General features: G+C 43.5%; 1 protein-coding gene across 2 annotated transcripts; it reads right to left on the bottom strand.

The window, feature by feature from the left end:
- Positions 1–15493: 15493 nt before the first annotated feature.
- Positions 15494–50747, bottom strand: LOC141148606 (uncharacterized). 2 transcript variants are annotated; one of them, XM_073636207.1, is made up of 5 exons: positions 50695–50747; positions 34947–35294; positions 28770–28887; positions 24432–24505; positions 15494–21069 (listed from the first exon to the last, which is right to left on the bottom strand). In XM_073636207.1, the coding sequence occupies exons 1-5, from the start codon at positions 50723–50725 to the stop codon at positions 20612–20614; spliced, it is 1029 nt and encodes a 342-aa protein (XP_073492308.1). In that variant the 5' UTR covers positions 50726–50747; the 3' UTR covers positions 15494–20611. The 2 variants fall into 2 exon arrangements, with proteins under 2 accessions (XP_073492308.1, XP_073492309.1); XM_073636208.1 differs by lacking the exon at positions 50695–50747 and adding an exon at positions 41572–41692.
- Positions 50748–53564: the final 2817 nt, after the last annotated feature.

Consider the following 53564-nt stretch of genomic DNA (forward strand, 5'->3'; position numbering starts at 1 on the left):
ATGTCCCCCCTTTTCCTTCTTTCCTCAAGACTGTACAAATTAAGGCACTGAAGTCACTCCTGATAAGGGGAGGCAAATGCTCACTGGGGACCCAAACTCTTTAGGCCCAGATAGGAAATTTTTAACTGAAAGGACAGTGCAGTCGAAATCCTGTAGCACTTTTTATGAATGTACTATTGGTTGTAATTTAATGTATTAATAATGTCCACATAAAATTTGGTTAGAGTATTTGAGTGTTTGTCTAATAAAGTTATTTTCTTGAGACTGAGAGATGTTTGACAATTGGAGGAAAACATGATAACTGATTCAGGATATACAGTACGTAAGCATAGTCGGTCCTTCTATTGTATTAGAGGTCACATTGCATCTGGTGGGTGTGTTTGCTTGTTCTCAGTGTGGTGAAAGGGGAAAATGTGTGAATCATGGAGAAGCTTTTAAGCATACTATTTTGTGTAAATACACAGTAAAAGAAATTAGACTTCTGTTTTTCAGACTTTTGGATCATTTTATTTATTTACTTACTTTAAGAGATTATGATCTATAACCAGAGCATAGTGTGCCGCCATCCTCACAACACTTCTCTCCACACTACCGAAAGGAATGCAGAGGAGGCAACCATATCCTTAACCCTACCCTCACCAGCTCAATAGCCTATACCTCCACTTGTGTGATAGAAACACCTTCATACTGTAAATCCAAGGCATCACCTACAAAACTGGGCAAATAGAGGACAGTGAGCTATCACTTATAAACTCGGGCAAGCTAAAGGGCAGAGAGGGGAATAACACAGAGATCATTCCAAAAAAAATCAGCAACTACTAGGGAAATTTACATATGATCTCATTGAATCTCTACATCTAATAAAACAACTGTATAAGAAAATATGTGTATACATATACTGTAACTGCTTGTTAAAAGTATTTATACATCTCCAGTTACGACTTGCGCAGGCCTGTACTCATTCTATGAGATTTAGTAAATCCACAATAATCCCGCTGTTGTCTAACAGTGATTCTAAGAAAGGACTCATATCCCAACCCCAATAATCTCGCTGTTGTCTAATGCCCCATACACACGATCGGAAATTCGGCCAGCAAAAGACCGATGAGAGCTTTTGGTCGGAAAATGCGACTGTGTGTATGCTCTATCGGACTTTTGCTGGACAAATTCCAGCCAGCAAAAGATTGAGAGCAGGTTCTCAATTTTTCGGTCGGAAAAAGTTATGATCGGAAATTCTGATAGTCTGTACACATTCCGACGCGCAAAATTCCTGCGCATGCTCGGAAACAATTCGACACATGCTCGAAAGCATTGAACTTCATTTTCTCGGCTTGTCGTAGTGTTGTACGTCACCGCATTCTTTTTTTTTTAACAGAAAATTTTATTAAACAAATCAGCATTACTTTACAGAGTGATTTAAAACATTCAAAGTATAGAAGAAAATGACATTAAAATCAACCTTCAACCTGTAGTCATTGCCTATCAGATATTCCAATTGTGCAAATATCAGAAGTATCACTTAACAGTACACCTTAATACATTATAGTATTATAGCATCGTAGATAAACTTACATAAGTAACCATTTTCAATCCAACCTGATAGGGAGGAGGAAGGGGGGGGGGGGGGGAAGGAGGGGGAAAGGGGAGGGGGGGGAAGGGGGGGGAAGAGGGGGGGGGAAGAAGAACGAAGGAAAGGCAAGGGGGGGGAAGAGGGAACAGGCAGCGGGAGAGCAGTCAAAGAGACACTAGATTTCCTCCAACCAGTTTCATAGCATAATAATTATGCGAGAGGGGGTTCCGGGGCCCCAGAGGCATCTACCCAAGAGGACCAGATCTTATCAAACTTTCCTGGACATTTATAAAAAATATAAAAACAACTCAGCGCTGACACAAGAACAATAAAAAATAAATGCAAGCAAGCACGAAGGCAAATTCAACAAAAACCTCAAAAGTCATATAAATAATAAAAGTGCTGCGCAAATAAATTGTCCCTTTCAATAGTAAAACAAAACAATCGAAATGGATAAATTAAAATAAGGAGATGAGATGGGAACACCAGTGGATGGTAAAAACGCCAAGGATAGGATCAGAGGTGACTGAAAATCCCTTCACCATATATGGATGGCCCCTCACCTGCAATCTTCGACCTGAAACAGGTCACACAGCATGTACACCAAACAAAGGGTGAGCTGAAAACCAGGCGATAATAGCTTCTCATATGCTGCTCCCACTCTCATCAGATGGCATATAGGAATGAAGCATAAACAACATAGTGCTCTCCGTTTCTAAAGTTTATTGCTAACAGTAAAAAAATCAGTACACTCACATAGCAAAGCACTCAGATCCGAGTGCCGGCTGGAAGGCGTGTGATCGTATACTAGCTGACAGCCGCGGGTGACGTCATGCGCTCCAGGCCCCGGGGGCCTGGAGCGCATGACGTCATGCGCATGTGCAGAGTGACTCCAAAAAGTGACTGTATATGCTTTACTGCATATACAGGCTGATTTTACTATTGCGGGTTTAGTAACACTTTAAGTTCTATTTTAATTACCGTATTTATCGGCGTATAACACGCACTTTTTTCCCCTTAAAATCAGGGGAAAGTCGCAGGTGCGTGTTATACGCCGATACCCTGCGATCCCGAGCTGTCACAATCTTAAAATCGCCGACCGCGATTTGAAAATGGCGCCGCCGGCGCCGAAATACACCGAGCCGATCCTCGGCTCTTTCCGGCGGCTCTCGTTTACTTTCGGCTCCACTCGTAGTCCCGAGCGGAGCTATCCGAACCTACTCGGCTAGGTTCGGATAGCTCCGCTCGGGACTACGAGTGGAGCCGAAAATGAACGAGAGCCGCCGGAAAGAGCCGAGGAGCGGCTCGGTGTATTTCGGCGCCGGCGGCGCCATTTTCAAATCGCGGTCGGCGATTTTAAAGCTCAGGACAGGGGATCGAAGGGAAGGCTGCACTGGGAAAGGCTGCACTGGGGAAGGCTGCACTGGGAAAGGCTGCACTGGGAATGGCTGCACTGGGAATGGCTGCACTGGGAATGGCTGCACTGGGAATGGCTGCACTGGGAATGGCTCCACTGGGAATGGCTCCACTGGGAAAGGCTGCACTAACAAGGCTGCACTAACAAGGCTGCACTGACAAGGCTGCACTGGGGAAGGCTGCACTGACAAGGCTGCACTGGGGAAGGCTGCACTGACATGGCTGCACTGACAAGGCTGCACTAACAAGGCTGCACTGGGGAAGGCTGCACTGACATGGCTGCACTGACATGGCTGTACTAACAAGGCTGCACTGGGGAAGGCTGCACTGACAAGGCTGCACTGAGAAGGCTGCAATGATGGGCATTTAAATGTAAGTTTTTTTTCCTTCAACTTCCCTCCTAAAAGTTTTTTTTCCTTAAAATTCCCTCCTAAATTGGGGTGCGTGTTATACGCCAGTGCGTGTTATACGCCGATAAATACGGTAGTTTGTTCATTATGATATTTTTAAAGAACACTTCAATGAGAGCAACACAAAGGCGGCCTCCTTTTCAAAATGGTGGCTTTCTGGATAGCTCCGCCCTAAACTGTTTTGGAGTCACTGACCCGGTACAAACATGCAGATTAGAAAATTCTGAAAGAGAAATTTCCTTTTAAAGGGTATCTAAACCTTAGAACAATATTTTTTTTGTAGCTTACCACTCCTTAGATGTGGTGGCTGCATTAGATTTCTTTTTCAGTACAGAAAAATACCTGTTGATCCTACTAGAATTTTATTGTCCTTGTAACTTTCCGCACACTGAATTTATATCTGAAAATAACAGCGATCTTCTTCTTTGTGATTTGGACTACAAGACACTTCCCCATGTAATTGAGATAAGGAGAGGGGATGTTTTTGTAGTCCAAATCAGGAGACCAGTCAAGGGTGGCAATGCTGCTTCTCCATAGATAGAGCACAGTGAGTGATCATTAGGGATGAGCTTCGAGTTCGAGTCGAACTCATGTTCGACTCGAACATTGGCTGTTCACAAGTTCGCCGAACAGCGAACAATTTGGGGTGTTCGCGGCAAATTCGAATGCCGCGGAACACCCTTTAAAAGTCTATGGGAGAAATCAAAAGTGCTAATTTTAAAGGCTAATATGCAAGTTATTGTCATAAAAAGTGTTTGGGGACCCAGGTCCTGCCCCAGGGGACATGGATCAATGCAAAAAAAAGTTTTAAAAACGGCCGTTTTTTCAGGAGCAGTGATTTTAATAATACTTAAAGTCAAACAATAAAAGTATAATATCCCTTTAAATTTCGTACCTGGGGGGTGTCTATAGTATGCCTGTAAAGGGGCGCATGTTTCCTGTGTTTAGAACAGTCTGACAGCAAAATGACATTTTGAAGGAAAAAACTCATTTAAAACTACCCGCGGCTATTGCATTGCCGACAATACACATAGAAGTTTATTGATAAAAACGGCATGGGAATTCCCCAAAGGGGAACCCCGAACCAAAATTTAAAAAAAAAATGACGTGGGAATCCCCCTAAATTCCATACCAGGCCCTTCAGGTCTGATATGGATATTAAGGGGAACCCCGGCCAAAATTTAAAAAAAAAATGATGTAGGGTTCCCCCTAAATTCCATACCAGACCCTTCAGGTCTAGTATGGATTTTAAGGGGAACCCCGCGCCAAAAAAAAAAAAAAAACGGCGTGGGGTCCCCCCAAAAATTCATACCAGACCCTTATCCGAGCACGCAACCTGGCAGGCCGCAGGAAAAGAGGGGGGGACGAGAGTGCGGCCCCCCCCTCCTGAACCGTACCAGGCCACATGCCCTCAACATTGGGAGGGTGCTTTGGGGTAGCCCCCCAAAACACCTTGTCCCCATGTTGATGAGGACAAGGGCCTCATCCCCACAACCCTGGCCGGTGGTTGTGGGGGTCTGCGGGCGGGGGGCTTATCGGAATCTGGAAGCCCCCTTTAACAAGGGGACCCCCAGATCCCGGCCCCCCCCTGTGTGAAATGGTAAGGGCCTACCATTTCACTAAAAAACTGTCAAAAATGTTAAAAATGACAAGAGACAGTTTTTGACAATTCCTTTATTTAAATACTTCTTCTTTCTTCTATCTTCCTTCATCTTCTGGTTCTTCTGGTTCTTCTGGCTCTTCTGGTTCTTCCTCCGGCGTTCTCGTCCAGCATCTCCTCCGCGGCATCTTCTATCCTCTTCTCCTCGGGCCGCTCCGCACCCATGGCATGGGGGGAGGCTCCCGCTCTTCTCTTCATCTTCTTCTCTTCTTCTTTTCTTCTCTTCTTCTCTTCTTCATTTTCTTCTCCGGGCCGCTCCGCACCCATGCTGGCATGGAGGGAGGCTCCCGCTGTGTGACGGCGCTCCTCGTCTGACAGTTCTTAAAAAACGGGGGGCGGGGCCAGCCGGTGACCCCGCCCCCCTCTGACGCACGGTGACTTGACGGGACTTCCCTGTGACGTCACGGGGAATGCCACAGGGAAGTCCCGTCATGATGAAGAGAAGAGCGGGAGCCTCCCCCCATGCCATGGGTGCGGAGCGGCCCGAGGAGAAGAAGATAGAAGACGCCGCGGAGGAGATGCTGGACGAGAACGCCGGAGGAAGAACCAGAAGAGCCAGAAGAACCAGAAGAACCAGAAGATGAAGGAAGATAGAAGAAAGAAGAAGTATTTAAATAAAGGAATTGTCAAAAACTGTCTCTTGTCATTTTTAACATTTTTGACAGTTTTTTAGTGAAATGGTAGGGGTACTTTTGTACCCCCTTACCATTTTACACAGGGGGGGGCCGGGATCTGGGGGTCCCCTTGTTAAAGGGGGCTTCCAGATTCTGATAAGCCCCCCGCCCGCAGACCCCCACAACCACCGGCCAGGGTTGTGGGGATGAGGCCCTTGTCCTCATCAACATGGGAACAAGGTGTTTTGGGGGGCTACCCCAAAGCACCCTCCCAATGTTGAGGGCATGTGGCCTGGTACAGTTCAGGAGGGGGGGGCGCACTCTCGACCCCCCCTCTTTTCCTGCGGCCTGCCAGGTTGCGTGCTCGGATAAGGGTCTGGTATGGATTTTTGGGGGGACCCCACGCCATTTTTTTTTTTTTGGCACGGGTTCCCCTTAAAATCCATACCAGACCTGAAGGGTCTGGTATGGAATTTAGGGGGAACCCCACATCATTTTTTTAAAAATTTTGGCCGGGGTTCCCCTTAATATCCATACCAGACCTGAAGGGCCTGGTATGGAATTTAGGGGGACTCCCACCTCATTTTTTTAAATTAATTTTGGTTCAGGGTTCCCCTTTGGGGAATTCCCATGCCGTTTTTAGCAATGAATTTCTATGTGTATTGTCGGTAATGCAATAGCTGCGGGTAGTTTTAAATGGCTTTTTTCCTTCAAAATGTCATTTTGCTGTCAGACTGTTCTAAACACAGGAAACATGCGCCCCTTTACAGGCATACTATAGACACCCCCCAGGTACGAAATTTAAAGGGATATTACACTTTTATTGTTTGACTTTAAGCATTATTAAAATCACTGCTCCTGAAAAAACGGCCGTTTTTAAAACTTTTTTTTGCATTGATCCATGTCCCCTGGGGCAGGACCCAGGTCCCCAAACACTTTTTGTGACAATAACTTGCATATTAGCCTTTAAAATTAGCACTTTTGATTATTCATGTTCGTGTCCCATAGACTTTAACGGTGTTCGCATGTTCGAACAAACTTTTTTCCTGTTCGCATGTTCTGGTGCGAACCGAACAGGGGGGTGTTCGGCTCATCCCTAGTGATCATTGTCACCTTAGGATAGAAATTGTGTTATTGGCCGAATCACAAGGTGAAAATAAAGCAACTAAAAAAAAAAACAGGAGAGACCTAACTTAGTCACCCCATCTAAGGTAAGCTGTGATATTTAACATTTTTGTTATCGGGTTTAGGTACACTTTATGTTTCTCCAATATTGATACCATGTAAATTAAGTTAAAAGTATCAAAATTTCACAAGGACAATAAGTTGCAGGATTAGTACAGCCCTGGATTAGTACAGCCCTGTCAGATCAAGTTTTTCATGTTAGTTTTAGCACGTCAGTGTTTAGGTTTTCGAAAAACAGGATATGGTTTTTCAAAAGCCACCTTCAATATTCTTAGTTTCATTGTCCTTTAAATCGACTGACAGGGTTGCTTCAGTGAAGCCAAAAATTGTGAAGTTTAACCCTTTTTCTACCAGAGAAATCTTTCATTCATTTAATTTGTATTACTGTAGAAAGAAAAATGTTTCCAATAAAAAAAAAAGTCCAGTTTATTCTTTGTTTCCAGGGCAATTGTTTTACATTTTTCACACACATGTTAAACCCAGAATTGTTGCTAGAAATTGCTTTAAACCCCCAAAACAATCTTATTATATCTAATAATTGTATTATTTTTTAAAGGCAGAGACCCTAAAAAATAAAATGGGAGCAGTTGCAATGTTTTTGCTGCACAATATTTGTGCAACTGTTTATTAAACACATCCCTTCAGAAAAAATACACTAAAATGATTTAATTAAAAAAAACACAATATAATACCCAATTTTTGGTAAAATATAACAAATGGGATTGTATTGAGTAAATACTGTAAATACCAAATGTGCCAAGTCTTTACATCAGTGGTGTATTTAGGTTTTGTGCTGCCCTAGGCCTGACTAAACTTTTGCGCCCCTAATTTAAATATGAACCACCCCTTCTTGTCAAGGCCACACCCCTTCCTGTTAAAGACCCGCCCTGTCAACAAATACATTTTCTATAGCATATATATATATATATATATATATATATATATATATATATATATACATACACAGGGGGCTGCACATACAGGGGGTTCTTCCAAAGAAGTGGGGTTCTTTAAATAAGTGGCACTTCTGCTCTTGCACCATTCATCTGAACATTTTCTTCTCTCTTCACAGGTAAATGTGCGTTTATAGTCCACCTCCTTTAAACTGAATATTGACTGACTGAATGCATATTTGGTAAATCTGTTTGTCACCGCTGTTTCAACTCCATCTGTACTGTAGCCATGCTCACATTATTTCAGTGTTTATTTAGCTATTAAGTCTTACCTAAATTATGGGCTCCCTTATCTTTACAATTTTGGCCTCTTGGTTCTGTTGCAGTTTGATTTTGTTTTGAAAGTTTTGCTCTGCTAGCTGTGTGCCTAATATTACCTCCTGATTGATTAATTGCCAGATTCAATCCACACCCAACACAGTATAAAAACAAGGCCTTCTTTACGGGGGAACACATACAGGGGGCTGCAGATACAGGGGGTTCTTGCAAAGAAGTGGGGTTCTTTAAATAAGTGGCACTTCTGCTCTTGCGCTTCAGCGATTTGCACAAAGCAAACCACAGCAGACTGCAGGTGACCTCATTTCCAAATCATCTCACCTTCCTCTCTGAAACATGCACTCTTTACCTCTCTTGCTTTTCACAATTGCAGCCTCTCTCCTCAAACTCACTTTTATTCACCCCTCTGCTCCACCCCACAATCTGTACATATCACCCTCACTTCTCCCCTTCCCCTATTACTGCACTCATCACCTCTTTCTAACCCTAAGCCCACTTGCTAACAAACATCCCAGGATACTGAAGCATGTCCCCTCATACAAATCATATTCTCAGATCACCTCCCTTACTTTTCTGCTTTTCCTAACCGCTGGAGATATTTCCCCAAACCCTGGGCCTCCCTTATTTATATATATACATATATATATATATATATATATATATATATATATACAATTTTTCTTGATTGTAATTTAATTAAACTTAAAAAACAATCAAAAATATTTATATGCTATAAGAAAATGCATATTATAAAACATTTAATAACTACAAGAATTAACAATGAGAAATTCAGTTTTATGTAATACCGAGTTTTGGCATGGATAATATAATATGCATTGCACATTGTACAGTATGTTGTAGAGAAGAAATATTTATACTACTGATCTTAGCTAATACTTAAGATATTATCTGGGACTTTGTTTTAGTTAAACTAGGACCTGCTCGCCTGTATGTGCTATCACAATATGTCACTGGATTAGTAAGATTACTCCTATCTTGTAAGATATTTGGACTTGTGTTTGCTGCCACTAATTGTAATCATATGATTATTTCACTTATTTGTATAATCACTAGGAATTCCCTAGTGATTATACAAATAAGTGAAATAATTAGCCCCTCCCCCCTCTCCGGCCCAGTCCGCGCCATAAGACTGGCGCTACACTAAAAGTGTAGTGTAAGCCAGCGGAGACTCTTTTCTCGTGGGAGCCGAGAGGAGGCTGTTTTTTTATGTGCAGGGGGGGCGGCTTTCTTGCTGCCCCCCTCCAAAGTGCCGCCCTAAGCTTGGGCTTTGTTGGCCTAGGCCAAGCTACAGCATTGCTTTACATTGCAAAAAAAAAATGGTACCTAAAAAACCTTTAGGGTCCAATTTCAGACACTACGCATTTACTGCACATTTTTACATTCTCACATTTCACAATTTAAAATTTTTTTCAAACTTTTTACAATTTTACAAAGCTTGCATTTCCTTTGAGGTCACTTCTGTCTTCTTTCTTCTTTGGGCTTTTATGTGCACTTCACTGTGTTACAGTGCATTTTGGTGTATTTACAGACATTTGCATGCCTTTCTTTGCATTTGCAGTGCAAAAAAATGCAGCATGTACTTTTTTTCACTGCATCGCATTGCACTGTAATAGTGTGAACTATGCCCGTAGGATAACCTGGATCTATGCAATTGGAGTGCAGTCAAAAATGCATTCCACTCCATCTGGGCCCTTACAGGTCATCAGTTTAAACTTAATTTATCAGTATATGATGTATTTAGCAGACTTTTAAGGTACCCACACTGAGCAACACATCCATAACACATGACTTTATCAGTAACACAATAAAATGTATTTTAAAAGTTTCCATAGTGTACATCAGTCACATCCTTGATATAATCCCAGACTTGTTTAGAACCTCCCTCCACTAGTACCTTTTACCTCTCATATTATTATTAAATACACTTATATGATTCTACCAGGGTAAGGGAATGAAGGGCGCTCTGGGTGACAGAACTGGCGAGAGATAATGTTTGCAATGTAGGTGGACACAGTTATCGGTATGAAGAAGGAGTCAATTAACGTTCCGAACCGCGTTCCGCCCCTTTAACGTCACTTCCTGGCCCCGGGTGCCTTCCGCTGACATCACATCCGGGTCCTGCATTCCATGCTGATCCTGGCAGCACGGTCGTCCTTCCTGGTCCTTTCTCCTGCGGTCCCCCTCTGCTGATCAGTTTTGACTTACTCCATCAAGCTGCATGCTGTACTACCTCTGGAACCACCTGTTGCTGGACTCGCTGTCACATCTATATGATGAGCCTTGCTTTATTTTAATGCCATTAAATGCATTTTTATCCATTGGCAATTAAAGTGGTTGTAAACCCACGAAAAAAAAAAAAACTGCAAGACAAAGGCATAATGAGCTAGTATGCATACTATGCATAGCATACTAGCTCATTATGAAATACTTAGATCAATTCACCCACAGCGGTCCTGGCACACTGCTCTGCCCGGCAACATGTCTCCTGGAGTTATTTCCGGGTATCGCAGGCTCCGGTGCTGTGATTGGCAGGAGCTGCCATGACGTCACTGTGCGCAGTGCGCATGTTCTGATGACGTCGGCACATGCTGATACAGTGGATATCCACGGTAGCTTTAGGTAAGCCTTATTATAGGCTTACCTGTAGTGAAAAATGGTCTGTAAGGGTTTACAACCACTTTAAAGTCTTTGGTTTGCTGCACTTAGAGGCACCTTCTGTTTGCTTGTTATATGATTCTATGACTCATTTAATTACTCAGTAGAATATGCTAAAATGGCATTTGAGTAGTTGTTCTACTCAACGCATTTCTCCCGAAATTTTAGCTTAAAGTGGTTGTAAACCCTCACGGTTTTTCACCTTAATGCAATCTATGCATTAAGGTGAAATACCTTTTGTGCTGCAGCACGCCCCTAGACCTCCCCTTTTTCTTACCTGAGCCAAATTGTTCCAGTGATGGGTACGAGCACAGCAGCTCGAGCCGCTGTCTCGTGTTCTCATTGGATAGATTAATAGCAGCGCAGCCATTGGATCCCGCTGCTGTCAAACAAATCCAGTGACACTGGAGCCGGTGGGGCAGGGCCGAGTCCGGCTGTCTGTGTCAATGGACGAAGCAGCAGGACTTGGGAGCGCCCCCTTTGGAATGTGGCTCTCCGAGGGGGCACTCGAGGAGAGGAGGAGCCAGGAGCGCCGGGGGGAAGACGGGACCCCAGAAGAGGATCAGGGCCACTCTGTGCAAAATCCTGGCACAGAGGGGGTAAGTATTACATGTTTGTTTTTTAAAAAACAAAAACAAAGCTTTACAATCACTTTCAGGTTAACTATGAATTCTGAGCATTATTGCTCTCTTTCTGACATTCATAGCAATACCTCATGTGTGGTGCAATTTAAGTTTATTGTGTTTGCTTTTGGAGGAGTGGTTAAATATTTTAAAATTATTTTTTTTTACTTTATTATAACTTATTTTTAATACTATTTATGTATTTATTTACTTAATTTAACTTTATTGCTATCACAAGGAGGCTAACAAGCATTGCTATAACATGTGATGGCTTTGGCAGGCTACAGGTCCTCTTTATGGACACATCAGGGGTCTATTAGACCCCCGATGTTTCCCCTACCCTCCAACACAGCTAATCAAGTGCAATTTTGGCATTGCCAGCTTGTTTGGTGGAATGAGCTCTTGTCAAAACCGTTGAAAACACAAAGCATACCCCTTTCTTCCTTGTATAGGTGTGCACAGCCTACTGCATTAGGGTGTGCACCCCAAAGCTCAAACACACATACACACATGCCTTTCTCTGCAGCCTCAACTTCAAGGGTTGGTGAATGAAGTTCTCTGTGCTGACTGGCTTCCTATTCATTCACAAACGGAAGCATAGTAACATATTGGAAGAATTTTCACACTTGTCACAGGGTGGTTAATATATATGAATGAATATTTATTAATATATATGTATTTTTCACTTTAATATTGTGTTTTTAGTGCCACTATTTTTTTCTTTTTTTTTTTTTTCTATTCTATTTTTCTATTTTTATCGCCACTATCTCATTTCTGATAGAGGTTAAAATACTGTTCACATTATCTTATTATTTAAAGTGGCAGCTACACTGCAAAGGTACATTTATTCTAGAGGCGCAGTGGTGGGACTTCAAGTGTGGGTGTACGTTACTTGCTGACTATCAGTTTGGATATAGTAAACATAGTTTGCTATGCTTCATGCATAAATGGACACAGTTACATAGTAGTCGAGGTTGAAAAAAGACACAAGTCCATCAAGTTCAAAAATAGCTAGATCAATATTTAATCTAGGTCAGTGCCAGGGTTAGTATTTGGGTCAAGTGTTAAGTTGGAGTCAAGGGTCAAAGTCATTATATTTTGGGCAGGATTTAAAAAAAAAATGATTATTAGTGTCAGTGTGTTTTAGGTAGGATAAAAAAGCAAAATGCGCAGTATTGTTTCTGAGCTGTACTATGGGTACAAACTAACATACGCATACTGTATGTGGTAATAAAAAAAAATTAGGAGATATCTGTTACCATTTGATACCAAATGAAAATCCAATTTGTCCTGAAAAAACACGCCTCAATCCACCTGGATGCGCAAAGTAGTTTTGATGGCATGTATGGTTTTATTAACACATGTCAAAGTTGCAAAATTGTGTTCAGGTATTAACATTTGTTTTACCCTTGGTCCCTAAGGGGTTAAGGAGGGTAATTGGACTTCCAATTCTTGTCTTAGGACTAGGGATGGTCCTAATGTGTAGTATATATATATATATATATATATATATATATATATATATATACACATATATATATATATATATATATATATATATATATATATATATATATATATATATATATATATACACAGTTGTGCTCATAAGTTTACATACCCTGGCAGAATTTCTTGGCCATTTTTCAGAGAATATGAATGATAACACAAAAATGTTTCTTTCACTCATGGTTAGTGTTTGGCTGAAGCCATTTATTATCAATCAACTATGTTTACTCTTTTTAAATCATAATGGCAACAGAAACTACCCAAATGATCCTGATCGAAAGTTTACATACCCCAGTTCCTAATACAGTGTATTGCCCCCTTTAGCATGAATGGCAGCTTGAAGTCTTTTGTTTTATTTGTGGATGAGGCTCTTTATCTTCTCAGATGGTAAAGCTGCCCATTTCCCTGGGCAAAAAGCCTCCAGTTCCTGTAAATTCTTGGGCTGTCTTGCATGAAGTGCACGTTTGAGATCTCCCCAGAGTGGCTCAATGATATTGAGGTCAAGAGACTGAGATGTACCTTTCATCATAGGCCTTGTGGACTCCTCTCCAAATGTAGTGTTTATAGTTGTGGCCAAAAAGCTCAATTTTGGTCTCATCACTCCAAATGACTTTGTGCCAGAAGGTTTGAGGCTTGCCTCTGTGCTAATTGGCGTATTGTAAGCAGGATACTTTGTGGCATTTGCATAGTAATGGCTTTCTTCTGGTGACTCGATCATGCAGCCCATATTTCTTCAAGTGCCTTCTTATTGTGCATCTTGAAACAGCCACACCACATGTTTTCAGAGAGTCCTGAAGTTATTTGTGGGTTTTTCTTTGCATCCTGAACAATTTTCCTGGCAGTTGTGGCTGAAATTTTAGTTGGTCTACCTGACCGTGGTTTGGTTTCAACAGAACCCCTCATTTTCCACTTCTTGATTAGAGTTTGAACACTGCTGATTGGCATTCTCAATTCCTTGGATATCTTTTTATATCCCTTTCCTGTTTTATACAGTTCAACTACCTTTTCCGGCAGATTCTTTGACAATTCTTATGCTTTCCCCATGACACAGAATCCAGAAACATCAGTGCAAGCACTGGATGAAAGATGCAAGGGTCCGTCAGGAGTCCAGAAACTCATTGACCTTTATACACACACGCTAATTACAAGAAAACAGATCACAGGTGAGGAGGGTTACCTTTAATAGCCATTCAAACCCCTTTGTGTGCATGTTATCAGGCCAAAACTTTTATGTAAACTTTTGATCAGGGTCATTTGGGTAGTTTATGTTGTGATTATGATTGATAATAAATGGCTTCAGCCAAACACTAACCATGAGTGAAAGAAAAGTTTTTGTGTTATTATTCATATTCTTAGACAAATGGCTAAGAAATCATAAATTCTACCAGGGTATGTAAACTTATGAGCACAACTGTATGTGTGTGTGTGTGTATATATATGTATATATATATATATATACAGTGCATTCAGTGTTGACTTTATATACAGTGCAGACAGTCTAGAATATATATATAAATATATACATTTCAGTCAATGCAGAATAAATAATACCAGAGTAATAAAGTGGTTAAGGGGAACCATTAAAAAAAAAACGGCACTGGTATAGATTTTAGGGGAACTCCACGCCAAAATGTAAAAAAAAAATCAGATAAGGCCTTACCAGACCCTTATCTGAGCATGCAGCCTGGCAGACCAGGATTGGGGGGGGGGGTTGCGCGAACGCCCCCCCCAAACCATACCAGGCCGCTTGCTCTCAACATGGGGAGGGTGCTTTGGGGTCCCCCCAAAACCCCTTGTTCCCATGTTGATGGGGACAAGGGCCTCTTCCCAACAACCCTGCCCATTGGTTGTTGGGATCTGCAGGCGGGGCATTTATCGAAATCTGGAACCCCCTTTAACAAGGGGGCCCCCAAATCCCGTCCCCCCTCCCACTATGTGAATGGGTATCGGGTACATTGCAAAAAAAGTGTAAAAAAAATAAAAACCACAATAGACAGTTTTTGACAACTTCTTTATTAACAAGAAAAAAAAAAGAGTGCCCCGCGATGTACATCCACGCCACCCGACGGACCCAAAAAGTAGAGAAAAAAAAAGCTCTGCCTCGATGGGAGGCCTCCCGGAGACTGCTGTCTCTTGGCTGTGACAGCTGTTATATAGGCAAGGGCGGGTTGAGGACATGTGGCCTAGTATAGTTCGGGGGATGCAGGCTGCATGCTCGGATAAGGGTCTGTATGGATTTTGGGGGGGACCCCCACGCCAATTTTTTTAAAAAAATTTTGGCATGGAGTTCCCCTTAAAATTCATACCAGACCCAAGGGCCTAGTATGGACTAGGGGGGAGACCCACACCTATTTTTTCCTTGATTTTTTTAATCTATTTTGCTGGGAGCTGGCAATACATTATAGCCGCATGCAAGTTTGAATTAAATTTTTTACTTTAGAAATGTTATTTTGCTGCGGCACTGTTCTACACATCACACAGATGCACCACTTTATAGGCAGACTAGGGGGGACCCCCAGGCGAGATATTTAAAGGAATATTTAATTTTTATTGTTTCACTTTAAGCATTATTAAAATAACTGCTCCTGAAAAAAAGGTTGTTTTAAAAACTTTTTTTTTGCATTGATAAATGTCCCCTGGGGCAGTACCTGGGTCCTCATACACTTTTTATGCCAATAACTTGCATATAAGCACTTTTTATTTCTCATGTTCATGTCCCATAGACTTTAACAGGGTTCCCATGTTTGCTAAAACTTTTTGCCTGTTCGCATGTTTTGGTGCGAACCGAACCGAGTGTGGGGGGGGGGGGACTACAAAATGATTAGCCTTTACATTATGGAGATGCAAGAGTGGGTGGGCATGAGCAGTTTAGCAAAAGAAAACTGGACATGGCTGTGTCGGATCAACAGGTATTTTGTGTACTTGCAGGATCTTTAAAGGGATGGAGCATAGGAAACTGTGCATATGTAGATATACTACATGTATTTTTCTTTTGCTCTGACATGCACTTTAACTACTGGCTGCCGGAGACAGTCCCTAGCAGAGATTCACAACTAACCTTTTTCAAAATATGTTGCTGCCGGTCATGCTATTACATATACATATCTCCCAACTTTTTAACTGCTTGCCGACCAGCCGCCGTCATTATCCTGCGGCAGGTCGGCACGATCACGTGAGCTGCCGTAGCAGGCGCGCGCAAACCAATCAATATACGCTTATTGAGATTTTTTTACCAAAAATATATAGAAGAATACATATCAGCCTAAATTTAGAAAAAAATTACCTTTTTTAAAAACAAAACTGGGGATATTTATAATAGCAAAAAGTACAAAATATTGTGTTTATTTCAAAATTGTCACTCTTTTTTTGTTTATAGCGCAAAAAATAAAAACCTCTGAGGTGATCAAATACCACCAAAAGAAAGCTCTATTTGTGGGAAAAAAAGGACGTCAATTTTGTTTTTGTGCAGCGTTGCACGACTGCACAATTGTCAGTTAAAGCAACGCAGTGCCGAATCACAAAAAATGGCCCAGTCATTCAGCAGCCAAATCTTCCGGGGCTGAAGTGGTTAAGATGGGAATGAGGAACACCTATTAGCAAAAGTATGTAGGCATAGAACACACCCCCTTAAAGGAGAATTATATATATATATATAAAAAAAAAAAAATAGTTAAACCCACATGTGCTTTTTTTTTTACCACTACTATTCCTTTATTATGGCTTTTGAAACTTACAAATGCAGCTATTTTGAAATTGGATGAAAGGTTTAGCACTGTGAAACACTTTTTGAAAGACACAGTGCCTTAAAATAGTATTCATACCCCTTGAAATTTTCCACATTTTTTCAAAAGTCAACCAAAAACATAAATGTATTTTATTGGGATTTTATGTGATAGACCAACACAAAGTGGCACATAATTGTAAAGTGGAAGGAAAACGATAAATGGTTTTCAAAATTTTTACAAGTAAATATCTGAAAAGTGTGGCGTGCTTTTGTATTCAGCCCCATTTATTCTGACACCCCTAACTAAAATCTAGTGGAACCAATTGCCCTCAGAAGTCACCCAATTAGTAGGTAGAGTCCACCTGTGGACTGTGGACTGTGTAATCTCAGTATAAATACAGCTGTTCTGTGAAGCCCTCAGAGGTTTGTTAGAGAACCTTAGTGTACAAAAAGCATCATGAATGCCAAGGAACACACCAGACAGGTCGGAGATAATGGTGTAGAGAAGTTTAAACAGGGTTAGGTTATAAAAAAAATATCTCAAGCTTTGAACCGAGCACTGTTCAATCCATCATCCAAAAATGGAAAGAGTATAGCACAACTGCAAACCTACCAAGACATGGCCGTCCACCTAAACTGACAGGCCAGAAGGAGGGCATTCATCAGAGAAGCAGCCAAGAGGCTCATGGTCACTCTGGAGGAGCAGCAAAGATCCACAGCTCAGGTGGGAGAATCTGTCCACAGGACAACTATTAGTCATGCACTCCACAAATCTGGTCTTTATGTAAGAGCAAAACGCTATGTGTAGCGAAAACTCACACTGTACATCACCCTGAACACACCATCCCCACCGTGAAACATGGTGGTGGCAGCATCATGTTGTGGGGATGCTTTTCTTCAGCAGGGACAGGGAAGCTGGTCAGAGTTGATGGGAAGATGGATGGAGCAAAATACAGGGCAATCTTAGAAGAAAACCTGTTATGCCGCATGCACACAATCAAAATTTCGCCCCGCAAAAGACCGATGAGAGCTTTCCGTCGGAAAATGCGACCGTGTGTATGCTCCATCGGACTTTTGCAGGCCGAATTCCAGCCAGCAAAAAATTGAGCGCATGTTCTTAATTTTTCGGTCGGGAAAAATTCCTATCCGAAAATGCGATCATCTGTGGCAATTCCAACGCGCAAAATTCCTAAGCATGCTCGGAAACAATTCGACGCCTGCTCGGAAGCATTGAACTTCATTTTCTTGGCTCGTCGTAGTGTTGTATGTCACCGCGTTCTTGACAGTCGTAATTTCTGCAAACTTTTACGTGACCGTGTGTATGCAAGGAAAACTTCAGCGAAATCCCATCGGAAAAGCCAATTCTATCTTTTTCCGATGAGAAGTCCGATTGTGTGTACGCGGCATAAGAGTGTGCAAAAGACTTGAGACTGGGGAGGAGGTTCACCTTCCAGCAGGACAACAACCCTAAACATAGAGCCAGAGCTACAATGGAATTGTTTAGATCTAAGCTTATTCGTGTGTTAGAATGGCCCAGTCAAAGTCCAGATACAAATGAAGAAATCAATCAGCGCAATTAAAACCCACTAAACAGCAGCTGAACACTAAGGGTCAAAATGATCAAATCCCATACATGAATATAATAAAAGCAGTGCAGCGCAATAAACAAATAAAGTTGATACACTAAAATTATTAAAAAATATTAAAATAGAGTTCATGAAGTAGGTAAGTTGCAGAACACACGAGCACCGAAACAAGAGTGTCCATTAAGTGCTTCTATATAAGATCATAAGGTAATTCCGTGTCAACCTTCACCAATGAAAATGCTAGCAGCTCACCTCTTCGCGTGGACCCCTGAATTACCAGACAGGTCACAAGCGCTTTTTCTCTCAAAGGGGTAGAAGATGCTGTATCAAAGATGCAAGAACCACTGGGAGGAAGCATTCACTGATCTGGATTGGCAAAAAGGATAGCTCTCTCTGCGCTCTGAACATAGGACTCAGATTCACGGAATGCATGCAATAAAAAAACTGGAGTATATAGTGCTCTCTGCATGTACAATCAATATATTAGTAAGAGAATGTTCCACTGACAAGCGTAGCACTGAGACCCAGTGCTTAGTGAACAGGCATTATAGATACATAAACCACGATTGACGCGGGTGACGTCATGAAATTCACGTAGTTCCTTCTATACGCGTTACGTCACAGGAGGCAAGACTTCGTCAGCGGATTTGGAATGACACAATGCACCCACTAGATAAAGTGTGGAATGGTAACCATTGACGCCGAGACATCTATCACATGATTTATCACCAAGGTAACTCTGCAATCTCCTGGAACCAGCCAGGAAGTGTCCATAGGTATTAGCCCTTTATAATAAAAATAAAGGCCGCAGCTACAAAGCCTGACATGACTTATAAAGTGCAAAATGCACATTTATATTTGAACATATACATCTTTTTAACATCTTAAGATATGAAAAGAGTTATTCATATATCTCCAAAATACAAATACATATCCAATTAAAAAGTAAAAATTAAACTTAAGATTAGTTGAATTATAAAATATAACTAGAATCAATTGGATAATTAAAATGTAAAAATATTAAATTCATAAACATCAAACCGCGGCCATCATTGAGCTCAAATAAAATACATGCACATTAAAAATGACATATTAAAGTGGAGTTCCGCCGGAAAAAAAAAAAAATTATGAGTCAGCAGCTACAAATACTGCAGCTGGTGACGTTTAATATTAGGACACTTACCTGTCCAGGGTGCCTGCGATGTCCTCACCTGAAGCCGACCCGTCCCTCGGCTCCGAGTGGAGGCGCTGGGCATCTTCAATAAGAGAATAAGGAAGTGAAGCCTTGCGGCTTCACAACCTGGTTCGCTACTGCACATGCTTGAGTCATGCTGCGCGTTCCCACTGGTCCCCGCTGTCTTCTGGGACCTGTGTGTCTCCCAGAAGACAGCGAGGGGGACGGAGGAGGGGCTGGACATGGCATAGATTGCCGCGGAATCTGCTGCGATCTATCGTAGGAAGTGGGAGCAAATACCTGTATTAGACAGGTATCTACTCCCCCCTGAAAGGTGCCAAATGTGACACCGGAGGGGGGGAGGAACTGGAAAAGCAGAAGTTCCATTTTTGGGTGGAACTCTGCTTTAACGATCAGAAATAAAACAATTAACATCAAAATCAACATTCAAGCCCGCTGGCACTAAAACTTTAGTCTCATGTAGCCAATAAGATTCCCTAGGGCTTAGTTGACGAATAAAATTACCTCCCCTCCAGTCAAAGTCCAGACCTAAATCCAATTGAGAATCTGTAGCAAGACTTGAAAATTGCTGTTCACAGACACTCTCTATCCAATCTGACAGAGCTTGAGCTATTTTGCAAAAAAGAATGGGCAAAAATGTCACTCTCTAGATGCACAAAGCTGGCAGAGACATCCCCAAAAAGGCTTACAGCTGTAATTGCAGGGAAAGTTGGTTCTACAAAGTATTGACTCAGGGGGACTGAATAGAAATGCACGCCACACTTTTCACATATTTATTTGTAAAAAAAATTTTGAAAACCATTTATCATTTTTATTCCACTTCACAATTATGTGCCACTTTGTGTTTGTCTATTACATAAAATCCCAATAAAATACATTACATTTTTGGTTGTAACATGACCAAATGTGTACATTTTCAAGTGGTGTGAATAGTTTTTCAAGGCACTGTAAATAATGCATTTCATATACAACTTTATAGATCAGACCAAAATGAGGGACAAATGAGGAGAAAAGAGTGACTTTGTTACAAATCAGAGACAGACAGTCCCTCGAAATCAGGGATGGTTGGGAGCTATGCATACAGACTTCTAGGTCCTAATGAAGAGTGGTGCAGCCTAGCCCCCGAAACATGCTGGCTTTACTGATCCTTGGATTAAAATGATGTGCCCCTTTGATTCACCCCCTGATCCCTAGATAGTGAGCTTGGAACTGGCTTACATGATGCTGCAGCTTTTTCTATGCTCTTTCAGTTTTAGTAATTCCCTCTCTCTGGCCTGATTCTGTTTCCTCAGTTCTTCAATCTCTTCAATCTTTTGGTCATGTTCTGCTTTCATTCTTTGATATGCAGCCTCCCCTTTCTCAAACTGTGTAACTTTGTTTTCAAAATCTACCATCATTTTGCTCTCAATAACACGCATTGCATTCTTTAGATACTCTCGGTGAAGATCCTTCATCTGATTTTCTGATATCTGTCTATCTGCCTCTTGCAGGCACGTGTCCAGGAGCACCAGAATTCTGCTCTTTGTCTCCGGGTTCCTCTCACAGGTTTCTATTGTGTAATTCTCTATCTGAAAGATGTGTTCTGCTCCGAGATCTTTAAATTTTCTGTGATGGATTGCTGATTCAGTACCGTGATCTTGAACCTTGGTCAGAACAATAATTGGATAAATGCCTAGAAGATAAAATATAAGTAACAGTTAATGACCTCCATCAGCCTAATATTACAGCATTTACATTAAAGAGACCCTGACACATCTAAAAAAAATTAGTGTAACAATGCTGACAAATCAAGTATTTTAATTGCTTACTTGCAGTGTTTTTTTCTTTTTGTAAACTTTCAGCTTTTAGTGTTATCACACTTTAAATGACAATTGTGCAGTCATGCAACTCTGTACCCATATGACATTTTGAGAGAGCTTTCTTTTGGTGGTAATCTTTGGTTTAATCACCACTGGGGTTTTTTTTTTTTGCTAAACAAATGCAAAAAGACTAAACATTTTGAACAAAAAAACAATTTTGCAAATAAGTAATTTTTCTTCTTCAATGATGTGCACTGATGAGGCTGCACTGATGAGGCAGCATGATGGGCACAACTGATGGGCACTGGTGAGGCTACACTGACGGGCACTGTTGAGGCTGCACTGATGGGCACTGATGAGCCTGCACTGATGGGCACTGATAAAACTGCATTGATGGGCACTGATGAGGCTGCACTGATGGACACTGATGAGGTGGCACTGATGGGCACTGATAAGCTGCACTGATGAGCACTTATAGGCTGCGCTGATAAGGCAACACCGGGGGGGGGGGCACTGATAGGCAGCACTGATAGGCGGCACTAATATGATGCACTGATGGGCATTGATATGCTGCACTGTTGGGCACTGATAAGTTGCACTGATGGACACTGATATGCTGCACTAATGGGGCTGCATTGATAATCAGTGTAAACATCCCCTGTAACTGCAAAGTCGGTTACCGCCTTTCCTTTTCCTCAGACATTGACAGCGCTGAGGAAAGGATATGCTGATAACCGACATTTGTTTACATCTGATAAGCTGTGATTGGAAATGGCTGATCACATGGTAAAGAGCCTACGTCATCGGCTCTTTACCCTGAGCGGTGATGCACCACCAATCACTGTGCTGCATGCCCCCAGGGCACACGAGTGGCGAGTTCTGAAGGACATCATATGACATCAAATCAGAACGATAAAGCCCCCACCCGGCCTTCAATCTGCCATAGGCTGGGTAGGAAGGTGTTAAAGTAATAGCTTGGGGAAGAGGAAAGTGGAATATTACAGAGTGTCATTTGGGTTGATTAGGGATGACTGACATTACATTAAAGATGGCGGCGCCCAGCAGTAGTCTTAGGGTATTTGGATGTCTGCACAAATTTTTTAAGATTTACAGATTCTACAGAAGGGTTAAAAGTTAGATAACATACCTAATATGTATTAAATGTAGATACAACCTACTGCAAGATGTTAGTTGAACAACAAAAATTTATATATTTGAGAGGAATGCAAATAATGAACATTACACTGATATTTTTTGCATGGCATTGTCTTTTGTGTGTGTTTTAGGAGCAATACACCCAATGGTACTTCTGTCCCATTAGGCAAAAATAACTTTACTTCCTATCCTGTAGTCACAACAGTAAGTAAGAGGAAATCTCTTCAAAATAAGATATATCCCCTCTTAGACAGTTGTCACCAGAATAAGCGTCCCCTCTCTTCCTGTTCCGGTGATAACTTAAAATGTTGGATCATTCCTCACTGTTATGCCCCGTACACACGATCAGACATTCCAACAACAAAATCCGTCATATTTTTGCGACGGATGTTGGCTCAAACTTGTCTTGCATACACACGGTCGCACAAAGTTGGTCAGAAATTCTGAACGTCAAGAACGCGGTGACTTACAACACGTACAACGAGCCGAGAAAAATGAAGTTCAATAGCCAGTGCTGCTCTTCTGCTTGATTATGAGCATGCGTGGCACTTTGTGTGTCGGAATTGCCTACACACGATCGGAATTTACATGATCGGATTTTGTTGGCGGAAAATTTTATAGCCAGCTCTCAAACTTTGTGTGTCGGAAATTCCGATGGAAAAAGTCAGATGGAACCCACACACGGTCGGAATATCCGACAACAAGCTCGGATCGCACATTTTCCGTCGGAAAGTCCGACTGTGTGTACTGGGCATAAGTCCTAGAGAGAATGGTCACCAGGCCATGCAGAGAGGACGGATCTTTCTATTGGGACACAGCCAGCAATTAAAAACATTCCAGAGGTTTCAATTCTTCCACATTCTATCCAAAAACTAAAGAAAAATCTGAGTACATTTTAAGAAGTGTCAGAATGTTATCCTCCAAAGGATTGTTACTTGTCTTCCCATTGTGGGCTGTGGCTTTCTCAAAATCTGTCAAGGTTTTAAAATATGAAACTTTTGAGTTGTTCTGATAAAACCAATAGTCTGTGTGCTGTATGCTAAGACAACCTTTAAAATCTTCATCTGCCTTCTATGAAGTCTTCGACCAGAGAAACAGAGACTGAAGCCTGCAATAGAGTTGTGAGCAGCCATTACTACCATCAGCATCGATCTGCAATTCTTCACCTCCTAACCAGGGCCTCTGTTCTGATCAGTGGCAGCCCGTCCATTAGGGGTGCAGGGGCGCCACCCCCCTAATCCATGCCCCCAGCCCCTAATCCACATGCAGAACAAAAGACTATAGTGCACACATAAAAAAATGTAATTTAAATCCTACAAGGCTATACATAATAAGCAAATAAGCAAATATGGGAATCTGGTCGCACCATCTTTAATGTAATGCATAGTTAGGGTATGCCGCCCATGTCTTTGTTTGTCTAATCTACATGCAGGGCATCGGACGCATGGATTACAATGGGGTTTATTTATTTTTTTGAAGCACGTGATTAGAGCCTGAGGATCTAATTGGCTTCAAAAAAGGGTTGGCTGCGCCCTGAGCCCACCCAGTTGTGTGACAATAACAAATAAATATTTGCTATTGTCTTCCTGATTCTCCTCCCAGCCAATCAGAAAGCAGGCCCTGAAACCTGATTGGCCAGAGAGTCTTAGGACCCACTTCCTGTTCGACAGTGAGGAGAACCAACGACCCCGGAGCTTGGAAGAGTCAGAGAGCAGCTCAGCCAGCGGTCCTCTCCAGCCAGGACTCAGCTCCCTCTTCGAGAGACAGCCCACCTGCAGCCACATCCAGCACTTCCCGCCTCGGACAGTGGAGGGATTAGGAGGGGAGATGAAAGTGTCATCCTCGTCATCTGCCTCCTACGGTAAGGAGGCCTCTGATCGCCGCATCCCCATCTGTCCATCTCCTGTGGGGGGGGGGGGCTGATCCCCTTCTTCCCGTCCATCTTCTGTGTGGGGGGGGTGGCCTTGGTTTGCCCCCCCCCCCAAAGTATTGAACACCAGCCCCCACTGACCTCAAGTCCTACTGGCAACTAGAAAATGGAAAGAAGGTTTCTTGCTAAGGGCTTGACACTTGTGATTACCTGTGATTCTATGGGCATCTCTGATGAACGGTTCCAACTCTCTGTATCGTTCTTCTGTAACCAAACTCTCAGCACTGGGGCAATCAGAAGAGAGGAACAAGTTAGAAAAACTTCCTAACATTGCAGTAATGCTCATCTGACACATGTAAAAACTTTGGCAAAAAATTACTTTTCAAGTTTATTTTCCTAGCCTGGATTACAGAATTTAAACTTGTTTGGCTGTTGTGATCAGCAGTTCTATAATCCCTCCTTTTCTTTTTCAGTTTTCATATGTCATGTCCTGTCCAACCATTCCCTAGTGTGGGGCCATAGAGTGAGCAAGCTTCCTATATGGAAGGTTCCACTGCACATTCTATACCAGAAGTGAACTGGCAGATAGTAGCTAAACTTACTGAGAATTGTAACTCATGTGGATTGATTAGTTTACCCCTACTGGACATACCCCTCTAGGCCAACAAACCTGACAACTCAAGGCTGTTGGCAAGCTTTTGAGTTCTGAAACAGCTATAGAAAATGTAGGTACCTCGGCATCTGAAGCCTGACTGATCCTTTTTCTCAGGGACCCTCTATCATAATTCCTGGTTCCCACTATTATCCATCTACATAAGACTTGGCAATTGTGTCTGTGGCGGTAATGATATAAGACAACCTAAATCAGGGGTAGGCAACATTTCAGAGGTTGAGATCTACCTTGACAACATGGAGGAAATCAAAGATCCCCGGGGGAAGGGGGGGTGGGGGGTTCGCTGTTTAAAAAAAAAAATAACTGTCTAGCGCCCAATAAAAGCACAGCATAGTGTCCTGTGCACCCCCCCCCATTTCCCCCACTCCCACTAATGTCCTCCACTCATCTTTATATCATTCCCCTCACCATAGTGTCCTCTGCCCCCCCCCCCCAGTAGTTTTCCTCCCCACTCCCACAGTATGGACCTCTGCCCCCATACATGCCATAGTGTTCTCTGCCTCCCCATAGCAGTGTCCTGGCCCGATTCACATCACACCCCCCTCCCCCACTATAGTGTCATCTGCCCCACCTACTATTGCAGTGTCCTGTGCCCCCCCAAAAGCAGTGTCCTCTGTCCCCTTCAGACACCCTCACTTTTGTGTCCTCTGCCCCCCCCCCAAGCAATGTCCTCCGTCGCTTCATACTCTTCCCCCGCTGTAGTATCCTCTGTGCCCCCCAATGCAGTGTCCTCTGTCCCCTTCACCCCCCCATTTGTGTCCTCTGCTCCTCCCCAAAAACCAATGTTATCTGTCCCCTTTACACCCTCCCCCCACTGTAGCGACCCCCCCCCCGTGCAGTGTGTTCTGTCCCCTTCACCCCCCCACTTGTGTCCTCTGCCCCTCCCCAAAAAGCAATGTTCTCTGTCCCCTTCACATCCCCCACCCACTGTACTGTCCTCTGCATCCCCCCCCAATGCAGTGTCCTCTGTCCCCATCACCCCCACTCACGGTAGTGTCCTCTGCCCTCCCATGCGAAGTCCTCTGCCCCCAAAGTAATGTCTCCTTTACACCCTCCCCCCACTGTAGTGTCCTCTGTCACCTTCACTCCCCACTGTAGTGTCCTTTGTCCTCCCATGCACTGTCCCCTACACACACCCCCCCCCCACTGTAGTATCCTCTGTGCCCCCCATGCAGTTCCCTCTGTCCCCTTTACCCCCCCCCCTGTAATGTCCTTTTCCCTCTGCCCTCCCAGTGCGATGTCCTCTTCACCCCCCCCACACTCTACAGCCCCCCCACACACTCTGTCCCCTTCACACCAGTGTGTAGATAGCACTCTCCTAATTTACACCAGTGTATAGCAGAGAGTGGGAAAAATCACACAGTACTGGATAGAGGGTGGCGCGGGATCTGGTGGAGTTAACTTTTTAAATTAACAAGCTGGTGATTGGTTGCTAGGACTGCCTGGCAACCAATCACCTGCTGGTTAATGTAAAAAGTTAGTTCCAGCAGCTCATGCCCCCGCCCTCTATCCAGTACTGTGACTTCTCCCAACCTCCGCTTTGCATGGAAGAGGGAGCGGCGGAGGCGGCTGGGGATGACTGTTTGTAGGGCTGTGTTCCCGATTAACCCATCAGCTGCGCGCGGTCGACGAGTCGATTGATGGCTTGCCAACCCCGACCTAGATAGTACACACAAATACCAGTGTTAAGATTGAGTTGTGTTACTGCAGCAAGGAACAGATACACTCACCGCCACTTTAGTAGGTACACCTGGTCCATTGCTTGGCAACACAAATTGCTAATCAGCCAATCACATGGCAGCAACTCAATGCATTTAGGCATTTAGGCATCTAGGCGTGGTGAAGACAACTTGCTGAAGTTCAAACCGAGCATCAGAATGGGGAAGAAAGGGGATTTAAGTGTCTTTAAACGTGGCATAGTTGTTGGTGCCAGATGGACTGGTCTGAGTATTTCAAAAACTGCTGATCTACTGGGATTTTCACACACAGCCATCTCTCGGGTTTACAGAGAATGGTCCAAAAAAAGAGAAAATATCCAGTGAGCGGCAGTTGTGTGAAGAAAAATGCCTTGTTGAGGTCAGAGGAGAATGGGCAGACTGGTTCGAGATGATCGAAAGGCAACAGTTACTCAAACAACCACTCATTACACCCAAGCAGTGGTGGCTGGTGAAGTTTTAGGATGGGGGGGCACCAGTCCATGTCCATGCGTCCGGCGTCCTGAAAGGGGCCGGGCGCATGGATAGGGAGACGGTGGCAGGAATATGGGGGGGCGGCGCCCATGCACCCAAGGTATGCAGCGCACCATCTCTGAATGCACAACACATCGAACCTTGAAGCAGATGGCCTACAGCAGCAGAAGACAACACCAGGTGCCACTCCTGTCAGCTAAGAACCTAAGAACAGGAAACTGAGGCTACAGTTTGCACGGGCTCACTAAACTTGTATAATAGAAGATTGGAAAAACATTGCCTGGTCTGATGAGTCTGGATTTCAGCTGCAACATTCAGATGGTGGGGTCAGCATTTGGCGTAAACAACATGAAAGCATGGATCCATCCTGCCGTGTATCACCGGTTCAGGCTGGTGGTGGGCGTGTAATGGTGTGGGGGATATTTTCTTGGCACACTTTGGGCTCCTTTAGTACCAATTGAGTATCGTTTAAATGCCACGGCCTACCTGAGTATTGTTGCTGACCATGTCCATCCCTTTATGACTACAGTGTCCCCATCTTCTGATGGCTCCTTCCAGCAGGATAATGCACCATGTCACCAAGCTCCAATCATCTCACCACTGGACAATGAGGTCCCTGTACTCCAATGGTCTCCACACTCACCAGATCTCAATACAATAGATCACCTTTGGGATGTGGTGGAGAGAGGAGAGAGGGGAGGGAGATTCGCATCATGGATGTGCAGCCAACAAATCTGCAGCAACTGCGTGATGCTATCATGTCACTATGGACCAAAATCTCTGAGCAATGTTTCCAACACCTTGTTAAATATATGCCATGAAGAACTAAAGTGGTGTTCAGCCTGTAAGAAACAAATTACAAACACTGTAGCTGCTGACTTTTAATATAAGGACACTTGCCTGTCCAGGGAGCCCGCGATGTCGGCACCCCAAGCCGATCCATCCATCGGCTTCAGGTGCAGGTGGCAGCATTGCTAGTAAGGGAAGCTGGAAGTGAAGCCTTCAGGCTTCACAGCTGGTTTCCTACTGCGCTTGCGCGAGTTGCGCCGCGCTTTCTGAATGGTCCAGTCATCTTCTTCAACACACACAGACCCCAGAAGGCAGTGAGGGAGGAGGAGGGCATGATCCAATCGTGGAAATTACGTACCTCGCCACAGCAGTGCTAAACAGGGAAAAAACAGATTACCCTGTGGAAATAAGGTAAATCAACCCAAAAAAAAAAATCGTCCAATGTGGTTTTAGCTTGCTGCTATAAAGCAGATGGTGGAGACATGGAAATGTGGGTGGGATTCCGCTTTAAGGCAGTTCCAAAGGCAAAAGGGGGTCAATCCCGGTACAAGGAAGGTGTACCTAATAAAGTGACCAGTGAGTGTATTTCTTCAATAAAGATACTGGGAAATAGAGGTTTAATCTATTGGCATCCATCAAAATTGAGAAATCAGATATGGATGCAGTCAGGAGAGTACTGGTATTGAATGTAGGGAGGAATTTGCCTCTTCGACCAGTACTGATAAGGATATGTTGGGCTGCTGGCACTGAGTGGAGATACCTTACTTTACACCTACATTTGACCATGTCCACAAATCAATTAAGTAACAAGGCACCGTTTGCATGTGCACACTCTTTAATCTATAGTGTTTAGGTGTGACTGCTGAGTCCTTTGCATACCATGGAAGATGCAATTACCTGTAAACAAAAATGGGAACAATCACTTCCTTATTCTGATACACGAAAGCGACAACGGCATTTAAATTCTCTCTAAAGCTTCGCTCCCATTCCACCCTATCCCGGCCTCGAAGATGACCTATAAAAGAGAAATAGAAACATCTGTCAAACTTGCCTGCCTAAAATGCCAACTTTTGCTAGAGAACTTTGGAGTATTGTTCTTTGCTCAACAGTTAAAGAATATGTAAACCAAACATTTCATATTCCTGATTTGAGCCTGCTGTACCATGTACTTGTATGAGAAAGTATCCTGTTCTTTATGTGTAATCCCTTGTGCTCCTGCCAGTCCCTATGCTTTCCTATTAAAAACTGACCACACCAGGCATAAGAGCACAGCATGGTAAGTTCTCTAGCTGTGCTCAGACTTGTGCTGACACGCCTTCCCCCTTGCACAGCCATTCACTGGGAAGATCAGCGTACTCAGTGTTCGTTTCGTAGACAAATATATTTTTGTTATGCCGCGTACACACGAGCGGACTTTCCGGCACACTTGGTCCGACAGTCTTTCCGCCGGACTTTCTGGCGGACTACCTGAACGGGCGGACTTGCCTACACACGACCGGACTTTCCAGCAGGCTAGGTCCGCCCGTCTTTCCGACGGACTTTCGCCCGGGTTACGGCGGACTTTCAGAATCAACGGACTTGCCCACACACAGACAAGTCCATTCATTTTGAACGTGACTCGGGTACGACGGGACTAGAAAAGGAAGTCAATCTCGCCGCTTTTATCGGCAAGATTGACACCTTGCGAGCCCCGTCGTGGGGCATACCAGGCCCTTAGGTCTGGTATGGATTTTTAAGGGGAACCCCCTACGCCGAAAAAACGGCGTGGGGTCCCCCCTAAAATCCATACCAGACCCCGATCCGAGAATGCAGCCCGGCCGGTCAGGAAAGGGGGTGGGGACGAGCGAGCGCCCCCCCCCGAACCGTACCAGGCCGCATGCCCTCAACATGGGGGGGTGTGTGCTTTGGGGGAGGGGGCACCCTGCGGGGCCCCCCCACCACAAAGCACCTTGTCCCCATGTTGATGAGGACAAGGGCCTCTTCCCAACAACCCTGGCCGTTGGTTGTCGGGGTCTGCGGGCGGGGGGCTTATTGGAATCCGGGAGCCCCCTATGATAAGAGGGCCCCCAGATCCCGGCCCCCCCACCCTATGTGAATGAGTATGGGGTACATTTACCTAGGGAAAAAGTGTCAGTAATAAAACACACTACACAAGTTTTTAAAGTAATTTATTAGACAGCTCCGGGGGGGTCTTCTTCCGGCTTCCGGGGTCCTCTTGCGACTTTGGGGGTCCCTCTGGTTCCTCTTTTCCCGGCGTCCGGTTGGTTCTTCTCCGCTCTCTCTGGCCTCTTCTCCCGATGTTCGACCTCTGCTCCCGGTGTTCCAGTTCTTCTGCCGGCTCCTCCACTATCTTCATGCCGCTTTTTTGCCAGCAGAGGCCTGGACTTCGGGTTGTCGGGAAGAGGCCCTTGTCCTCATCAACATGGGGACAAGGTGCTTTGTGATGGGGGGGCCCACGGGCGCAAAGCACCCACCCCCCATGTTGAGGGCATGCGGCCTGGTATAGTTCAGGAGGGGGGGGCTCGCTCGTCCCCACCCCCTTTCCTGCCGGACCAAGTGTGCTGGAAAGTCTGCTCGTGTGTATGCGGCATTAGGGTTTTCATCAGCTGTTTTCGAAAATAAAATGCGAATCAAGTCATTTGACAAAAACTATGACGAAAATAAATTCCAATGAACTGAAACAGAACGTAAATGTAAGAGAGGGACATTATTTTTTTTCTTATTTATTTTACTTTTTATTTTTTATTTTGACACTGTCCTTTAAAAAAAAATGTGGGTCACTTTTATTCCTATTACAAAGAATGTAAACATCCCTTGTAATAGAAAAAAAGCATGACAGGACCTCTTAAATATGAGATTTGGGGTCAAAAAGACCTTCAGATCTCATACACTAAAATGCAATAAAAAAATAAATAAACATTTCTCCTTTAAGAGCATTGGGCGGAATGACGTCCCTTCCGCCAGTCAATGCTATGGAGCTGAGTGGGGGCCATCTTTCCCTCACTTGGCTCTGGGCTGTTCACATGAGAGAACGCTATAGTCTCCTCCTCTAGCGGTGGGTCCGGAGACCCCCAGAGCATGGTGAGAGGGGGGGGGGCCCTTTCCCAGTCCGATAAAAGTGATCTTGCGGCAAATCCGCCGCAGAGACCACTTTTATCTGAAAGCGGACCACCCGCTGAAGAAGAGGATACCGGGATTATGGCAGCTATCTGCTGCCATAACAAGGATATTCCTCTTCAAAGAGCTGACGTATAACGACGGCAGGCGGTCTGCAAGTGGTTTAACATGTTTTGCACTATTGCATTACCACATAAGAATAAGTAGGGGGCATCTACTAAGCTGCTGAAAGAAAAAAAACAAGAAAATGTCTTTTATTTTTTATTTTTCGAAATTTAATGTTGGTAATATATTCAGGCAACATGTGCAAATGGCATTACAGCCAATTGAGTTTACAGTTTTTTTTGTTTTTTTTATATATTTTAAAGTTGCACTTGTGTTTGTCAAAAAGCAATATATTTGTTTTTTTTTATGAAACTTGGTTTGTATTTATAAAAAGGTTATGTATCACAATGGCTAAATCTGTGTCTTTAGTGCATGTTCAAACCTTAATAGCATAAATAATATGCTCGATTTTTACTCCAGGAGGATATAATGAGTTTGCCAATGCTAGAGAAATGCTTAAAGAGGACGTAAACCCCGGATTTTTTTTTCTTTTTCTTTAAATATTATCAAGCAACAATGTATATAGATGCCTTCCATATTAAAATGTTATTAAAATGAGTGTTGGAAATACCTTTTTTTGCTTTTCTAAAATATATCTTCTTCCTGAAATCGGCCACGCCATCTTTACTACTAATTTCTTGTTCCTGTGTGGACGTAAATTCCGCCCTTCCTTTCTTTCCCTGTCTAAATCTTGCGCATGCGCGATCGCTGCTTGCTCGCATGGAAGTCAGTGTGCTGCTCTGGTTCACCCCACCTGTGTGACGTGGAAGCTGAAGAGCACACTATCGCGAGACTTCCTGTATGTGCCGTTTTCAGTATAAGGAAATAACCCGGCATGCTGTGGCTATAGAAACGGCACACATAGCGTGCCGTTAGAGAAAATACGGACTGCGCATGCGCCAGTGATGTTAATAAAGATTGCAGGACAGATTATGAAGACACTGTACCAGTAAGTGAAATTTTACAGACAGCGATCAGCAGGTTTAGCACTGTAGATTATAAAGAGCAAAAGTGAAAGTAGAGAGTTTACAACCACTTTAAATAGTGCATTACATTTTAACTAAACCCATAAGATTTTAGTCAACTAAAATGTACTGGAGATTTTAGTTGACTAAAATACGACCAAAACTAAAATGGAGTTTTAGTCAAAAGACTGTGACTAAAACTAAATTGTAAATTGACATCAAAATTAACGCTGTGCAGCTGAGAAGATATTATGTGATCACTTCTAAAAAAGGGAAAAGAAGATGTAGAATGTTTTTATATCTATACACAAATGTTTGCCTTTCATTTCCATTTGTAACCCAATAGGTTGTTTTGCAAAGTGAGGGTTTACATATATTTTTAGGCTGCATTCACACCTGAGCGTATCATCTTTGAGTGTTTTTTGGGTGTTTTTCATGCAGTTTTATGCACGATTTTGGAGCATTTTTATGCACATTTTTGCTCATTTTTATACAGCGTTTTTGAGCTTTGGTGAGCTCAAAAGTGTCATCTGTTGCATCATTTGTTACTAGGTTTTTCAGCTTTTTTAGCTTTTCCATCAGCTTTTATTTCTTTATTATTATTATTATTATTATTATTCACTTATCAATATTTTTTTCCGTTAAGGTAAGGTATTTAGAGTTAAAATGGATGTAAACGCTATTCATGAAATCTGACCTGGGCACATATATCTGTAGCATTTACTTATCTCTCTCCAAAGCCCTAAGCCCCATGTCTTTCTCCTGCTCCAATCTTCTGTTATCAGCATGATAACTTCTGACAAGTTCTCCGACACACAAGATAAAAGCAGCTGGAAATTTGTGTTGGGGAGGGAACCTAGAGATAGATTAGCAGAAAGCTTATCTATTCACATTACAGCTTTGCAAGTTTCTTCCTTCCTACCAAATACCGGACTTCCTATTAGGTAACTTCCAGTCCATGTCTACCTCCACTCATGCCCTATGCGTTATGTCACAGTCACATGACTTCATCCTTCTGTGACTGTGATGTAACCTGTAGGGCATGAGTGAAGGTAGGCACGGACCGGAAGTGATGTAATAGGAAGTCCGATATTAGGTTTCTACATGATTTTAAAGCACTTTTTCTTCTCTTACTGTGCGAGTGTAATTTTAATAATAAATTGGCTGGTTTTACAAACTTACTACACTATTGGAGCTCTCTATCTATGCTTCTTCTAATGTGAGCAAGTTATAATGGCCACATGACGATGGTCACAGAAAGATGAAGTCATGTGACTGTGACGTAACATGTAGGACGAGATCAGAGGTAGACGCAGACAGGAAGTGATGTAATAGGAAGTCCGGTATTTGGTTTCTAAATGGTTTTATAGAGTTTTTTTCTCCTTTTATTGTGTTTCTCCTTTTATCTATGTTTCTTCTTCTTTATCATTTCAACTAAAGTTGGATAGTGCTCTTGCTATGGGTGCGGGCCAATTACAAATCTCTTGATGCCAGGCCGAAAAACTCCCAGAGATGGCATTATCCTGGCCTGCCTTGTTGCTAGGACATTGCTAAAACACACCCACCACCACAGGAGCGAGCTCTCAACCCACCACCATGCATAGTTCACTATCTCTTCCGTGGAAGGCAAGCATCACTGAGCTTAGAGCTACTGTGACATGAGAAAGAAAGCACATGTGAAGGGGTTTGAATCAGAGAAAGAGATCACTCCTGTAATGGTGAGGATGAGCAGTAAAAGCTGGGACTCTATGAAGTCCCGGTGGGCGGGCAAAAATGCATCAGGGTGTGTGGTTTGGTGGAGACATACAGGCTGAGGCTGCTCTTTATCATGCATTCACCAGGTCTGGTCAGGAGTAGTGGCGTTCTTTTCCTCTTTACAACAGCTGGGAGTGTCTTAGCAATGCTATCTCTGGGAGTATTCCAGTTAGGCTTTGAGAGGTACATAAATGGCCTACACCTATAGCAAGGGCATTATTCAACTTTGATCGAAGATGCACAGTTTGTTTTTTATCTGTAGGCAACCATTACCTGCATAGGCAGTTTTTTTTGTAAAGGGGAATTAACCCTTTAAAAGTATGGGATTTGGCGTGTTAAGCATTTTGGAGCTTTGAGCTTCAAATTACAATATGCTCAGGTATGAATGGGGGCTAAGAAGGGGTGTATTAAAGAAAAAAAAAAACATAAGCTCTCAGTCCTTTGAAATTCCTTATACATTCTGTGCAAACACCAGCAAAATCAAATTTTTTTTCTAATCTATGCCATTCTTATAAGAGCCCTTTCACACTGGGGCGGTTTGCAGGCGATATTGCGCTAATAATAGCGCCTGCAAACTGACCCGAAAGTGCCGCTACTTTCATTCCATTCTGAAAGCCCCGAGGGCTTTCACACTGGAGTGATGCGCTGGCAGGACGGTAAAAAAAGTCCTGCTAGCAGCATCTTCGGAGCGGTGAAGGAGCGGAGTGTATACCGCTCCTTTACCGCTCCTGCCCATTGAAATCAATGGGACGGCGCGGCTATATCGCCGGCAAAGTGCCTCTGCAGAGGTGGTATTTAACCCTTTCTCGGCCGCTAGCGGGGGGTAAAACGCTAGCGGCCGCATACCGATGGTAAAACGCCGCTGATAATAGCGGCATTTTACCGCCGACGCTGCCGCCCGCCCCAGTGTGAAAGGGCTCTAAATGAAGAACATCTAACTTGAAGAGAAAATAGCCCAGTAACTTTAAATTTTTTTGGAATTAGCACGGAATATGTGTACAAGCAGTTTTACAGAACGAATGACTAAGAATTTTTTATAAATACACCCCTAAGAGTCTTCTTTTGCAGACTTTTTTTTGTTTGTTTATTTTTTTTTTTCATTACGCCAAAGTCTCCCTTCAAAGTCACTTACAGAACTGAGCGTTCATCTCCACCAACTCTTCCTTGCTCATTTTGCTCACTCCTCGGTTATCAGTAATGACAATTTTATCCGTCAGATGAAAATCTTTTCTCTCCACTGTGATGGGTTCATTGGATTTCCCAGCTCCGGCCACGTTCCTCAGAACTCCGTCTTGGACCACACACACACATGTGTTAATAAGGGAGGACTTGCCATGTCCCGGCATCCCAAACAGCTGTAGGCACACCTGCTCACAACTGTCACCCGGAATATATGTGTGGAGCTTCTCCAGGATCTCACGATCAGTAGAACAGTCCATCATGGTTCCTGGACCCACACAGACAGAGGAGATCCCGAAAGCTGAGTGTGAGAAGAAATATCAAACAGTACAAAATAAAAGTTCTATAGAGAATCTAGAACACCTTTGTGGAAACCTTAGACTGATTCCAGGGTAGTTATGTAAGTGAAGCCACCACGGTACTGCCCAGGACATGGATGATGCTAAAAGTATGGCACTTCTCTTACAGAGTTCTTACATAGAAATTACATAGAGCTTAACTTCAGCAAAAACAAATGATTCCATTTTGAATAGGGAACTTTTTTATTGTTATTATAGTCCCTATTGGGTATTTTGTGATAAAAAATCTCTCCAAAGAAATCATAGACAAAAAAACAAAAGCACGGTAAAGAGAGGAAAGATTTGGAACTTTTGACAATGCTTTATTGCTGTCCAAGTAACAACCGCCCCCTCCTCATTTCTTTTACAGATGTCACAGGAAGTGAGGGAAAATCTTCCCAGATGGGTCATAGACAGGAATAAATAAAAACCTGGGAGGATATTTTATCCTCTTGCCTGCCGGCCGCCCCACGTATATGTACTGTGGGGGCGGCAGCTCCTACAGGCAGAATCATGTACAGGTACGGGTACGTGATTCTGCGCTTCCAGGTCTGCGGCGGGTATGCATGCCGCCGGCGACCCACTCCGGCTGTGATTGGACACAGTGGGAGCCAATCAGCAGGTCCAGATGTCCACCGAGACCCACCGATTGTTCCCGACAGAGGCAAAACGGCGGTCTGCCTATGTAAACAAGGCGGATCGCCGTTCTGTGATATGGGAAGACAGAGATCCTGTATTTCTGCTAAGCAGGAACACGGATCTCTGTCTTTCCACAGTACAAGCACCTCCCCCACACAGTTAGCAAGCACCTCCTAGGGACACATTTAACCCTTTGATCGCCCCTGATGTTAACCCCTTCCCAGCCAGTGTCATTAATACAGTGACAGTGTATTTTTTTTTAGCACTGATCACTGTATTGGTGTCACTGGTCCCTAAAAAAGCGTCAAAAGTTTCACTTAGTGTCCAATTTGTCCGCTGCAATGTCACAGTCCTGCTATGAGTCGCTGATTGCTGCCGTTACTAGTAAAAAACATAAATAAATAGAAATTCCATAAAAATATCCCATAGTTTGTAGACTCTTGTGCAAACCAAGCAATATATGCTCATTGGGATTTTTTTTTCCAAAAACACACAGCAGAATGCATATTGGCCTAAATTGATGAAGACATTATTATTTTATTGGGTGTGTTTTATAGCAGAAAGTAAAAAATATTGTCTTTTTTTTAAAAATTGTTGGCCTTTTTTTTATGTTTATAGCGCAAAAATAAAAACCACAGAGGTGATCAAATACCATAAAGCTCTATTTGTGGGAAAAAAGGACATAAATTTTATTTGTGTACAGCGCAATTGTCACTTAAAGTAACACAGTGCCGTATCTCAAAAAATGGCCTGGTCAGGGAGGGGGTAAGCCTTCCAGAGCTGAAGTGGTTAACTCTTTCTGACTCTATCCAAAACTAACATTAATTAAAAAAAATGACTGGAGGCTTTATGACAAATGTTCCTTAATGGAGGTCTCCCATAAAAACACTCACAAGTATTTTAACCTATTGATATACATTTAGGCAGGCCATACATTATGCAAATTTTCTTTCCTTCAAACACAGGTTGCAATTGCATCAACACAGTCATTGTTGATGGGGTTATCCCTCCCGCAGCGCTATTGTGTTCTGCCAGCAGGAAGCGCTGTGAGTCTTCCCCACCGGCAGAATACAATGATGATTTGCTGGCTGCTATAACCGCAGGCAATGAAAAAACCCGACAGGCTGGTTGTACTGAAGTTGATCAATAGATCGACTTCACTACAATCAACCTGCCCATAGATGGACCGAAATTCGACCGGTTTCTACTGAACCAGCTGAATTTCAATAAGTCTATGGCCAGCTTTACTTAGCAATCTGTTGGGAATATGTGTACATCAGCCTATTCATTCAATCGTTCAATTTGCTACAAATACCAGAATGAAGACAAAAATTGTTCTTAGCAATTTTTACTATGATTTTTGCCGCCAGATGGGCTGGTTTGAGTATTTATATATCTGCTGATCTCCTGGAATTTTTATGCACAACAGACTCTAGAGATTATTCAGAATGGTGCAAAAAAAAATTTAAGGAGGGGCAGTTGTTGGAAACCTCTTGTTGGTGGGAAATTCACTAGTTATACTTCCATTGCACTTATTCCTGGGAACAGCCTTGAGTAAGAGGGTGCTGGAACACCAATCAGCTGGTTAAAGCGGTAGTAAACCGCTGCAATAAAAAAAAAACTTTCCCCTGCAAAATAATAGCATAATGTGCTAGTATGCATCGCATATTAATTAAAGCGGTTGTATACCCGCAAACATTTTTTTTTTTTTACCCCTGTAAAGCAAAAGGCATAATGAGCTAGTATGCACCGCATACTAGCTCATTATGAAATACTTACCTTAGAACGAGGCGTCAGTATCTTACCTGGTCCACGCCGAGGGAGCTGTCATGTTGCCTCGGCGTGTCTTCTGGGTATCGCGGTTCCAGCGCTGTGAGTGGCTGGAGCCGCAATGTCATCACTCCCGCGCATGCGCACAGGAGATTTCTTACCTGGAAAGGTCCGGCAGTTGCCGGGCCTTCAGCCGAGAATCCCCTGTGCGCATGCGCCGCTGCAGTCAGCGGCTCATAGCAAGGGGATATTTTTTTTACCTACAGGTAAGTCTTATTATAGGCTTACCTGTAGGTAAAAGTTACAAAAAACACTACACAACCACTTTAACTTTAAACAAAGTCACAGCTGAGAGGACTTCCATCTTCCCCCAGTCTTCGTTCCATGAGCGCAGGAGCCCTCAGTTACGGCACGGTGCTCTGAAGGTCCGGCTTGGTATGCCGGACCTTTAGAGTGCATGCGCTGATCACGTCACCGGCTGCATCCAGAGTAAATATCTCCTAAACGGTGCATGTTTAGGAGATATTAAGTTTGCCTACAGGTAAACCTTAATGTAGGTAAAAATCACAAAGCGGACTTTACTACTGCTTTAACTGATATTGACAGAGGACACAGGAAAGTATATGCCACCAGCACACCATGGATCCTTATTTATTCCAGGTATTTATTAAAGCGATCACATCACAGTTTGGGGTCATGTAGGAAAACATCATCATATGCTTGATTAAGGGAACCTTCACAGCTCCAAAATGTGGTATCAGCACTAGTTACACTGTGATGTGAGTGCTTTAATTAATCCCTGGATTCTATGATAAGAATCCATGGTGCCCTGGCAACATATATTTTCCTCTTGTTGGTGAGAAAGGTCAGAGGTAAGGGCCAGACTGGTCTAAGCTGACAGAAAGGCTATGGTAACTCAGAAAAAGGCTGTTTACAAATGTAGGTGAGCAGAAAAGCATCTCTGAAATCAGAACACCAAATCTTGGCCTACCATAGCAGAAGACATTGGGTTCCACTCCTCTCAGCCCAAAAAACTGAAACCTGAGGCTGCTGTGGGCACAGGAACATCAAAACTGGACAGCTGAATATTAGAGAAATGTAGTCTGGTCTGATGAATCCCGATTTCTACTGAGGCACACAGATGGTAGTCCAGTGAACCTTTCTGAATCCGCTAGAACATCTTTGAGATGTGGTAGAATGGGAGATTTGCAGCATGAATGTGCAGCTGCAAATATTAAGAATATCATGTAATTGTGGACGGGAATCCCAAAGGAATGTTTGTGGAATGAGGAATTCATACGTGAAGAATTCATGGAATCCATGTCAACATGAACCTGAATCTCAAAGGAATGTTTGTAAAAAGCGAAATCCATACCTTGGAGAATCTATAGAACGCATGCCAACATGGGCCTGAATCTCAAAGGAATACTTGTGGAATGTGAAATTCATACCACAGAGAATCCATGGAACCCATGTCAACATGGATCAGAATCTCAAAAGAATGTTTGTGGAATGTAGAATTTACAGAGCAAAGAGAAGCCCAAACCAATATTTGTACTGGTTTAGGATTAGTTCCTAAAAAATCGATTTTCAGTCCAGGTAAATCTGATGACCAGCTATACCCTTCTCTGTCAAAAGAAGAAGTATTGCCACGATTCCTGTGAGATTAGTTAGAGCTCCCTCTTTTTTTTCTTTTTATTGAGAGTCAAGCCAGGACAGCCATCAGAAATTTTTGGGCCCCTTACATAGCTTTAGGCCTAGGCCCTCCACACCCTCCCCAGGGCTTGTCTATGGGGGCCCACCTACCGAATCCTCACACCAGCGACCTCACCTGTACGCACTCAGCCCCCCTCAATCCTGTATATATGTCAGCCCCCCCACACACCTGTATATTTGTCAGACCCCCCACACACACCTGTGTATATGTCAGCCCCCCCACACACACCTGTATATATGTCAGCTCCCCCCACACACTCACCTGTATATATGTCAGCGCCCCCCCCACACACACCTGTATATATGTCAGCGTCCCCCCCCACACACACCTGTATATATGTCAGCCCCCCCACACACACCTGTATATATGTCAGCCCCCCACACACACACCTGTATATATGTCAGCGCCCCCCCACACACACACCTGTATATATAGCAGCCCCCTCACACACCTGTATATATGGCAGCGCCCCCCCACACACACACACCTGTATATATGGCAGCGCCCCCACACACCTGTATATTTGTCAGCCCCCCACACACACCTGTATATATGTCAGCCCCCCCACACACACAAACACCTGTATATTTGTCAGCCCCCCACACACACCTGTATATATGTCAGCCCCCCCACACACACACCTGTATATATGTCAGTGCCCCCCCCCACACACACACACCTGTATATATGGCAGCCCCCCCACACACACCTGTATATATGGCAGAACCCCCCCAAAAAAAACACCTGTATATATGGCAACGCCCCCCCACACACACACACCTGTATATATGTCAGCGTTCCCCCCACACACAACTGTATAAATGTCAGCCCCCCCCCACACCTGTATATATGTCAGCCACCCCCCCCACACACCTGTATTTATGTCAGCCACCCCCCCCCCCACACACACACCTGGATATATGGCAGCCCCACATATACAAATCTGTACACACAAGCCTCTGGCCCCGCCCTGTACAGCCCTCCTCCCTTACCTTCACAGCCCCTACTTGTAGCTTCCTACCTGGTCCCAGCTTGTTTGCACAAAGCTGACATGTTGCTGAGAAGCACAGTACAGGCAGATCACTGTCACACGATGGGTGCACATGCACATAGTATAGGGTGACCAGACATCCCCAGATTCTGGGGACAGTCCCCGGATTGAGGACACTGTCCCCGGACCAAGTCTGTCCCCAGTTTTGTCCCCGGATTGCATTTGAACAGGGGCTGGGGCAATTTCAAAGACAGCCCATGCAGAATAAAAAGAAAAAAATCTGAATTGCACCCCCCTTCTCCTCTGCCGCCCCTACTAGCTTATGGGGGTTTATTTTTTCCATGATCTGTGCCCCTTTCTGATAATCATGTGCTGGTCAGAGCGGAGGGACTATTTCTTCAGTTTTGGGCGCATGCCCATTCAGCTCCACTTGCATGTTCTTCTGCCTTGGCTCAAGTCCCGGCCAGCCGCCTGCCTGCTTAACTCCTTGCCTTCCCTGGTGGAGTGATCTTCCTCTGCTCCCCATCCAGTAGTAGCCGGGGCCCGAATAGTAAAGGCCTAAACACCCTATCAGATTTTCTGCTGATTTTTGTCTTCAGATTTACCAAAACCATGTAGTGCAAAGGTCTGCCTGATTGCATACAAATTGAAACTCCTAAGGTTTGACCTCATATTATATGGTTTTGGTAAATCTGAAGGAAAAAATCAGCAGAAAATCTGATAGTGTGTATGGGGCTTTAGACTTGACAGGCTGAGAGGCGGGCGGCGGCAGCGGCAGCGGAGACGGGCAAAGAGTTGTCGATTGCTGCCATTACTAGTAAAAAAAAAATATGTCCCCGGATTTCATTTTAAAAATCTGGTCACCTTAACATAGTAGCTAGAAGTGGCAGTAAAGAGCTCAATGTCTGAGTCAATGACACCAGAACTGCAGAAACTGTGAGATCGTTTCTGTACTGCACAGCACTGATCCCCTTCACCCGTCCTGCCTTCTTCTGGCCCAGGCGGGTCGCTCAGGCCCCTTACAGTTGTAACAGCTGTACCCCCCTGATGGTGGTCCTGGCTAAGCCCACCTGTGCAATAACAGACAAACAATAACATGCCCTTATATTAGTATGTTCCTTACCAGTAGATCCAGTGATTTAGTGTGCAGTAATTTCCAAAACCGAAAGCAACACTGACAACAGCAGTAAAGGGAGCAAAGCAAATCACACACATAATTACTGAAAGGAATTTTCATGAGAGAGGACAAAGTGCCAAATTCTTTGAGAATTACCTCGTAATGATATGACACTGTATATTTCTTCCTGCTAAGCACTGGCTGTAGCTAAAAAAATTACAGGTCACATATCACAAATCACTTGGATAAAGTTCAATGGCATTCTCACAGTGTACGAAGTGTGAGGGTCTACATATTAATCAGAGATAAATGTATTTATACTGACAGATGAAAAATAAATACTGTATCAAATGATTGTGTGTGCTCCAAAAAATATGCTTAATACAAGTAATGTCTGCCAATTAGTCTTCCCCAAAGTAGAAAGGACTTCTGGGAGTATATGGTAAACAATTGCCATTTTTAAATTGTGTTTGTACATTTTTCTTTTACTTTTTTTTATCTCAGCACTGCTGATCTCCTCCAGCCTCGTTCAGCCACTTAGAAACATAGAAAAGTGATGGTAGAAAAAAAGACTGAGTGGTCTAGTTTCGTTAACTTCCTGTGAACATGCATGTACTCTGCATCGGTTGCCCATCATTGCTCTGGACCTTTCTTCCTGATAGTGACAACAGTGGATCATGTCTGGGCAATGTGTTGAAACTATAATACAAATACAATACCAGTGTATGGCGCCCTAAAAAATGAAAATAATGTGAAAAGAATGTGGCTGCCCCTTTATAGGTGAGCTAAACATCTCTAAATATGCAAATACCAATGTAAAGATGGCACTCACACACATGGAATTGGTAGACTGATTTGAATAGCCTGCAAAAGTGGTTGAGCGTACAATGGTTTAGTTAGAAACATATAGAAGGTTTCTATATGGTTTTTTTTTTCTTTCTCTTGTTTTGTTTTCTATGTATTTGTTGACCGAGCCTGGGTATGCCCAATAGGCTCTGTTCTGTTTTGTACCTACATTGAAAATATAATAAAAATAATCTAAAAAAAAAAAAAAAAAAAAAGATGGCACTCACATGTAGGGATGAGCCAAAAAACCCCCGCAGAACATGCGAACAGGCAAAAAATTTGTTCGAACATGCGAACACCGTTAAAATCTATGGGACACGAACGTGAAAAAACAAAAGTGCTAATTTTAAACGCTTATATGCAAGTTATTGCCATAAAAAGTGTTTGGGGACCCGGGTCCTGCCCCAGGGGACATGGATCAATGCAAAAAAAAGTTTTAAAAATGGTCGTTTTTTCGGGAGCAGTGATTTTAATAATGCTAAAAGTAAAACAATAAAAATGAAATATTCCTTTAACTATCGTGCCTTGGGGGAAGCCTTAGTATGCCTGTAAAGTAGCGCATCTTTCCCATGTCTATAACAGTGCCACAGCAAAATGACATTTCTAAAGGAAAAAATTTCACTCAAAACTGCTTGTGGCTGTAATTTATTGTTGGATCCCAGCAATATAGATAAAAATATCAAAAATACCCCAAAAAAATGGCGTGGATGTCACCCCCAAAATCCATACAAGGCCCTTCAGTTCTGGTAAGGATATTTAGGGGAACCCCACACCCAAATAAATAAAAAAAGGGCGTGGGGGTCCCCAGGCCCTATGTACTCTGAACAGCAGTGTATATATACTATACGGCCTGCACTATATACTCTGCAGAAAATTGGGCCTTAGGTGTTGGTGTATCCATTTGTGTATGAGTATCATCACTTTAACAATAGGGATTGGGAAGTGAGCTTTATTCATACATAGTTTTCTGTATGAGTATGTATTTGTTTCATCTTTATCTATTTTAATGACATTGTCTCTCTACATATATATTTGGGTTCTATTATCTCCTGAAGAATTGATAATTGTTTCATGAAACGCATCGAGACCAATATCAGTACAAACTTACTGTGAAAACTTTGTCTTTTTGTGGAACATACACCAATGTTTACATTTTTTATCTTTTCAATGCATGGTTATATGTATTTTGCACCTTGCTTTTAACTTTAATATGCAATAAAAGATGTATAATTTTTTATAATGTGGTTAACACGTAGCTAAAACCAAATTGTGCAAATTGTAAAGTCAGATAACAAAGAAAATCTCTAGCTCCCACCCCTTCTTTCTAAAGGTCTGTGACTCTTGAGCAAATGCAGCTAACAACAACCAGTGCAGCTTGGTATAATTACAATGAACACTAAAAAAGAAGGCTCAAAATAACCAGTGTCAGTTGTACATGATAAATCAGGAATAGCACACAGAAATTTTAGTGCAAGGACAATGGTGTCACCAAATCAGTAACTGAAACAAGTAATGTGCCCAAATGTCCACATGTGTAGCAGTGGTCAAAGCTGTTAATGCCAGATGAATGCCAGCAGTATCTCTCCCCCCCCCCCCCAGATTGGCCATGAGTGGGACAGTGTTGGGTCCCATACCACTGGCTACAGAATGTCTTCCTTGGGCGCACAGAGTTGGTCTGTCATGTAGGTGGATGCAATTGTCTCTAATAAAGTGTCATTTTACTATTAACTGGAGTTTTATTCACTTCCTTGCCTGTTATATTGAACCAAGACTGTTTTTCTGCTCACTGCTGCTGCCGTTCATGAACAACTGACACTGGTCATTTTGCACATTCCTTTTTCATTTTGACTAAAGTTGGATAATGCCCTTGCTATGAGTGTAGGCGACTTACGTATCACCAAAAAACTTCCAGAGATGACATCGTCCTGTCCTGTCTTGTTGCTAGGACATTGCTAAAATACTCCCACCTGTTAGGTCCCTTTCACACGAGCGGATCAATCGGGTCTGCCTGTCAGTTTTCCAGGCGGATGTGATCGGACCCTTCATTGTCCTCTGTGGAGCAGCGGGTGTAAACGGATATGTGTCTGTTTACATCCGCCGACATCCAATCCAATCTGCTAAAAACAGATGAATCAGGTGGCAGTAGGGTGTAAACGGACAGGCAGTCCGTTTACCTCTGACCGCCCGTAGAGGAGAGCGGGCTGTGTCTGTGTCTACTCTACATAAGCAGTGCAGACACAGACCTGCTATCCCCTTGCTCAGTGGGGATCGGCAGACAGAGTCCCCGCTAAGCAGGCAAACTCCTAGCGGATTCCCCCTGTGTGAAAAGGGCCTAACTGCTCACATACGCCATCACAGGAGCGAGCTATCAAACCCCCACCCATGCACAGTTCAGTATCCCCTACATAGAAGCATCACTGAGCTATGAGCTACTGTGACATGAAAGAGAAAGTACATGTGGGTCGGTTTGATTCAGAGAAAGAGGGGTGGTAAGGGTGAGCAGTAACAGCTAGGTGTGTCTTAGCAATGCCATCTCTGTGGAATTTTTCAGCCAGGCTTCAGGAGGTACATAAATGGCCTACACCTATATCAAGGCCATTACTCAACTTTGACCAAAGCTGCACAGTTTGATTTTATCCGCAGGCACCCTTTACCTGCATAGGCAGTGTTTTTGTGAAGGTGAATTAACCCTTTAGGCTGGGTTCACACTAACTTCGCATGCGGCTCACAGTAGGGGTCCAATGCGTCCCCGTTCATCATGTCAGGTCTGATTTCAGTCTGAATTTTTGGCTGAATTCGGACCTGAAATGGACCAAAAGAAGAGCAGGGCCCCTGTGCAAATTCGCACCAGAGCCACAGCAGAGATATGTGAACTGGCTCCATAGAGAGCCGGTCAAAATCTCCTGCTATTGCAAATTGGATGCGGGGAACCCGCATGCAATTCGCAATAATGTGAACCCAGACTCGAATCGGTTGTAAACCACTGAAGAATAATAAAAAAAAAAAAACCCTGTAAGACAACGGCATAATGTGCTAGTATGCATCTCATACTAGTACATTGTGAAAGACTTACCTTAGATTAAAGCCCTTCCAGCGGCGCGCGCTCACCGCTGAGAATGCTGACATCCTGGTGTTTCTTCTGGGCTCTGGCACTGTGAGTCGCCAGAGCCGCGATGACGTAACTCCCGTGGATGCGCGCAGAAGTCGCTGTTTCTGGCACAGGCTCTGGAGGTCTGGCACTGTAAACCATGCACTGATGATCCCATCTACTGCATGCACTCTGAATATCTCCTAAACTGTGCAAGTTTAGGAGATATTCACAGTACCTACAGGTAAGCCTTATTATAGGCTTACCTGTAGGTACAAGTGGTGTAACAGAGTTTACTACCACTTTAAATGCATGGGATTTGGCTTGTCGAGCATTTTGGAGCTTCAAACTAAAGAATTCTCAGGTGTGAATGGGGTCGTCCTATGGAACTCCTTGTACGTTTATTCTGTGCAAACACCAGCAAAATGCAATGTTATTAGGCTAATGTCTCTCCAGGTTGGATGTTCTTCATTTATAAGAATAGGGTGGACCATGAAAATACTGCATTATGGCCACTATATGGAGCTGATGATCTCAGGAAATAAGTACTTATTTACTTGTTTCCTAATCTCTATCTAGTGGCCATAATGCATTTTTTTTTTCTGATTCACTCAATTCTTATGAATGAAGAACATCTGACCTGAATTGAAAATAGCCTAGTAGCATTGCATTTTTTTTGGGAATTAGCAGAATACACAGTATGTACTAGAAGTTTTACAGGAAAAATTTGAGAAATTTGTATAAACACACTCCTCAGCCCCGGTTTACACAGGGGCGACTTGTCGGGCGACTTAGCCGCCTGACAAGTCGCGTCCCGTTCTGTACTACGGAACCGTTCTAATAGGAGCGACGCAAGTCGCTCCGACTTAGTAAAAGGATCCTGTACTACTTTTGGGGCGACTTCAGGTGACTTGCATTGACTTCTATACAGAAGTCGTTTTGCAAGTCGCCGCTGAAGTCGTGTGTAGGTCGCCTCTGTGAGTCAGCCTGCAAGTCGTGTTGCCCCTGTGTGAACCGACATTAAGAGTCTTCTTTTGCAGACTGTTTTTTTCTGTTTGTTTTTTTCATCAATCTATAGTCACCTTTCAAAGTCACTTACAGAACTGAGCTGTGATCTCCACCAACTCTTCCTTGCTCATTATGTTCACTCCTCTCGGTTATCAGTGATGACAATTTTATCTGACAGATGAAAACTTTTTCTCTCCATTGTGATGTGTTGATTGGATTTCCCAGCTCCGGCCACGTTCTTCAGATCTCCCTCTTAGACCACGCACACACATGTTTTAATAAGGGAGGACTTGCCATGTCCCGGCATCCCACACAGCTGCAGGCACACCCGCTCATACCTGTCACCCGAAATATAGCTTCTCCAGGATGTCGCAGTCAGTGGTAGGGTCCTGCATGGTTCCTGGACCCACACAGACAGAGGAGATCCAGAAAGTGGATTGTGACAAGAAATATTAAACAGTAAAAGCAAAACTTCTATAAAGAATCTAGAACACCTTTTTGGAAACCTTAGACTGAATACAGGGTAGTTATGTAAGTGAGGCCACCACTTTACTGCCCAAGACATGGATAATGCTAAAAGTATGGCCCTTCTGTCACAGGGCTCTTATATGGGAATTGCTCCTTAGAGGTTAAATCCAGCAAAAACAAATGATTTCATTTTAAACAGGGAAGGTTTTGATGTTACCATTGTCTGTCTTGGGGATTGTCAGTAGAGGAAGTGAAAAAATTCCACCAAAGAAGCCATAGACAAAAAACAAAAGCACAGTAGAGAGAGGAAAGGTTTGGAACTTTTGCAGGTCCCAGTATTGCAGCGATTCCTGTGAGATTAGTTAGAGCTCCCTCTTTTTTTTTCTTTTTATTGAGAGTTCAGCCCAGTATGTTCCTTATCAGTAGATCCAGTGATTTAGTTTCATAGTTGCCAACATTGTGAACATTTTTTTAGGGACACTTTTTTGGCTGTAGAGGGAGTCTTGTTATAATTAGGGGGCGAGGCATGCGTTTGTGGGTGTGGCACAAGGGAAAAGTACAAATGTGCTGCGCGAAGCGACAAAAAGGGCGTGGTTTACGTGAATGGTGGGTGTGTCTTAAATGGGCGTGGCTCAAAGGGGGTGTGGTTAGAATCTGAGATGAATGAGGGATGGAGAGGGAAAGGGGAGGAGAGGGATGGAGGGACAGCAGCCCCAGATCCTACATAACAATGGAAATATGTGTATTCTAGAAAGTTTAACAATCAGCAGATAAAGATACTCCAAATACCTGGTGTTAGCACTTCAATCATCCCGCCACCATGGTTGTTATGGTGTCAGGATGATTGAAGTGCATTATTTCTATTATTACATTGTAATATAAAATGAAATCATTCAACTCACCATAATGCTGAATCAGTGGTATCCCTTAGCGTGTCACCTGCCACGTAGCCTGTCCCCAGCAGAGTCCTTCCTTACATCAGGTGTCCCCAGCGGAGCCCCCCTTACATCAGGTGTCCCCAGCAGAGCCCCCCTTACATTAGGTGTCCCCAGCGGAGCCCCTCCTTACATCAGGTGTCCCCAGCGGAGTCCCCCCTTACATCAGGTGTCCCCAGCGGAGCCCCCCTTACATAAGGAGTCCCCAGTGGAGCCCCCCTCACATCAGGAGTCCCCAGTGGAGCCCCCCTCACATCAGGAGCCCCCAGCGGATCCCCCCTCACATCAGGAGTCCCCAGCGGACCCCCCTCACACAGGAGTCCCCAGCGGACCCCCCTCACATCAGGAGTCCCCAGCGGACCCCCCTCACATCAGGAGTCCCCAGCGGAGCCCCCCCTCGAATCAAGAGTCCCCAGCGGACCCCCCTCACATCAGGAGTCCGTAGCGGACCCCCCTCACACCAGGATTCCCCCCCAGCGGAGCCCCCGCTTATATCTGGAGTTCCCAGCGGACCCCCCCTCACATCTCTCTGTGCAGCTGACACACGGGGCGGAAGGGCGGCGGCGACGGCGACAGCAGCGGCAGATGATTACATCCTTGTGTTAGGTGGAGAGTGGGGAGGGGCCGCCAATCCCTGCAGCCAATAGGCTTCAGTGTACAATAGAATTTTCTATTTGTACACTGAAGAGAGAAGCCGATTGCACTGAACACAAGGGGAAATAACACTCGTGGTGGTGGCGGCAGCCATGTTTGTGTAGCCGCTGCCGGTTTTTAGCAAAAACATTCCCGATTTTCTTGGGACAAACTCAAAACCCCGGGAAAATTATCGGGACAAGCTTAAATCGGGACGAGGGTCCCAAATTCGGGATTGTCCCGGGAAAATCGGGACTGTTGGCAACTATGTAGTTTGCATAAATTTCCAAGACCGAAGCAACAATGACAACTGCAATAAAGGAGGACAAGGAAATCACAAACATAATTTCTGAAAGGCATTTGAATGAGAGAGAATGAAGTGCCAAAGTCCTTAAGAATTACCTTGAGATTATATAGCACTGTATATTTCTTCCCGCTAAGCACAGCCTGTAGCTATAAAATTACAGGTCACATATCACACCCTTCTGTCTGCATCCATGAGCTAAGGGCAAATAGATTCCAGGAAGTAAATGCTCCATGAATCATCTGCCCTTAATGAAGATGGCTACAACCAGAAATGCTATGCGGTGTTTTTCAAAGTGATTTCTCAGCAACATAAAGCATGGAGACAAGGATGGAAGAGTATGGTCTGAATATTAAAAATTAATTAAACAGCGTTTTGGTTTGTGGTGTTCAGATGCAGTGTAGTTCCTCTTTAAGGGAACAGAATTTGTGTCAACATGGATCTGAATCTCAAAGGAATGCAAAATCCATACCACAGCGAATCCATGGAACTCATGTCAACATGGACTTGAATCTCCAAAGAATGATTGTGGAGTGTGAAATCCATACCCTGGAGAATCCATGGAACCTATGTCAACATGGACCTGAATCTCAAAGGGATGTGAGATTCATATCACAGCAAATCCACTGAACTCATGTCAACATGGACCTGAATCTCAAAATAATGTTTGTGGAATGTGAAATCCATACCATGGAGAATCCGTGGTACCCATGTCAACATGGACCTGAATCTCAAAAGAATGATTGTGGAGTGTGAAATTCATACCCTGGAGAATCCATGGAACCTATGTCAACATGGACCTGAATCTCAAAGGAATGTGAGATTCATACCACGGCAAATCCATGGAACTCATGTCAACATGGACCTGAATCTCAAAAAAATGTTTGTGGAATGTGAAATCCATAATATGGAGAACCAATGGAACCCATGTCAACATGGACCTGAATTTCAAAGAAATGCAAAATCCATACCACGGCAAATCCATGGAACTCAGATCAACATGGACCTGAATCTCAAAGAGATGCTTGTGGAATGTGAAATTCATACTCTGCAGAATGCATGAAACCCATGTCAACGTGGACCTGAATCTCAAAGGAATGTGAAATTCATACCACTGCAAATCTATGCAACTCATGTCAACATGGACCTAAATCTCAAAAGAATGCTTGTGGAATGTGAAATTCATACCACAGAGAATTCATGGAATCCATGTCAACATGGACCTGAATCTCAAAAGAATATTTGTGGAATGTGAAATCAGTACCACAGAGAATCCATGGAACTCATATTAACAAGGACCTGAATCTCAAAGGAATGTGAAATCCATACCATGGAAAATTCATGGAACCCATGTCAACATGGACCAGAATCTCAAAAGAATGTTTGAAGAATGTAGAATTTAAAGAGCAAAAAGAGGCCCAAACCAATATTCCTACTGGTTTAGGATTAGTTCCTAATAAATTGCCCAGTGATTGAAAATCTTAGATAATCCATACTGAAGCTCAGTGAAGTGTTCCCATTTGTCTCTGTTCTAGAGGAGCTTTCACTCTTCTGTCCCTATTACATGCATACAGACACTTTTAGTTATAGACAATTTTGGTACTAAACGTTTTGTCAATAGCAATTGTAATAATCTGGACAGTCTATGTAAAGCTGATCACCTGCTATACCCTTCTCTGTCAAGAAGAAGGAAAAAAGCTTCTAATTTCATATTGGCAGGTCCCAGTATTGCAGTGATTCCTGCGAGATTAGTTAGAGCGCCCCCTTTTTTTCAATATGGAGAGTTCCACCCAGCTGTGCCCTAACAGACAAATAATAATGTGCCCTTGTATTAGTATGTTCCTTACCAGTAGATCCAGTGATGTTGTGTCCAGACATTTCCAAGACCGAAGCAAAACTGACAAGTGCAGTAAAGGAAGCCAAGGAAAATCAAAAACATAATTTCTGAAACAAATTTGCATAAGAGAATGAAGTGCCAAAGTCCTTAAGAATTACCTTGTAATGATATGGCCCTGTATATTTCTTCCTGCTAAGCACCGCCTGTAGCTAGAAAATTACAGGTCACGTATCACAAATCACTTGGCTAAAACCCAATGCCATTCTCACAGTGTACATTAGTGTATTTATACTGACAGCTAAAAAATAAATACTGTATCAAATGATTGTGCATGTCATACCTACAGTGCCTTGAAAAAGTATTCATACCCCTTGGAATTTTCCACATTTTTTCATGTTACAACCAAAAATGTAAATGTATTTTTTTGGGATTTCATGTGATAGACCAACACAAAGTGGCACATAAATGTGAAGTGAAAGGAAAATGCTAAATGTTTTTTTTAATTTTTTTTACAAATGAATATCTGAAAAGTGTGGTGTGCATTTGTATTCAGCCCCCCTAAGTCAATACTTTGTAGAACCACCTTTTGCTGCAATTACAGCTGCAAGTCTTTTTGGGTATGTCTCTACCAGCTTTGTACATCTAGAGAGTGACATTTTTGCCCATTCCTCTTTGCAAAATAGCTCAAGCTCTGTCAGATTGGATGGAGAGCGTCTGTGAACAGCAATTTTCAAGTCTTGCCACAGATTCTCAATTGGATTTAGGTCTGGACTTTGACTGGGCCATTCTAACACATTAATATGCTCTGATCAAAACCATTCCATTGTGGCTCTGGCTGTATGTTTAGGGTCATTGCCCTGCTGGAAGGTGAACCTCCGCCGCAGTCTCAAGTCTTTTGCAGACTCTAACAGGTTTTCTTCTTAAGATTTCCCTGTATTTGGCTCCATCCATCTTCCCATCAACTCTGACCAGCTTCTCTGTCCCTGCTGAAGAAAAGCATCTGCACAACATGATGCTGCCACCACCATGTTTTACAGTGGGGATGGTGGGTTCAGGGTGATGTGCACGGTTAGTTTTCAGCCACATATAGTGTTTTGCTTTTAGGCCAAAAAGTTAAATTTTGGTCTCACCTGACCAGAGCACATTCTTCCACATGTTTGCTGTGTCCTCCACATGGCTTCTCACAAGCTGGAAAACATAACTTCATAAGGCTTTCTCTAAACAATGGCTTTCTTCTTGCCACTCTTACATAAAGGCCAGATTTGTGGAGTGCACAACTCATAGTTGTCATGTGGACAGATTCTCCCACCTGAGCTGTGGATCTCTGCAGCTCCTCCAGAGTTACCATGGGCCTCTTGGCTGCTTCTCTGAATATTGCTCTCCTTGCCCGGCTTGTCAGTTTAGGTGGATGGCCATGTCTTGGTAGGTTTGCAGGTAGGTTTTGGTCTTGGCCTGTCTAGTGTGTTCCTTGGCATTCATGATGCTGTTTGTTCACTAAGGTTCTCTAACAAACCTCTGAGGGCTTCACAGAGAAGCTGTATTTATACTGAGATTAAATTACACACAGGTGGACTCTACTAACTAGGTGACTTCTGAAGGCAATTGGTTCCACCTGATTTTAGTTAGGAGTATCAGAGTAAAGGGGGCTGAATACAAATGCACGCCACACTTTTCAGATATTTATTTGTAAAAAAATTGGAAAACCATTTATCATTTCCCTTCCACTTCACAGTCATGTGCCACTTTGTGTTGGTCAATCACATAAAATCCTAATAAAATACATTTACGTTTTTGGCTTGTAACATGACAAAATGTGGAAAATTTCAAGGGGTATGCATATTTTTTTAAGGTACTGTATCTACAAGGTGGTCCTGTAAGTGAATTCCATGCCCTCTGGGTGTTTAAAGCTCCTTCCAAGGTAGGGCGGAGCCAAGCGCGGCATGTGCTTCTCTGAGCTCCTATGTGCCAATCCTTCAAAGATCCTCTCCCCAGCTCACATCACCGCTTCTCCCGCTCCTGGCATGCTCTAAATACTCCCTGGAGCCAGTTGCAGAGATGACCAGATCTAAGAGGTATGATGTTGCATGCCCCCGTCTCCAAACATGGTGTCACTGCCCTGTCACAGCGGATGCTACGAGGGGCAGACAAGTCTAAGGAGAAGGAGCCTGGAGCTTCCAAGCAGAAGGGAGCTGACGTTTAAACAGAGCATCAGAATGGGGAAGAAAGGGGATTGTCTGAGTCTGAGTATTTCAAAAACTGGTCTGAGTATTTCAAAAACTGCTAATCTACTGGGATTTTCACGCACAACCATCTCTAGGGTTTACAGAGAATGGTCTTAAAAAGAGAAAATATCCAGTAAGCGGCAGTTGTGTGGAGGAAAATGCCTTTTGGATGTCAGAGGAGAATGGGCAGACTGGTTTGAGATGATAGAAAGGTAACAGTAATGCCCCGTACACACGGTCGGACTTTGTTCGGACATTCTGACAACAAAATCCTAGGATTTTTTCCGTCGGATGTTGGCTCAAACTTGTCTTGCATACACACGGTCACACAAAGTTGTCGGAAAATCCGATCGTTCTAAACGCGGTGACGTAAAACACGTACGTCGGGACTATAAACGGGGCAGTGGCCAATAGCTTTCATCTCTTTATTTATTCTGAGCATGCGTGGCACTTTGTCCGTCGGATTTGTGTACACACGATCGGAATTTCCGACAACGGATTTTGTTGTCGGAAAATTTTATCTCCTGCTGTCCAACTTTGTGTGTCGGAAAATCCGATGGAAAATGTCCGATGGAGCCCACACACTGTCGGAATTTCCGACAACACGCTCCGATCGGACATTTTCCATCGGAAAATCCGACCGTGTGTACGGGGCATA

Source organism: Aquarana catesbeiana, linkage group LG06, assembly GCF_042186555.1.
Source record: "Aquarana catesbeiana isolate 2022-GZ linkage group LG06, ASM4218655v1, whole genome shotgun sequence".
In the NCBI taxonomy this organism is placed as follows: Eukaryota; Metazoa; Chordata; class Amphibia; order Anura; family Ranidae; genus Aquarana; species Aquarana catesbeiana.

What these genes read in the sequence shown, in the direction of transcription:
- LOC141148606 (XM_073636207.1), bottom strand. Translation starts at nt 50,725, where the DNA reads ATGTCTGGACACAACATCACTGGATCTACTG. An exon ending in GGAGATGAACGCTCAGTTCT is followed by an intron (nt 28,888 to 34,946) that starts GTAAGTGACTTT and finishes TCTCTTTTATAG; the next exon opens with GTCATCTTCGAGGCCGGGAT. An exon ending in GTTCCCATTTTTGTTTACAG is followed by an intron (nt 24,506 to 28,769) that starts GTAATTGCATCT and finishes TGATTGCCCCAG; the next exon opens with TGCTGAGAGTTTGGTTACAG.